The sequence below is a fragment of the Columba livia genome, chromosome 4, assembly GCF_036013475.1.
Source record: "Columba livia isolate bColLiv1 breed racing homer chromosome 4, bColLiv1.pat.W.v2, whole genome shotgun sequence".
NCBI classification, from domain to species: domain Eukaryota; kingdom Metazoa; phylum Chordata; class Aves; order Columbiformes; family Columbidae; genus Columba; species Columba livia.
In genome coordinates, this window is record NC_088605.1 from 6805461 (window position 1) to 6877367 (window position 71907).

Here is a 71907-nt window from a genome sequence, read left to right on the forward strand (position 1 = left end):
TTTTTCTTCCTGCATTTACTGAAGGGCAGTGATAGGGTGGGAATCATGGGTCATGTTTAAGAAAAGTGAATTTGGCAGTTTGTACATGAGCAACTTGGTCCCAACGGTTAATGCTTCCTTAATCACAGGGACAAACAATATTGTATGACCTGAAGCCCCAATCGCAACCTGGTGATGACACCCAGCTTGTGACTGACATGTTTGCAGAAAATTTATCTATCAACAGGGATTGAAAGTGAAAAAAAAAGGTAAATAAAGAGCATCGACAGTGTTGTATCACTGTCTCTCCCTGCAGACCTTGTCTTACTGATAATCATTAACTCTCAAAAATCAAGAGACACTGCAGAACTGGTAACAAAAGTTAGATGGTATTTCTCAAATTAAAAACGCTTGGTGAATTTTGAATGCTGCTCAAAGAAAGACAGAAATGCTCACAGGGTTTCCTTAGCCCCTGGCTTTGCAACGTAGCCTGCATGTGCCAGGGTGGGGACAACTCTTGCTCTTGCTAAAAACCCAGATGGGAGAATTGCAGCATGGCCCCATACGAAACATGCAGTTCCTCCTTTAGGTCATCTTGCAGTGATTTTTCTTTTTTTTTCTTACTTTCTTTTCTACTGACTTCCAATTCCCTTTCTCTCGCTGTTTTCTGGGGCTGGGCCACATCCATGACCGGTTCTCAAAAGCAAATGCACTTTCAACCCAACTATTTAACAAGCGTGCAAACACCCCTGGGAGTGTTTCCCGCAGTCCATGAGCTCAGCCCCAATCCCTGTTGTAAGCTAAAAAGCTGGCCTTAACATATATAACAAAAGACAGGGTTCAAAACTGTGCTTTAATAAAGAAATACAAATGACAACCTAAAAATGTATTTTATTGGGCGGTGAGGGTGGAGGGGTGAGCAGTATAATGAACTCCTGGGAGGGGGCCTGGACACCCCAGTCCCCCACGTGTCCCAGGAATCCAGTAGAAGACGTCGAGCATCCTCAATGGGATCTTGCCCATCCCCGCTGGGACCAGACAACTCGGCAGTGAGCAGATTGTCACCGCACAGCCTGGCTCCCCTTAGACCCAGACCCTGCTTCACTGAGCTCAGCTTTAGCAGACCGGCTCCCCAGCTTGGTGTTCATCTGACAACTGCTGAGTTCGGGCAATAAACGGGAAGGCACCAAGGACTTCAAGTTCTGTATTCATGTCAGTAAAACAGATTATTCCCCTCTGCAGCCCCTCGCCCTCCCCAGTGCCCAGTGATGCCTGGCCAGATTCAGACTGGAGTAAGTCAGACACCCGGGAACCTGATTTACACAGATGTAGCCAGGATGCAAATCTGGCCTTCCAAATAACCTTCCCCCTTGAGTGGGAAACAAAATATGTTCATCTCCTTGGTTTGAAAACACATTTTTTTTTTCCACTTGAACACAGAGCTCTATCCTCCTGTCATTAGCAGATGTTTTACATATGAACTGCATTACCTATAAAGTCTGCTTACTCCAAGCAAGTGTTTCTCCATTTTTTTCTTTTTTTTCTTTTTTTTTTTTTTTTTTACTTCAATTTGAAGTGAAAGGTACAGTATAGGATTCAAATGCTTTTGCATTACAAGGGTTTCTGACCACTTGAAAAAAACCCACGGAAAAAATGACTTCACAAAACTGAAACGCCCACTGAATTGTTTTGCTGCATTTCATTCTGCCTAGCTGAACTTTCTTTTGATTTTTTTTTTTTGTTTTGCTTTTGCTTATTTAATTTTATTTATTAAAAAAAGATATCATAGCTCCTGTTTCAGCTCTCACTTTGTGTCAGTATTTCTATCCCGTGGATGTGTCACACAAGCAGGAACGCTGGAATATTGCCCAAAAGGCACAACTATGGAGTAGCTCAAATAAAGAAGTAAACCTGAATGCTGAAGCATTATTTTGGTGTTGTCCCAGTTCTTGCCCACACTGAACGCCGGCTCCAGGGCTGCAGGCAAAGTGCAGGCAGGAGAAATAAGAGGCGACTCACAGAAGGATTCCGAAATTCAGATTTGTCACCGACAGCTGGCTGGCCTGCTCGCCACCACCTGAATGGCACCTCTGACTTTTCTTTGGCTCAAAGATTTAACGTTAAGGCAAAAATAAGACACAGTGTAGAAGCTCCATCAAATCTTTGGCACAACGGCAACAACAATAACAACACATTACTGTACACATGAGCTGAGAGGGTAACATTTCCCAGTTAAGCAAAGGGAAAAGTGCTAAATAAATTGCACGTACTAAAAGGTGGCTGGCTTAACAACAATAGGAAGCATCCCTGTCCTTTTTGTTTATTTTCCTTTTTTTTCCTTTCTGTTCCAGAGGTTAAGAAAGTTCCTTGGCCAATCGTCATCTCAAAAAAGGGGCTTCTGCAAAAAAGCTGCTTGCAGTCTTCACCTGGATTGTGCAACCTTTGCCAAGAACAGATGTAGCTCTGGCTGGAAGCTCTTCTGAATCCTCCCTTCCTGGTTATTACTCCTGGAAAGAGAAAGATGCACCGTCAGAACAGCGAACACATGGTGTCCTGGCAAGTCCTTGCATGAATGACCATCGTTGACGCAGGCTGGGGTGTCCTCAGGGACCACTGGCCATAGGAGGCTGCTAAGAGCTGGGCTTGCAGAGCAACCACCTGTAGATGCCACAAGGGTGGCCAGAGGCCACAAAGAGCAGAGGGACTGACAGAGAGGGGGCGAGGAAGGTTTGGGGAAGAAATGCAACCAGGTAATTAAGTGCTGGCTCCAGCTCCTGCTGCAAAAAAAATTAGAAATGATGGCAAACACCTGCTTTTGACAAGATCTGCAGCTTCAGAAGCCAGTCTTAATATTACGGGCGGAGAGCAAAGGAGTTTGGACGAGTGAATTTGTGCAGGATATGGGGTTTATTTCTGTATTTTAGTGATTGTATTTACTTTTCTGTGTTCGCGACTTGTCAGCCTGCAGGACTGCAACCTGTCCCTTGTGCCCGTGCATCCCCTGCAAGTCACGGCCGTGGTGGATGTACGTGAGCACATTTGGTTACAGAATATTTTGGCCAGACCCTTGGAAAACGCACAACTCCAAAGTGCAGCAGATTCAGACAGGGAGAAAACTCATCTAAAGCCCCTCTAACATTGAAATAAGCCCCGCAAATATCCCACAAACAATCATTAGCATAGTTCAAAACAGAGTGGAGTCCTCAGGGCCCGCTCCTTCGTGAGATCACGTCTCTGCTATCCAAACTGCCTTCATCACGTGGGCTTCTAAATCCTCCTTTAAGTAACTTAGGAATCAGAAACTTGGAAATGAGATCCCATTTACTGCGCCCAACCACCGTTTCTTGCTTTTTGCCAGCGGATTTAAGAGCCCTTCAGGGTGCAGTATGGCCTCTGAAGGCCCTTTGGACACGGTCGTCAATTCCCTGGACGGATCAGCCGTCTTTCTGACAGTCCTTAAAAGGTCAAACTCCTTAAGGCTTGGCTTGAAAACATATTTTTCCCCAATCCATTTTGTTTCTGTACTGTCTCTCCTTTTCCATTACTGGATACTGTAACACTGAGGTATAAAATATCACTAGGAGGCTAGTGTTTTATTTTATTTCATTAACTCAATTTTATTCATTTAATTTTATTTATTTCACTACTATCATTAGGGCAGTCACTTGTGAAATCAACCATCACAGATGAGCATTCCTGTCAGGCAAGGGGACCCACAATCCAAGCTGGAAAAGTGCAGACCCTGGGAAGCATCAGGATTCCCCCCGATAAAGAGATTTTTGCTGAAAGGGCCCAGCTCATCCTCTATGCAAATAATGGTGGTCTCTGCTGGACTCCTGGGTTGGGGTTGGAACATATGGATACGGTGGAGGAGGCATTTGGCCACGAAGCTCTGCTGGAGGACAGGATGGAGCTGTGCGATGGCTGCATCCCAGCCATAACATAGTCCCCAGGTAAACACCACCCCACTGGTCCCAGCCCACACCACTTGCTCTCCTACCTGAGCGATAATGAACTCTTCACACCTGGCACACGCCAAATCTGAACACGAAGCTCGTTATTGCAATTGTTATCAACAAGGAGGTGTCTCTGCTGGCTGTAAGACACTTCCTAGTGCTGTTCAGAAAGAACGTAGAAACTATTGCCCTAATTCAAGGCCTTAGTTGGGATTTGGGATTTTGAATAAATGAGGTTTAGGTGGGAGAGTAACAAATAGCCTTGTGTATCACAAACATTTTTGTTGGGAATCCCTTAAAATTATTTTCCGATGATACATAACACATATTAATAACTTGTAATAGAAAAGTCGGTTGTTTAATTTATCCCACATGGAAAGAAAATGTTAAAGACGAAAAAGGAGGGAAGCAATGACCACTCTCATTAATATTCAAAGACAGTAGAGAGACAAATTCCCCCCGTTCCTGTCTGGAACAGCAGTCTTAGCAAGAAAAACCTGTTCCACTGCAGGAATGAATTACCCAGCAATAGCAGCCTCATGCCCTAAGCCAAAGCCACCAGAGTCACAGGGTCCCCAGTCCCCTCTCTTGTGCCTCTGCTGGTCTTTAAACTGCTGAACAAACAGGACCTTGAGATTGCAGCTAACACCTCTTGCTTTAGTTCAGGGTGCTCAGTGCTGATAAAAAGCATTGGTAGGTATTGGGAAGCATGATGGTTTTAGGAAGAGGAACCTGGGCAGCAGGTCTCTGCTCTGAAATCTTTGTAACTGGGGAAGATCAGCCTGGGGAGTCAAGAGGGAATATGTGCAAACCAGCCAAGGAATGGTAAGGGCCATCGTGCCGTACCTTTGAGGCAAATAAAATGGAAATGGAGAGATCCCTCTGCAATCATAGAATCATTTCAGTTGGAAGAGACCCTCAGGATCATCAAGTCCAACCAACTCTAACACTAAACCATGTCCCTAAGAACCTCATGTATAAGTTTTCTAAACCCCTCCAGGGATGGTGACTCCACCACTTCCCTGGGCAGCCTGTTCCAATGCCTGACAACCCTTTTGGTGAAGAAAATTTTCCTAATATCTAATCTAAACCTCTCCTGGTGCAACTTGAGGCCATTTCCTCTTGTCCTATCACTTGCTATTTGGGAGAACGTGACAGAGGATCTCAGCAGACCTCACTGGCACCGCTTGGTTGGTCCCCAGGTGCTGCCTGATGCTGGCCATGGATTATGTTAGGTGCGAACAGGCTCCTTTCCTTCCCCCCTCTACCTTTTTCCACTCCAGCAAGGAGTTCTGAAGTCAGATTTATTAACCAGGGTCTGCTTTAAACTAATAATATCAGAACTCCCAAGGCTCTTGAATTTGACAACTGGCCCAATGACCTTGGTGAGTTTGCAGCATCCCGGAGCATTTCAATCTCTGTAAATCAAAGCACTTCTGGAAATGAGTCAGCCTTTGTTACAGGGCCTCCCCTTGTCTCTTCTACTCACATTTTCCTTTTGCTGTAGTTACCTGATACCTGTGGGGTGGTTCTTACCCTATTATTGGTAATACCTTTGCTACAGAGGAATGGAGCCTACACTGGGAGCCGGCTCCCACCACAGGAGCAGATCTCTGGCCCCAGCCTTTGCATGCAGCTGCTCCAACATCCCTGAAACCAAAGTGAATTTTGGCTTCTGTTCTCCAATACAGGGTGCAACACTACATCCCTTTGGCAAGAAAAAGCTTTTGGCCCTGCTCTTTGGAGTACTGATGCTCAAACTCTCAATAGGCCAGTACAGGGTGTGTAGTGTCATCGGGGATGCACATAGCTGCTGCTGCCTCCCTTCCCAGTGCTGGTTCAACTTGCTCATGAACTTGTCATGAGCCTTTAGTTTTGCACCCCCATTTGCAACTGCTGTTTCAGCTTGCAGGGACATGGAAAGATATGGACCTGTTGGAGATGGTCCAGAGAAGGCCATCAAGATGATCAGAGGGCTGCAGCAGCTCTGCTATGAGGACAGGCTGAGAGAGCTGGGGCGTTCCGCCTGGAGAAGAGAAGGCTCCAGGGAGACCTTATTGTGGCCTTTCAGTACCTAAAAGGGGCCGGTAAGAAAGATGGAGACAGACTTTTTAGCAGGGCCTGTTGTGATAGGACAAGGGGTGATGTTTTTAAACTAAAGGAGGGGAGATTCAGGCCAGACATGAGGAAGAAATTTTTGACACTGAGGGTGGTGAGACACTGGCCCAGGTTGGCCAGAGAGGTGGTGGATGCCCCATCCCTGGAGACATCCCAGGCCAGGCTGGACGGGGCTCTGAGCAACCTGATCTGAATGAAGATGCCCATGCTCATGGCAGAGGTGGCACTGGATGAGCTTTGAAGGTCCCTTCCAACCCAAACTATCCTATGATTCTATGATGTATCTAACACAAGTGATAAGGACAGGAATCCTTTAATGGCACTTGCACAACCTTGTGACCCCCTTGCTGCCTTATATTTAATCAGCTCTGTTCCCCAGGTGTGATAACTCATGGCTGGGGCCCCCGGATGCTGCCATCCCGCTGTCCCGCAGACAGACAGACGGCTGGGAGCAGGTCCCTGCTCTCCTGTGGTCCAGCTCCTCCCCGGGGCGCGGAGCCGGCGGCCGTGGGGAAGCAGACTGGCTGGCTGCCCGCTCTCGCCGGCGAGTCCTAGCAGGGAAATGAAGCTATTTTTAAATAAGAACCTCTGCTGAGTCAAACTGCAGAGAAAGGGAGGTTGAACCTCATTATTAGACCCCCCCCGTCCCGCACAGGACGGGAAGAAATGCCATGCAGATCATCAAGATTTTTACTGTGCTGGCTCTGAATGTGCTACAAGAATCAATATCAGATGATCAATAACGGCAAGTCTCGGCAGTCAGGATCATCCGCGCAAATGAGGGGCTGGGAGTTGTGGCTTTATCTCGGGGGTCTGTCTAAATAAATCATGAATCATGATACAGTGTTATAGAAAAAATATGCTCCTAGCGAATGGTTTCAGTGCCATACAAATCAAGCCTGCCGCTACCATTTCTCTTATACAGTATAAAACCTTGACTTGTTCGCTCCTGCAAGTAAATACACCCACAGAACGTCCTCCTTTGAATTTTTCAGTGGGAATAAGTGTAACCTACAGTGTGAGCTCTGCTTTTAGCAAAGTAGCAACGAGGCAGCATCAAGGCATGGCAGAACACCACAATAACTATTTTATATAATGCAATAATTACATCCATAATGTGAGCCGTTTTAGTGCAGCAGACTGTAACAAATAGAGTGGCTTTTCATTCCATGTATGCCTCTACATCATTTAATTGTTGGGGAATATATATGTATGTATATAAAATCTTAAATTTTTAATTCCTTGCGTCTGTGCGCATCCACACACAGGCACAAAAACAAGAAACTAAATTCCAGCTGAAAACTTTTATTGAGCTCCAACTGCTCGCCTGTTATTCATAACCCAGTTTCCTCTCTCACAAAGAGACCTTTCGCATGGTTTGGGTGTTTTTTTTTTTATATGTGTGTGTGTTTTCTTTTTTTTTCCTTCTGCCTCGCTAACAGCTGCTCGCAGTGTTGTATCCTGAGTGATGATGAGGTTCTGAAAGTGTTTTTTTGGAACAGATGGCCAGGAGAGAGCCGGGGAATGTGCCAGCAGCGAGCTGGGGAATGCGCCAAGTCCTGCAGTGACTGAGTACTCCGGGTTCCAGCTCGCGTGCCTTTCCCCTGCCCTCTGCCCCGAGTGGCGCCAGCAGGACTTCCCAGCTCGCGCTCCGAACATCTGGAGTCTGCGGCTGCCAGAAGAGCCGGGACGGGGGGAGGATGAAGCGAGAAAAAAAATGCCTCACCCGTCGCTCCCTGCTCCAGCTTAGCTCCCAGGGCTGCGGCGATGCTGCTGCCTAGGACGAGGGTTAATCTAAAGCAAAGCGGGGGAGGGAAAAGAAAAAGAGAAAAAGAAAGAGAAATAAAAAGAGGAAAAAAGAGAAAGAAAAAGAAAAAAGAGAGAGAGAAAGAAAAAAGAGAAGAGAAGAGAAGAAGAGAAGAGAAGAGAAGAGAAAGAGAAGAGAAGAGAAGAGAAGAGAAGAGAAGAGAAGAGAAGAGAAGAGAAGAGAAGAGAAGAGAAGAGAAGAGAAGAGAAGAGAAGAGAAGAGAAGAGAAGAGAAGAGAGAAGAGAAGAGAAGAGAAGAGAAGAGAAGAGAAGAGGAGAAGGGAAAGGAGAAGGAAAGGAAAGGAAAGGAAAGGAAAGGAAAGGAAAGGAAAGGAAAGGAAAGGAAAGGAAAGGAAAGGAAAGGAAAGGAAAGGAAAGGAAAGGAAAGGAAAGGAAAGGAAAGGAAAGGAAAGGAAAGGAAAGGAAAGGAAAGGAAAGGAAAGGAAAGGAAAGGAAAGGAAAGGAAAGGAAAGGAAGAAAGAAAAAAGAAAAAAAGAAAAGAGAAAAGGAGAAACCTTGCCATGGCAATTTGTTGTTTAGTTGTGGGGGTTTTTTTGTATGTTTATTTGTTTTTTGTTGTTGGTTTTTTTTAAGTGCTCGAGGTTTTCTGTTCAGTGCTGGGTGTGTTTTATGGGGTATTTGTTAGTGGTTGGATCCTGCCCTGTGCAGACTGAAGGGCTCCGGTTGCGCTGCCTGGTGGTTGGGCCAGGGCTGTCCTGTAGCCTTGGGGGCCAGATCCTGCGGGGCTGGGGGGGTGTGGGGGCTGCGGTGCACCCACAGAAACACCATACTCCTGGGAAAGTGCCTTGCTGTGCACCCTGCTATCCCTACAGCCCAAACCCTACCCTGAGCCACAACGCTGCCTTCCTGCAGGGCACCAGAATTTGGCCCAGTGGGGAAAAGCTATAAAACGAGGCTGTGCAAACAGCAGGCTGGACCTGAAACCCTACAAAATCCATGTGAGGCTTTCAGATGACCTCTGGCCCCTTGGGATCGTGTCCCATGCAGAAATGAGGTACAGCAGGACAGAGGAAATGGGGACTTCCCTTTCTGATCCACCTCCCATCACTCAGCGCTGCTGGGGGATCTTGGCTGGAGTCAAGGGCAGATCCCCTTGTTTTCCCAGGACATCAGGGTGTCCCCAGCAGGACACAGAACCATAGAACAGAATTATCGAATAGCTTGGGTTGGAAGGGACCTTCAAAGCTCATCCAGTGCCACCCCTGCCATGAGCAGGGACATCTTCATCCAGATCAGGTTGCTCAGAGCCCCATCCAGCCTGGCCTGGGATGTCTCCAGGGATGGTTCATCCACCACCTCTCTGGGCAACCTGGGCCACTGTTTTACCACCCTCAGTGTAAATAATTTCTTCCTCATGTCCAGCCTGAATCTCCCCTCTTTCAGTTTAAAAACCATCAGCCCTTGTCCTATCACAACAGGCCCTGCTGAAAAGTCTGCCCCCATCTTTCTAATTGGCCCATTTTAAGTACTGAAATGCCACAAGAAGGTCTCCCTGGAGCCTTCTCTTCTGCAGGCTGAACACTCCCAACTCTCATTCAAATCCTGTGTGCATGGTGATGGGCAAGGCTTACTCCAGGTCACTTGTATAACCAAGCAAAAGTCAGCTTTAAAAAATGGAGACTATAATCAGAATTCAACACTCCTTCATACAGCTTTTTTTTTTTTTCAAGGAAAATGTATTAGAAGCCCTTCAATTAGCCCCTGGGCTGCTTATAAATGAGATCTCCCATCACCAAACACCCTCACTCAAATCTCAATTGCAACAACTAAAATCACCATATAACCACAGTCAGGACTGGAAAGGGGAGTTGTTGTTTTTTTTTCCCTAGCCAAGTCTGAAAGGCTAAAGCCAACTTTTCTAATTAACACAATGGAGTGGAAAGGGGGAAAAAATCCCACCCCATTAAATTTCCTATTGCAACAGCAAAGTCCGAACAACAGCCTAACATTAGGGACAGCAGAAAATTCACCCTTAAAAACAAAGCAAAAGGCAACGTGCAATCCAGCGAACACAACATCTGGAGCCCCTGCCTGCCAAAACAAACTCCAACCAGCTACTTTTTTGTGTGAAAAGCTCACGGTGCCATAGCACATCGCAATCACAGAGCTGAGAGAGCAAGCAATAGAGGCAGAGACACAATAAAATGGAGATGACAGGAGATAAGGGTGCTGTGGACCCAGTGGTTCAGCTTGAGGAGTGGAGGTCTGTCTGCCTTTGGGCTTGCTGTGATTTTTTTCTTTTTAAAGAGAGAATAAAAAAAGGAAACGCAAAAAAACAAAATCAAAAATACAACAACCACCCCAAAGTCAATAATTCAGAGGAACTGCTCAGCGAGCAGCGGTTTTGGAGTCCTGATTAAAAACACACACAGCTTAGGAAAAAAACGTGCCGATTTCAAAATTAATGAAGTAGTGGTGACTTTGGGCCAAGCCATTGTATCCTCATCCAGCCGCCCGTGTGAGACCCCCCAGGAGAGACATCCCTTTGCACCACCTGACATCTAGAGCTTGGATCTCCTGTGCACGGCCATCCCGGATCTGTAATTTCCCTTTAACACCAGCATTTCCCTCCCTTGTGCCATTGATTCTCTTGGCTCAAGGAGAAAGGCACGTACAGGATGAGTCCTCCCAACCCCAGCTTTGCATCCTTACTTCTCTCTACCGGGAATCACTGCTGGTACCCCCTGGTTTTAGCTTCATTATCAGCTGAATGTGCTCTTGCAATCAACTGAGCAAATATTGCTTGAAATAAAATGATACCTGTCAGCCAGTGGAATCCACAGGTTCTTGGGTTGCCCTAAACTTGGTTTTCCCAAGTGACAGAAATGCATTTGCAAGACACTTTCCAGAAAGAACAACAAGGCAGAACAGGGACTGAGACCCTGCCTTGGATAACAAAGCCTGGCTTTCTTTTTGGACAGGGCCTTTGGAGAAGGGTTAGGGTGGGTGTCCTGCAAGAATGTGGAGAAAAGGCAGATTTTCCTTTGGTGACAAACAAACGTCATAAATGTCAGACTTTTAATTCTTCATTTATTTTTTTTTAATTCAGGGTGGCCCTAGCCCTAACCCTCAGATGTGAACACCCAGGGACTTGGAGCCATTTGAAATCTGGCGCCGTGTTTTCTGTCTTTTAAGCTTGTGTTGGTTTACATAAGCCAAGACAATGGGTCTCAGCCCATCGGGCACCCAAAGCCTGAGCACCAGTCCAGCAGTTTGCTGAAGCCCCAAAAGAGATGCTCATGCCTTTCTTCTCCCCCATCTCAACTCGGGGAGGGAACTTAAGACCCAACTAGCAATGCGCTAAAACCTCAAAAAGGATGTTCATCCCTGTTTTTTCTCCAATCGCAGTTTAGGGAGGGAATATAAAACCAAATTAGCAATCTACCAAAGCCCTCAAAGGATGCTCATCCTTATTTTTTCCCCCATTTTGACTCTGGGAGGGGACTCAAGACCCAACTCTCACCTCACCCTAGGGTTGGTGGCATCACATCGGTGCCCCTGGGACACCACCGCCTGCGGCACTATGGACCCCACAATGAACGCCCAATTTCAGGCCGTGCCGAGAAGCTCCCTCTGCATCTCCCAGTTTCAGCTGGTGCCATCAGAGGTGGGTGAGCGGTGCTGTGTCCCTGCCTGGCACTGCTGCTCCCAGGGCATAAATACGGCCCGTTACAGCGAGAGGAAGCGACGGGGAGTGTGCTATTGTGTTTATTTATAAACTGAAATTCTGCAGGATGATTTGTTGGGCTAAAGAGGAGGAAAAGCGAGGAAACCTGCCCGAATTGGAGGCAGATCTTAACGACACCGGGGAAGGAGCCTGCTCCCCGGCTTAGCTGCCCATTCATCCATTAAAATCCCACTGATTTATTATCCCGCCTGACAAGCGAGCTCGCAAAGCAGGGGGAAGTTCAATTCGAGTTTACAAAACTCTTTTTGTCATAAAAGCCCGAACAAAGACATCAATCACCCTTTTAATTCACCCATGTCACTCTCTGAGAGGAAAACTGGCAGAACGCTCGGCTTCCTCCTCCCGCCGCTTGACGATGATTTCACCTAATTGGTTCAGTGTTAAGTAACCTAAAGGAATGCAAGGCGTAATTAGATTTAACGTTGTTTCCTCAAGATACCCACACGTCCTTCAGGTCATACATCTTACTAATGTGTTTATACATACAACGTCTCCATTAGCTACTTTTTCTTTTTCCCTTATTGTTGTCGGGTGATTTTTCTTGGAGATAAGTGTTAAATTAAACAAAACAGAAAACACAGGCAGGCGACCGTGTTTTATGGGCTCCAAAAGGCGACTCGAGGTTGGTTTGGTTTAACAAATAACAGCCCCGAGATGACTCTAATAAGATCATGCTCGTGTTAAAACACACGATGGGCGACTAACGAGAGGAAGAGCCCGGTGCGGAGGACCAGAAGGAGAGAAAAGCTTTTGATTAGGGAGGAATGCGGTTATTACAAGATCAGACAGATGAAGGAGAAAAAACACGACAGAAAGGCAAGGGGTAAAAAAAAATCAGAAAAATTGCAAGATGTTGAAAAAAGAAGGAAAAAGCTTTGGATTTCTTTTTTTTCTCCTTTTGTAACTTTTAACATTGTTTGGGGGGCAGCATGGGGAGGCTGTAACATACCTTCCTTTTTTTAGATCTTCCTTCTGCTTGTAAGGTCCTAGTGCACTGCTCCACGCATTCAGAGAAGCTCATGTTACTGTGGTCAGCGCTGTAATCCAGGTCTGCTAGTCTGGCCAGGGAAAGGATATAGTTACAGGCTATTCTCAAGATGGCCAGTTTGGACAACTTTTGACCATAAGAATAGCAGGGAACCTAGAAAGGGTAACAGGGAAAAAAAAAAAAATTAGGCCAGATAAACAAAAAAACTTGCTTGAAGCATGACAAAACAACTGTAGGCTATTTTCTTAGCGGTTTTTAACATAAATAGGAACTCTAGCGATAAAAGGCCATATGGTCCCAACAGGTTTTTAAGAAGAACTCCCCCGCTGATCTCCACGGGGATGGAAGCAGCACGAAGCCTCTTGATTTCAGCAGGGTTGTTCTGCTTAAAACACGATGGCAGGATACGGCCTGGGATGTCTGTCTGTTGCTCGGTTCGCTGCCTGCATGCCCCATTTTTCTCCAAAATCTGCAACCCCCATGCCACCCAGATGCTCATCTTGAGTAACTTACACCCTGCAAGTAGCTCCAATGCCATTGCAGGTCTTGCAGAATAAGGCAATAAGGAGGGTATGAGCAACTATATCGCAACCGGGTGCTTTTGCACACAAACAGCATTGATCATGACTTCTAGCCCATGCAAATCCACGATGCTGTTGTAGGAACAGGACCTGGAGGCAGTAATTCCTACCTGCTGCAACACCCCGTCATGGTACCTCACCTCTCAGAAGAGACTGAACCAGAGCCTGGCTCATGGCTCTGGACGTATCTTATGCAGTTTATTTCTTTACCCTTGAAGACTTCTAGTGTAATGTGAGACATTCAGACAATTCAAACTAAACAGCATGTGTCTAAATAACTGAACTCTATGCATTTCTTGCTTCAGAAGATTGCTTGTCAATAGCAATCCAGCAAAACATGTATGTGCTCAATTTTAGGTGCACAACTTTGACATGTTCAGCTTAATGAGAGATCTTCTTCTAAGTTTGACAGGTAGTAGTCTGCAAAATTTTTCACTACTTTTCAAAATTGCTAAAGGTCTTCCAGCCTTTAATGCAGAAGAGTCTACTGCTTATGGGAAAATGGAGCCATCTGATATCCATTCTAGCCTGACTGCCTGTCAATCTATGTTTTCATACCACAGCAATCACCAGAATGCCTCAATGTCCCTCTACCATCAGCCTCCATCCTCCTCATCCCTCTAGGGTGTCACACTCTGCTTAGGATTGGAGATCTTTTACTGCTTCTTGCCATGCTCATGCCCCAGCTTCTCTTTTCTCCACAGAGACACAAAGCCAGGCTCATCCCTGGAGAGATGTCCCTGCATTTACATAAGGTAAGATGGGTTCACCCCTTCACAAACTCCACAGTGGCCATATGCAGATGCCAAAGGAGGAGCCAAGCAGCTCAGGCATATATAGGATTTCCCCAAATATTCTGCGAACTAATATCAGATCCATGACCTGAGCTAGACGTGCCTCCTCCATATTTACCAACCCATGATGGATCTTTTTCTCTATGGGCCTGGTAAGCTGAACCTCTTTCAACTTTTAGCACCAGCAACATCCTTTTAGTTTTCTACCCATTGTATATAACATGGTTCTTCTTTTGATCATTTTGAACTTAGCTCCCAGGGTCTTCACTTGAGGTTCCCCAGTTTTTGTACCAGAGGACAATGCATCTTTATTCATTTCCTCTGTGAATCACATTTTCAGCCCTCCATCACCTCTTCTGCCTGTTTTCCAGAAGCAAAAGACCAACCCTCCTTAGCTGATGTTGTGTGGAAGCCATCCCATCACTCTGATCACCCTTGCTGCTGTTTCCTGAATGTTTCCTCATCCTACATGTCCTTTTGGAGCTGGAAGGACCAGAACAACACAAAGTATTCATGTTGTGGGTGCTCTTGTGTATTTATCTAACAGATGTTGGTGTTCTCTGTTTTGCTTAATATTCCTTTTCTGATCACTCCTGATTTGATTTGTCACCACTACCAGGCACTGAGCTGAGATTTCCATTGAACCATCTACAGAAACCCTGAGGTCTCTCTCGTCTGAGATTATGGTCAGCTCAAGGTCTATCATTTTGTATGTGGAATCTGGTATGGTTTTTCCCATTAACATTACTTCACTTTATCTACATTGTATATAATCTGCCATATTATTACCCAGTCCCTCAAAGTCATAGAATCATAGAATAGTTTGGGTTGGAAAGGACCTTCAAAGCTCATCCAGCACCACCCCTGCCATGAGCAGGGACATCTTCACCAGCTCAGGTTGCTCAGAGCCCCGTCCAGCCTGGCCTGGGGTGTCTCCAGGGATGGGGCATCCACCATCTCTCTGAGCAACTCGGGCCAGTGTTTCACCACCCTCAGTGTAAAAAGTCATAAGATTTCTCTGTAGTTCTTATCCTTGATGCCTTTAGCAAATATCTGTACATTTCACTGCAGTATTGCCAACAAACTTCCTACCTCACTGCTCACCCAGCTTTCCAGGTCATTTATGAGCACACTGAGCAGCACAGCTCACACAGTCACAATTTTAGGCAGTGGGACCCTTTAGCTTGTATGATAGAGCTGAGGTGCCCAGCAGTATCCAGCCTCTCCTGAGACAAGCTAACAAGCTTCAAAGGGCCTTTTTCTATACACTTCATCTGTTACTAATACCCCTGAGGGTTACCCTCAGGGGTAACACACACCCAAAAGAGATAAAGCCGCTTCCAGGTCCCTCCTGCTGCAAACAGCACTAGGTGTCCCACAGGATTCCAGATACACCCTGTAAGACCCTCTTTGCAAAGCTGGAAGTCGAGGAAAGGGCAAGGCTAAGTGTTGTCCCCATTGCTCCAGAGTAGATCAGAGGCAGAGCTGGAAATGGTTGGAGTCTGGTGGCACAAAGGGCCTATTTTTGCCCAACAAAATCTCTCTCTAAATCATGGCCTTCAGTTCTTTGCCAGCATCATGCCTTCAGACCATAATACCTGGCACCCAGAGTTATTTTGAAAGCAAGAGCTTGGGGCAGCAGAAACACCCAAGTGTCTTTCTGCACCGATGTAACAAGAACAGTGGAGAACACAGACCAAACAGCAGCATGAAAGACCAAAGTAAGATGGAAACTAAAATGGGAGGATTCAGTGAAATGTGGGAATAATTTCAGAATTAGAGCAAGGAGGAAGTTCAACCAAGCGGAAGGAAAATAGACGACGAAATCTTTGAGGCTGACGCACAGACGCTGTCCAGTTACAACACAAGAAGGCAGGGTAATGTCTTTTTTCCTCATCTGTTTTGCTCTCTTTTGTGTTGTTGCTTTTTTATTATTAAAAAAAAAAAAACAAAAAAAAAAACACAAAAAAAAAAAAAAAACAAAAAAAAAAGCCCAAAACCCCAAACTGTTTTGTAGGACATGTTTGCTACAAATTCCAAGAAAGATCTCAGTGCTAACAGAGTTGACAAAACCCTGGGCTGGGATTACACAACACTGTCGCCACATGCTGCAGCAGAGTCCAAACTGGAGCCTCTCTGTGTGTCCAGGGGAAGAGGTTCACCTTGTGCAGCTCAGATCCCACCGTGATGGGTGCGGAGCACCAACATGAGGAGATAAGAGTTTTTGCCATGGTAACGGTGTTAGAATAACTGTTTTGTAGGAACCCTCCCTGTCTTGGCTCAGCTCCTGCCATTTTAATGTTTCCTTTTGAATTAAACATGGGAAATTGAGAGAGGAATGAGCCACTTAGTTCAGATCCAGATCCAAAGCTTGCCCAAACAGTGGCGGAGAAGAGAGTGAACTTTGGTTTTATCCCTTCTTTAACATAAAGCCAGCAGGGAAAAGGGGACAGATTTGCACAAGCTGGAGTGAAGGGTGACACACCTGGGCACCCAGAAATCTCCAAAATCCAACCCAAAACAAAGCAAGTGTTTTAGAAGTGGGAAAAATGCCTGATGCTGGTGTAACCCTTGCAGCTCCCATGGGGTCTGCGCTACACAGATTTTCGGCAGGGTGCAATGCGAATGGCCATCTATCATGCTCCTGCTGAGCACCAAGACCTTTCCTTCTGCTACCTTCTTGCTCATCATACCTGAGTCAAACAGATGTCAGCGCTTTGGTGGGAAAGCTGTGAAGATGGGAGCTGAGCAGGTCTGCTCAGAGTCACGGGGGAACCAGAGGAGAGCTCAAGTTCCCATGCAGTTAATGAAAATATTTCCCTTATCTGACCTCACCGATTTCTGGTGAGCGGCAGTGCAGCTCAACGTCTTGCCTGCAATATTCGCAGTGATTAAAAATAATGAGAAAGGAACTGCAACTGAAATTTCACACCAATCCAAAGGAATGCAGCTAGAAAGAAAAGATACTGGCCCCATCCTCGGCTTTGGAAGACCAGCACGGTGGTGGGCTGGGACCAGCAGGAACCAGGGCTTTGACCAGAGGATGTTTGTTGGTTGTGTCTGCGAAGGGCTGTGCAGAGTCTCATGGGTCTTATCAGTGATCCCCAGCCTGGCAGGGGCTGAAGCAACGCAAGATGCACGCTCTCGAGATGTATTCCTGTGCAGGAGAGCCTTTCTTTGGCAGGAAGATAGGACAGGATGTGACCCAACAAGTCTCTTCCATCCTTGACGTCTGTGATTCAGAGGCAGCGCCCTTGGAAGACCGAAGATGCTCCCTTTGATGTCTATGGGAAATCGGCTGTGACCCTGACTGAAGCAGTGCTGAGCCCACAGCCAGTCCTCTCGGGGAAGGCAGAACATTGCTGCAGCTCCCCGGAGGGTCACTGTCATCCACCAAATACATGCTCTTGGGGTTGATTCTCACCCAGGGCACAACAGGAAAGGAGACTGCAGGATGAGGTTGGGGAACAACTTGAGAAAAAGATGCATGGGAGGGTACAATAACCACCCCTACATACAAGGATGCCAGGAATGTTCACCACAACGCATCTGCGGAGAACAACCAGGAGCATCCTATGGACTTCAGCCAGTTCACATCACTGAGCTTGTGGCCAGGTAGCTCTGTCCTCATTAATAAGGTGTATTTTCTCTAAACATTCTCTGGACCTGTACAGATAACGTGTGAAAAGCCAAGTCCACTCTGCTCTTACGCTACATGAAAACGCTGGAAGGAAGAAAGGCGTCAGGTGCTGTGGGTCCAGATCTCACTGTTATCATGCTAGAAATGGAATGTAACAGCACAGGCTTGCACAGATCCCCTCCACATGATGCTCACACAGGGCAGAATCGGGACCCCTGGGCACAGCAGGGAGGAAGGGATGGTTCTGAGGCAGAGAAACATCCATGTTTGCGATAAAGTGTGAGCTAAGCCCTCCTGACAGCTCAGTTCTCCACAACATGCCATAATAAGCTGCTGAATTTACCTGTCTGCTAATTCATCTGGTTTATTTTTATGCTGGGAGATAAAACACATCAGGGTCCTCCCCCCAGGAGAGCATTTGGCTGCCTCTTCCCCACATCTGAACATGCAGCGCAACTGCACCATCTCATTGTTTGTGCTGCGCCTCCTGCCAAAAATATTTCCAGAAGGTTCATATAAATGTCCAGTGCTTAATAGTTCTGGCTCTTGTACATCCCTCCTTCCACGCTGGGGTGAGTCAGATGTTTCCCAGGGTTAAGGCACCTCAGGAGAAAGGTGGCACGTTGGGGCAGCAGGACCCCTGAGAGCAGGGCAAACCTCTCTCACCACCCTGAGGTATCTCCAGAGCTGGTGTCTGTGGAGCTACTGGGAGGAAGAGAGAAGTTGTGGATGCCTCATCATTAGAAGCATTCAAGGTCAGGCTGGACAGGTCTTTGGGTGACCTGATGTAGTGAAAGATGTCTCTGTCTGTAGTGGGGGGTTGGACTAGATGATCTTTAAGGGTCCCTTCCAACCCAAACCATTCTAGGAGTAACAGCCTTAATGAGCGGAAGGCCTTGTTCAGATGATCAACACCTGTTTTCAAGATGTGTTACATTGTGGAATGTGTTTGAGAAGGGTTTGGAACCAGCCTTTTTGTTTCCACCCATTTCCAGGGTGGAGGTGAACATATATGTGTTCTCCTACTTTTTGGGGGACCCGTTGGTTGATGGACTAGTTGGTGTGTTCAGGTTCACCAGCAAGGGACTCAGCATCCCTACCTTGCTCTTGACAACTTCATGTCCTGAGTCCTCCTAACATCCCAGGTGGGACGATGATGATGGACGAGTCTGCAAGCATTGCTGGGACATCCCTTCACAGTCCTGCCTTCAGTGCATTTGGTTATCAGTGAGTGGATGTGGCAATTGCAGTAATGGCACCATGGAGGCAGACAGCTTCCATGGAATGCCTGAACTTAGGATCCATGAGAAACATGGCCCATGTTTCAGAGCCATGAAGCAACTTGCAGCTACCAGATGGGCAGCTTTGCTGCCTGCAAGATGACTCCCAAGTGCAGCAGCAGAGCCTGATGCATGGCCCTGCTTTCCAAATATTAATACCTCTCCTCCTGCCCATGGCACAACAGCAGCTTCTGCTGATGCCTCCTCCATAGCAGTGTTGCTCACTGCACTGAACTGGACCTGGGTGTCAAGAGGATGGACCGGACCCTTTTCACTGGTGCCCAACGACAGGATGAGGGGCAATGGGCACAGACTGAACGACAGGAGGTTCCATCTGAATATGAGGAGAAACTTCTTTAGTTTGAGGTGCCAGAGCCCTGGAACAGGCTGCCCAGAGAGGTTGTGGAGACATTCTCTGGAGACATTCAAACCCGCCTGGACACATTCCTGTGTGATCTGCTCTGGTGAACCTGCTTTAGCAGGTGGGTTGGACTGGATGATCTCCAGATGTCCCTTCAACCCCAACCAGTCTGTGATTCTGTGATTTAGGGCAGCACAGCACTGCTTTGAACCTTGCAAGGCCTGATCCTGCTTTGTGGGTAAATGGCATGGTCCTCAGGGCAGTGCTTTTGGAGAAGGGCCTGATCTGTGGGTGTCATGGTGTCAGATGCTCCACAGAGCTCTGTTCCAGCCAGCGATGAGCAGCTACTTCATCCCACAGGCTCTTGTTTCCCTGTCACCAGGCTGCGGTGGTGGGGACCGGGGAGCCCCATGCTAGCAAAGCAATCACAGCAGCTTGAAAGAAATCCTCATCCCTGCCTTCCCACAGGCAGCCAAGCATCCAGCCAGGGACCAAACCTAACTTCAAAAAGCCAACAAGAACAAAAGCAGCATCATGCAGGCGGGAGCACAACGTCTCGACCGAGGCGCCTTTGACTCTCGGGTGGGTCCGCGCTGTCAAATAACCCAGCTCCCGGTTCCCTCCCAGCTCCTGGCTCCCCCATCGCTCACATTGCAAAAACATGAGTTCACTCCTTGGAGTGAATGAATTGGCTTCCTCCAAACAAAACCTAGGTGTGGTGCTGGGTGAGTTCACCCCGGGGATCCCTTCCAAACAGCAGTCTGGCTGATGCTGCCCTGGGCTCTGGCTCTGCTCCATTTTGGACAGTCCTCCTGCACTATCCCCGGATGTTTTGTACCCTCAAAGCCTCCTGCACATCCTCAGGACACATAACACACACCCACAGTATCATGCACAAAATATATTACATTTCTGGGCAGCAGCAAACTTCTTATTGCAGGCACTTTGAACCAACTCTCAAAATAATAACTATGCAGAAGACTACCGGGGTATCACAAAATAAATCCCAGGGACACTGGACAAAGAAAATCTCCTCTAGGAGGAGTTACCCCCAAGAGCTGTAGTTTCCCTTTCTTGGGTTACACTAATAGCTATCTTCTCCATCTCTGAGGTCTAATGGGTCCAATTCACCCGGGGAAGAGGAAAATAAGCTCCACTGGAGCTAGTGGCATTACACCAGCCCCAGCGTGGCCTCGGTGATTCTTTAGTCACCAGCCACTGTGGGACACCATGGGGTTTTCCAGTCTCTTGCTATCGCTGCTTAGAGCCAGGAGTTGCCCTGAGCCCAGCTGCGAGGAGCACACGCGTGGCTCTGCTCACATCCCTGCATCCCTGCCTGGCAGAGGAGGGACTGGGGTGGGATATATCACTTTGTGAACATACATGGCATGGACCTAAGGAGATGGCAGGTAGTGAACAAAGAGTCCCAGGGGCTCTGCCACAAGTTTCCTACCTCCACACTATGGGGACCGCAGCCCAGAGAGGAATTTGAGAGCGGATTAAGGCAGGGAGCTGAGGCTGAATTCAAATCCCGCTGGAGAAAAGCAGACTCTTTACTCTGATTTCAGCAGGAGTCATGAGAAAACACAGAGGTTAACTTGGGGTGGCTGCAGCAGGCACAGCAAATACCTCCGGACAGGAGTGGGATTTGTAGCAGAGGATAAAACCAGCAGCCAAGGAAGCAAACAAACCCTGTTCCTGGTGACACACGGTCATTGTTTTCAGGATTTTTGTCCTTGTGTCTGGTTTCTCCCCTATTTTCTCTCCCCTTGCATTGCTTCAGGCCAGTATTTTGTCATTCTCTTTAGCTGTTAAACCACAGTGCCACTCCACTCTGCCCGAACCGGGCTCTAAATAACCATAAGTGTCACTCGGGATGGGCTGAAACCACCGAGATGCTCCAGTTAACGTGGTGCTGTTCGATGACAATGCATGGTGGTGGCACCGCATGTTGTGAGCAATGTCTGGAGGATGCTCCAGCTCTCCCAAAGCCCAGTGGCACGTCTCCAACTGCCACCATGGAGCAAAGCCAACTCTCCCTGGCCTGGCTGTCACCCCCAGGGAGCTCGATGATTGTCTTCAGGAGCCGGGTTTTAAGGCGCCCTAGGGCTTCCTGCTAGTGGGACCATGGTGGGGATGAATCACTGGGAATAGGGCTGGGAGGTGTCAGCAGGTGATGGAGTAAAAGCTCTCAGCCTGCCCACCACGCAGTGAGGACACGCCACGACGCTGGTCACATACGCTGTCCCGCCTGCAGAGGTGACAAACCACAGCCGCCTTTGGGATGACACACAGAGAGGACGAGCGTAATGATGCAACCCCAGAATAGTCTCACCCTCTGCTAGCTTGTTACTAAGGCACTGCTCAAGCCTCAGGCCCTGCCTGCACTTAGTCCTGGCTTGTCCCTTCAAAGCCCTGCAGACAGCTTGCCGCCATGCCACCCTGCAGCAATGCAACCTCCTCCCATGGCCTTGAGGCTGCCGCTCCTAATGTCCCACCACATTCTCGACGGGAGCGAGCGGGGTCTTTTCTGCAACGATTTAACAACAAGGCACAGCAGCCACGTGCATGCTGGCAGCAAAAAAGTGAAAGGATGTTAGAGGGGGGCAAAAAAATCTCCACTCTAGCAGCTAAAAAGCCCTATAAAACCCTAAAATATCTCCAGAACCCACATGAGCGCAGAGAGTGAGGCTGTCAGCTGCAAAGGCAGAGAGCACCCTGGTAACATAGTGGTGAAAAGATTTAGAAAAAAGCCAATATACTTCCAGAGAAACTAAATGTCTGTGGACACATTTGCTCCCAGCGTGGACTTTAGCTCGCTGTGGCTCGACGCGTTGCTTTCTTGAGGAGAAGCTGGACAGCAGTGCTCCAGAGACAAACCAGATGTGCAAGCCTAGGCAGGCTCGAGATCAAGAAGGCTGCTGTGGTTGTCTCTGTCCATGGAGGGAGAGTTTGCTGCCACCTTAGGGTCTGTCAGCACAGCTGAGAAGCTTGATTGCAACTCCTGCAAATGCAATACGCTGGTGGGAGTTGGTTTGCATGGGTGCCGCTGCAGCCTAATGGTGGAGAGCACTGTCTCCTCCTGGTCAAGGCCTCCAGGAGCAAACCTGGTGGCTAAGTCCATGTTGTAACAAACATTAAGATGGTTCAGTTGGGATGTGGTGGAGTAAGAGACCCTTGCTGCCAAAAGGAATTTGCAGACAAAAAAGAAAGAGCCAGTGTTGCTGGCAACTGTGGTCTGGTCTGGATAGTAGTTGCTCTGAAGAAGAGGAGTGGTGTCTCATCTTGTCTCCTCCGAATGGCTGCACTGCTTCACAAACTGGAACATCCACCAGCACAAGGGCACTTCAGATGAAGGAAGGGATGACCTCAGTTTCTTGTGAACTCAGCACTGCATCTCTGGCTGCATCAGAGATGTTTGGGTTTGTTGACCACCCACAATAGCAGAGAGAAAAAAAGGACAGAACTGACAACTCATCGTGTCACTTATGGGGGGTCCTGGGGCAGATGGGGCAGTGCAAGAACCCATCAGTCAGCACCTGCCAGGGCAGCCAAGGGCAGGAGATCAGCCCCAGCTATGGGGACAGGAGCAGCACCCAGTAGTGCCCAAAGAGGCAGCAGCAGAGGGAGAGCAAAGTATAGCAGAAGTATCTCTACTATCTCCAAGTGGTTTAGAGCAGGAGAGTGTCTTCCACTGGGAATTACGCTGTCAGCCTCAGGAGCTCACTGTCAGTGGAAAGATCACTCGGACAAAAGATGCTTGGGGGACTGGGGGGAAGGAAATCCCTTCCAGACTGAGCAGCTGGAGATCATAAGTGTCAAGACTCAGGGGAAGAAGCTCCATCTCAGGAGCATCTACTCTTCAGTCCCACTTCAGTGTTATGTCCTTACAGTGAAATAAGCAGCTTGATGCAGAGAAAGAGAGATATTTGCTCCTGGTGGCCCCGACACCAAGGCTGAGCACAACAGCAATTCCACATCTCTCCCAACAGCTGGCAGCTTCCCGAGCCAGCAGCTACCCGTCTGCATCCCACCTCGGAAGGGGTTCTGGCTTCGGAGGCGAGCCGGAGACAGCTAAGTGCTCGGGGACACGGCGAGATCAGTCTCTCCTTGTGTGAAACGCCTGCGGTCGGCTCTTCCTCCACCAAGAACTGGGGAAAAAACACCCCACCCCTTCCTGCCATCTGGAGAGCTGGCGGACACAAGCTGAAACATGTGTGCCATATGTCCCCAGCTGCAGATCGCGGGGATGCCACCGTCAGCCCATCTGCACAGCATGGTGCACACCAGTTGCTCGCCTTCCAAGCTGGGGAGGGCATCCTGCAGAGAGGCATGGCTTCCCCTTCCTCCTCCTCCTCTTCATCACCAGGTGTCGATGGGCTCCCTACAGCATGGCTGTGGTGGGCCTGATCCTGCAAGCATTGCAGTTTTATCCATGCATGCCATGAGGATGGGCATCTCTGGCCCCACGCATCCAAACAGGACGGAGAAGGGGATGCCTATGCTGGTGGCTTTGTGGGGTTCCTGCTTCCAGAGGCTCCACATCCAGCACCCAAACCAAAGAAGGAGTATGGGGCATACAAGCAGGGCACTCTCCTGTGCTCCTCACCTGTTCATCTGCACGGAGGTATTGGATCCAGTGCCTCAGGAGAAGCCTCCCAGCTGCTTAAGAGCCTGACACATGATGACAAGGAGGGTACAGAAGAATAATCAAGGAACAAGAAGTAAACCAAGGCCTGTGGCTAATGGCACACAGGGATTGCCTCCTGCAATTAGGGATGAGCAAACACAGTGCTTACTCCAGACAAGAATCATAGAATCATGGAATGTCCTAAGCTGGAAGGGACCCACAAGTCCAACTGCTGTCCCTGCATAGGACAACCCCAGAATTCACACCATGTGTCTGATGGTGATGTCCAATTGCTTCTCAAATACTTCCTGAATACTGAGAAAGCCTCCCTATAGCGTTTACCTCTACAACGCATCTCTCCATACTCTCACTTCCTGCTGACCAAGACGTCATGGAAAGCAACATCCTCTCTTCTGATCCGAACTGCTCCTCAAAAACCTGCCACCGGCACCGGTGTGAATGATTTGAGTGACAAGCCAGCGCCGTGCGTATGTGCAATGAAGCTGACTGTCACCTGATGTCATGTATGGCACCAAGCACGCGGTTGGCAGCCCAGCGAGAAATGAATCCAAATGTCATCCAATGATGGTCGGGACAGCCAGCCCACCCCTCAGCAAATCGCTAGGAAAACCTCGCAGCAAACATTTCCCAGAGAATGATGTCTTTCTCTCTGCAGACTGAATACAGCTCTGCCAGTATATTCCCGTGCTGACCCCAGAGACCGGCTTTCATGGGAAGAGAGGACAGCAACTTGTTCTCCAGGCTCTTTACGCTCCCAGCTGAGTCCAGGGCTGAAATGATTTATGGAGACAGGGCCAAGGCCAGGAATCTGAGGCTTTTCAAGAGATGCCTATTTCCCAAAAGAGTGCGGCTTTAATTTGTTGCTTGCCTGACTTCTGCTTGAGGCTCAGCCTAGAACAAGATTGCCAGTGATTTGGGAAATCAGTGCTACTTCCCCTTGCGGTTTTGGTGGTGTAGATGTCTGTCCACGGAGAATTAGACTGACACTTCCAAGTGCGTTACACACAGTTGCCAAACAACCGAGATATGGAAGCAGCTTATAGAAACGTAATATATCAAGTCTGGAGTTTGCATTTACAAGGGGTGGTGCCTCAGCACCGGAGGGACAGCATCCAGCACACACTGGATTACTGTGATTATAACAGAAGCTGTCAGATCCCACCATCACGTGGTGATTAAAAAGGCTCATGTTTAGATGCTCAGGAGTTCTCTCCTGACATATAGCCCCAGCCTTAGCCTGTCGAGGCTGGGGCTGGAAGTCTGTTTGCAGAAGTGGGTAATGGGCAAGGATTAACTGTTGGGGTGCAGCTACCCAACACACAGTGGTCATTGAGAAGGGCTGCAGGCATCATGCAAGAGATGGGGACGAGGAAAGCTCTGCTAAGCTCGAAACAAGATTGAGTCCTAAAGCGAGCACACTTGGGGAATGGCTCTGATAAATAATGTCTGAAAGACGGCAGTGAAAAGCCTGGGTGTGTGAGCCCCCCTGCAAGGAGACCATGCTGCTCCCACTGGACCAGCTTGGGAGAGGCGAAGCTCAGCATCTCTCACGATCAGACTCATCTGCAGCTCACAGCCCTTCAAGCCTTGTGCATCTCCTCCTTCCTACACACCTGGAATATTCCCATCAGCATTTACCAGAAAGGCAGAAAAGCCGGGACAGCTGGGCTTGCACAGTGTGACAGCACATCTTTGTCTATCAGTGAGCTGTTACAGGGTGTCTACACACAGAGGGGAGGATAGGGCTGAGAACAGGGGCCAGGGCACTGATTTATCCTTGTGGGGAAGATAAAAGAACTTTGCAGCTTCTCTGGATCTCTCCCCGCCTTCCACATGTTGGGGAGGTGATGGAGGTATTTTGTCCATTATCCATTATCTTTCACAGAAGATCACAAGGACTTCCAAGACATCTCAACAAGAGAGCCTGGCACTGTACACACTTGAAGCACATGCTACCAGTAAAGATCACAGGAAGCACCCTGGCAGGGGACCACAACTTAACTTGCCTAGCCCTGGCAGACATGGGGCACACAGAAAGTTTCAGAGGTGTCTGTGGGAACCCCAAGGGTCCCGAGTGGTCAGTCACCCTACACAAGTCAACAGGCACACATTGCTGCCCAAATTCCTACTGGTCCCTCTGGGGCAGCCCACGCCAGCAGGAGAGCTAGCGAGGACACGTGCTCTTGGTACAGGAGCATCACCCCAGCCCGCAGCTTGGCCAAGTGCCTCTCTCCACCCTCTGTTTTCACTCGGAGAGCTTTCTCAGTTTGTTTCATATTTTTCCCTCCATGTGATTCTCTGTGAGAAAAAAAAAATGTCCAAAGTTTCTAACTGCAAGCAAATTAAAAGCCCTTATTTATTTATCTTGATTGTTAGCATAGTTCTAGGGTTGGTACTTCCAGGCATTTTGAACCGACTTCCCCTTCTGTCAGCCGGCCACCCCAGGCTCCTGCTTTTAACCTCCCCTGGCCTCAAGCACACGGCGGAGCGGCCGCTCTCCCCGCGCACCCATCAGCACCCCCCGGGGAAAAGCCGAACGGCGGGCGGTGGGGAGGCAGGAATTTGCAAAGCGATGCCCGGCGCCAGCATCACCCCTCCCGCAGCCCGCCCGCGGTGCCCCGGCCGGCGGCAGGTACCTGCTTCCGCAGCGCCTCGAAGGCGGCGCTGATGGTGTGGACGCGGGTCCGCTCCCGGGCGTTGGCCAACAGCCGCCGCGTCTGCTGCAGGGCTTTGATCTCCGGAGAGACACCGGACGCCTCACCCGGCCGCGGGCGCGGGGAGGCGGCGGGCGGCGGCGGTGGCGGCGGGCGGGCGGCGGGGGGCGGCGGCGCGGCGGGGAAGGCGCTGGCGGCGGCGCCGAGCGCGGAGCTGCGCGGCTCCCAGGCGGGCGGCGGAGCGGAGGTGGCGGGAGGGGGTGGTGGTGGCGGTGGTGGCGGTGGGGCAGCGCGGAGCCCCGTCCGCCTCCCGTTCAGCACTTTGAGCTCCACGCGGAAACTTTTGCAGCCGTGTTTGCGCCGCAGCCGCCGCAGCCCCCCCAGCTCGGCGGCGCAGAGGCGCGGCCAGGGCTCGCCCTCCGCCAGCGGCGTGCTCCGCATGGCGCTGCGCGGGTGCGCTCAGCAGCGGTGGTTCCGCCGCTCTGCTCCCGCTGCTGCTGCTGCTGCTCCCGCTGCTGCTGCTGCTGCCGCCGCCCCGCTGCCGCCGCCGCCCATCTGCGCCCGCTCTGGCCGCAGAGCCCCGGCGGGCCGGCTCCGTCCGTCCGTGCGATCGTCCGTCCGTCAGTCCGCCCGCGGCTCCCGCAGCCTGCCTCCCAGCGCCGGCAGCCGGCCCGCCGCGCAGATGAGCGGCTTTAAAGAAACAGGAAGGCTGGCTTTTTTTTTTTTCTTCCCAAAACAGCTGTGCTGCCAATCTCCTTTGTTCATCCCCCCCCTTCCCTTCCCTCCCCTCCCACCCCACTCCCACTTTCTTCTTTAATCTCGCTCTTCCATGCGATGGAAGAGAAATCCTGCCCCCCGGAGACTCGCCACGACCCACCGTGTGCGCTTTCCCCTCCACACTCCCCTTTGCCTCCCCAGGGAAATCCGTGGTTTGCTTTCGCTTCCAACCCCCTTCATCCCGCTTCTTCCCTCCTATCACTCGTTTTCCTCATCAAGATCTTCATCTGCGAGGTGGGGGGTGCCTGACTTCACGTTGCATTCCTAAGTGTGCCCGGGAGCACAGAGCACCCCGGCGGGATGGGGACCGAGGAGTCGGGAGAGCTCCAGCACCTCGCTGGTATCCCTCCCATCACCACTTCGCCTTTCGCAGTTCCCTGAAGCCTTCAGTTGCTGCTCCGTTACTGACTTTGGATCTACTTAGAACAGTTATTGCCTAGCAAAAAGTCGACTTGTGTTTCACAGGGATAACGAGGGAGCCTGGACCTGTGGGTAGTTGCTACCAGCCATGGGCTGCCTTCTGCTGGCACCCCAAAACTACTTAACTCCCATTACCCCACAGCAGGCAGGGTGGGAGAGGTGCAGGAACTTGCTTAAGGTCACAGTCAGAGGTGCAGCACAGCTGGGAACAAACTGCATTTCACAGAGTTGTAGGAAAACTCAGGATGGAAGGAACATCAGGAGGTTCTCTGTCATTTTTAGAGGTATTTCCTTTATTTAGGCACCTGGTTTCTGTTTTTAAGTCACCCAAACCCCTTAGACATTAAGTTGTCTTGAGAATCAATGGGATTTAAGCTGTGAGATGCCTGAATTTGCTGAGGGTAAGGGGATGTTGGTTCCTAACCCTCCTCCTCCCATGGCATGTCAGCTGAGCAGCCATCAGCAACATGTGGGGTGAGCAGAAGGGAGCTTCTGTTGACCTAGTTGAGGTCCATGAAGAAAGGCAAGCTCTGCCTGGTGGCTAATGTCTTCTGCTTGGTGCTACTGTGGCCAGGCTGCCCCAGAGCAGATACAGCAAGTGTTTCTCCAGGTGGAGAAACTAGAGGTACTGGAGAAGGTACTAGAGAAGATATGCTGAGTACTGGTTCAGCACCATCTCCGTAACAGCTGTGCTGCCTCCTCCATTGAATCCTCTGCCTCAGGTACCACTGGAGTTGTTTTTTTATGCAGTTGAACTCAGAAGTGCCTGACTTTCCAGGGTGGGTACCATCTCCTCCCTGCCTTGTGGTGGTGCTGGCAAACTGCTCTCATATCCTCAGCTAGAGCCTGTGAATTATTGCTACTAATGCCAGGGCATGAACATTTTCTTCATCTTTCATCTCTGAGTTCCTCTCACTCTCAAAGATGAGAGCCAACAAAGGGATTTTTGATTGACCAGGGTTCTTCCAAATGTCCCAGTGACAGCAGCAGCCCCTCCAGCAGGGTCTGTCTTTCAGTGGAAGCTTACATGAAACATTTGGTGGTTCTTCTCACAAGAGGAGAAGAATTAAACCCAAGTTCTTGGCCAAATTTCTGTCTCAGCCATTAAATTCTGCCTACCTAAAATCCCCCTGCTGTGCCAGCTTGACTCCATGGGCCAAATAAATTCAGGTGGGGAAGAGATGAAGCCCATTAAAAACAAATGAATTTGCAGGCATTTAGACAGTTTGTTTTCCATGGCTCACCCTTAAGGCACACGTATTTGCTGGGTGCTGGTTATATAGCTGCTCCCTTGGCGGTAGCTGCATTACGGAGCGCTTCCAAGAAGAAACCTAAACCTGAGTGTCCCAAGTCACATAACTGCCTGTCAGACCTTCCCCTTCTCTCATTTTAGTATCCTTGTGGTTATGGGTATCGCAGGAGAGCTGGGGAGGCCCAAATCAGGGCTGGGTCACCATGGTCCTTGTCCCTCAGGGTCATGCACTGTGTAGTGCATGAAGCCTGTGCCCATCTGTGCCCCCTTCACAGAGGATACAGCAGCGACTGCTGCCAACCGTGCAGCACAGACGCTGTGGCCCTACAAACCTGCGCCGGGTACGTTAACCCGCTTTCTCTCCATTAGTTAAAACAGCTCAAACTTTCTTGTTATCATCCAATTGGGTTGCTCCTGTTTACCTTAAAGGTGGTTGAAACTAAAGTTTGCTTGAGATTAAATTGAAGGGAGTGAGATTTGAACTGCTCCACTCAGCCTCTTCTGCCAGTTTATGTTATTTAGCTGAAAGTTACTCTTTAAGTTAAGCAAGAATGAGTTTCCTGCAGAGTAAACTCTGCCCTCCAGCACAAGTTGTGGTAGCCCCAGGGTCATTGGCATGCTTGCCGCATACAATGGAGATGGGCAGTGATGCCTGAGCTCACAGAGACCACCTTGCCTCTGGAAATCAAAGCAGCGGGGATGTGCTGGCATTGGTATTTGTGGTTGGAGCAGCACGGCCTCGTCACACCAGAACAACATGGCTTTTGAGACCAAATGCAAGAAAATCTCCGGGTAGTGCTTGCTGCTCTGTGCCATATGGATTCAGCAGCTCATTCTGCTGTGTGGTACCCACCCACCAAAATGATGGCGCGACATGAAAAACGGAGGGAATCACCTGCCTGTGGGGAAGAAGTGCAGAATAACAGCACTGTGGTTATGAGTTGTAACAAAACCCATCACCTTTCCTTTTTGCATACAGCATAATGTCGGCCTAATGCACTCAGAGTTGCATCATTTTAGCAGTTCTACAGTGTCCCACAGGGCAGGTGTGCACAGGTACAGGCAAGGCAGGTACTGGCAGGACACACACACACACACGAGGGGGGTTTATGGCAGAGCCAACCTGGTGGTCTGGTGTCACTGCCTGACCCCATTCCCCTGCCTCTTTTTCCTCGCGTGTGGTCCTCTGTGCTCGGGGTCAGCAAAGCGATCTCAGCCCAGTCCTGTTTCATATGCCCAGTATTCTGTGGTGTGGTGGTGATACCATGCCTGCCACAGGTGAGGTGGGAAAGGGGTCACTCCTCTGCTTCAAGACCCACCAAGAAACTAACTTCAGCATAAACACCGACTAAGATGTTTGCTGTGCAACTCTGCCCTCTCTGCCTTCAAGACTAAAGAAGGAAATAAGCCCTTTGCCAGTTCCCTGTGAAGGACATAAGGGTCCTTGGTAAAAATCTGAGCAGGGAGAATCTCTGGAAAAGTGTTAACCTCTCGTCCCAGTATCATCCGACACTGCGTTACTCAAAGTCATGGCTTAATTCCATCCAGCACGAGGCTGAGCTCCTCCTGACACTGCAACACTGTGCCCTAAACCAGGCTCTGCCTCCTGCCAGTGGGTGAGACACCTCACTGGTGGCTCTTTGCTCTGCAAAAAATTAATGTGGTTGAAAGAAATGATTGTGAGACACTAGAATGTGCCTTCAGATAACAGGTTTTATTTTTTTTAAATGATGAATAAATAGAAAGAAAAAGGGAACGGAAATAATCTACTAAGTGGCGATATTTAGTGGTAGATGCAGTTTGGGGTGTTTGAAAGGCTCGACTTCAGTGCCTGGGATGGGTGATGGGGAAAGACCTGCTGCAGGGGTGTGCCAGGGAGGCGTCTGCAAAGCAGAGCCCGAAGGACAGGACATCTTCCCCAGGAAAGGTTCCCGAGCTTTTCTGGAAAGTGGTTCAACTGGTGACAACTTCGTACTTTCTGAAAACCAGAACACACTTCCAAATCTTGTGAAAAACCAGAGCTCTGCACTTGTTAAAAAGGAACGTCTGCTCCCATGTACATTTTCCAACATCCTCCTTAGGCAAGAGGAATTATTTTAAAACGCTGTTGAAGAGCAAAACCAGAAGTCTGATCGCAATTGGCATGCTGAATATATCAATATAAGGTTGAGTCATCAAAGCGAGATTTAGACACAGCCTTAAACCTTCTTCTTTTAACATTTAACTACGTGTCATGTGCTCTGACATTATCATTAATCCTTTGACACCTTTTGAGCAGCCGTCTTTCTTGGGAGGTTAGAGAATTTCAATATGTGTTTTGAATTGTGTAAGATATAAGAAAGGAGAAGGGGAGAACTTTTTTCTTTGCAATAAAAATTCCATCAGGAGCACATTCTTTTATTATGAAGTATTTAAACAACAACAACAACAAGAAATAAAAAAGGCTTGGCAGGCTGGAAGTTTGTCCTGTCCCTAATCTGGAAAAAAAGAATAAAAAGGAAAAAATACATCCATTCTTTTTATAGTTCTATGAAAAATATGTCTTAAAAATCAGCAGTTTGAGAGTATAGGCAGGAGAGGAGAGAAAAAGTGGAAGAAGGCCGCTGAAACACATGTCTGTTATTAGTGAAGAGAAATTTCTCCAGCATTAGGAAAACCCTGTAGCATTGCTAAATACCCATAAAATGTACAGTGGGAGTTGCAAGAAACCATAAAGTTGGTGGTCTCTCATCAGTAGGGTTTTTAAAAGCTATTTGGAGACTTGGCAAATGTGCATGGGCAGGATTATAGGATAGTCCTCTTGGATAATATGAATCTGAGGAAGAATAGTGAAATGAGGTAAGAAATTAGAATTATTCACACCCAATGTACATTGGAGTAATATCTGTCATTGATTTAAAATGGTATTTCTTTTTAAATGCTTGTTTTTATACGACACAGTCAATATGCGCTCTGAGAGAAAAGTGCTTATGACAGTCTGCAGTTTAATTTTATTCTCTTAGACTGTATTATGACATTTAATCCTCTCCTTACCTCTCTTCTCCTCCGCGTAAGGAGGGGCTGCAAAAGTGATCCAAGATCTCAAAAATATCTTTTGTCAGTGTATCTCCACAAAGAACAAAGAGTGGGGTGCTGTGACCCATTCGCATCTCCACAAGGAGGACATTGCTGCTGCCCAGGGGCTTTCTAGTCCACCAGAAAGAAGTGCAATGATTTCCAGAGGCAGAACAAATGAGGCTTATGATAAGACCTATATAGATACGCTGAGCATAACGATGCTTGCAATATGTTACCTTAAAGGAAAAATGGAGTCTACACTGCTTGAAGTGTAAAAATAAAAGCTGGCCGTCTTTTAAAAATATGTGCTATGGTTTAAGCTGTGAACTTAGAATAATAGAATCACAGACTGTCCTGAGTTGGAAGGAACCCACAAGGATCATCGAGTCCAACTCCTGTCCCTGCATGTGACAACCCCACAGTTCACAGCATGTGTCTGAGGGTGTTGTCCAGTCTCTTCTTGAACACTGTCAGGCTTGGAGCCGTGATACCTCCCTGGGGAGCCTGTTCCAGTGTCCAGCACCTCTGGGTGAAGAACCTTTTCCTCATGTCCAACCTAAACCTCCCGTGGCACATCTTCCTGCCATTCCCTCAGGTCCTATAATTGGCTTGATGCAGGAGTTATTGTATGAATATATTTCATGTGGAAAACTCTACTAAATACTCATACAGGATTCCTCTGGCCCTAGTACCTTTGAATCACAGTCAGGAATCTGAATATCTGAAAGATCAATGCATATCTTGGTGGAAACCACTGAGTGCTTGGCGGTCTTGCAGATTGTTTTGGATGCACTGTGCTGCAGATTGAGAGGCCCAATTTTATATATATTAAAAATATATATATTTAAAATTTAAAAAAGCCTGACGTTCTCAGCCTAGCCCCAGTGGAAGTACAATGTTATTCAGGCTGATGCCTCCCTTCTGCTAAGGCAAGATGAAAGATGTGTCTCCTCTAACCTGGTAGAAGGCTTAGCCACACCGTAGCAGCCTATATAGTCACCGTCGAGCCATCAAGGCCAAGGGCAACTTTTGCATTGACTTCAGCAAGAGCAAATATGGGCTTCTGCTTTGCAGGGATGTGAGATGTATGGGATGTTGAATAGCTGGGTAAGGACTTGCAAAACCTCAACTTCTTCTCCATCTGTGAGCCAATCCGCTGATTTATGCACAGTTGCACTGGCAGCTGGTCTGGCTTCAGCGTGATCTGACCTCATCCATCACTGAAACCAGTAAAATTCCTCCCATTTGTTTGTTTAGGGCCTGTCTGAGGCTGCGAGGTTGTTCATGCGGTCAGGAGAGGGGTTCTGTGTGCAGATGGACACAAGGTGCAGCCCTAGCTCTGCCAAAACTTCTGTGGGTTGTTCCCCATCATGCTCCTGGTCTCCTGTGGATCCTGGCAAGCAGCAGTACCATGTCCTTCCTTGCCCCAGCCCACCTCCTCACCATAGTCCCTGTGCCATGCAGCACCAACAAGATGCTCAGTATCAGCATTAGCTCAAACTCTTCCTCCTTTAGCCAGCCAAGGTGGCAAGAGCTGAAGTGGACAGTGTTTTCTAGGCTTTTCAAACAATTACTCTTTACATTTAGACAAGAGACACACAGGCTCATGCAAGCAGCCTCAGACTTCCCTCTGCCTTAGTTTCCCCACGTGCATTGAGCATCCTTTGAGCTTTGCTGATTTTCTTTTTTGAAATTCAGGTCCCTTCCCTCAGCCTGTCTCCCTCCAGCATTGCTTCTTCTCCCTGGTCAGTGAGGACAAGCTTGTCCCTTTACAGCTGTCCCCTCGATCAGCTGATATTCCTGGTCAGCCTAAAACCCTTCCCTGTTCCTGCACCTCTTGGTTCACTCTGGAGCTCTTGACCATCTCTGAAATGCAGATGGACAAGAGGCTGAGGTGACCTTGGATAAAGGCATCTTCACTGACAGTGTATGCTTAGTGACAAATGCCGTGGCAAAAACAGAATATTAAAAATCCCTTTGGAGAGATTGTGGTAGAAAAAAAAAAAAAGGATGAGGTGTGCGGTGTGCAGATGCTAAAGTCTTTCACTTAATGTTCTTTTGGTCTAGTGAAAGGACAGTGGACCTTAAATAGAACATAGGTACAGGACAGTCTGTTTTTTTAGTTCAAACATATGTGTTTTGGGTGGAGGTTTGCTTTTGTGGGTGAGGGCAAAGCGCGCACTTGTTTGCCAGATTTTCTTAATGGAAGCTGTTGAATGTGGTTTGCACGGTCCCAAGAATTCCCAATGACTCTTAGTGGTTACAGTAAAGGAGTGCAATTAGAGGCACATTTATTATAAACTCTCTAGTTAGATGCTCCAGGTGTAAAAGAGCTTTTAATGGTGCAAAGGAAGAGTCATACCATCGAGAACTCCATTTACATGAACTAAATACCCACATCTTCAGTGGGCAGTCACCATGATAGTGCAGAAATTGAGGTTTTGAGAAGTTAGAGGATTCCAAGAGAGGCTCATCTTCATGAAGGAGGTTTTATCACCTGCTAAAGTTTATTATTTTCTTCTATTAACCATTCATCAGAAGAGCTGAATTTATTATTGGAGTATATCAAGAGTATAACTTAATGCTTTTCCACAAAACTTCATGTAGCAGCTTGTTTCTGGTTAAATTTGAACTTCACATTGGTATACATTACTTTAGAGACATGTTAGTGAATAAGGACATGGTAGTCCAGAGTCATACTGTCTTGGAGTTATAAAATGGGAAAACTGTAGGAAACAAACAAAAAAGCAATAAGCAGGTTGTGTGCAGAGTGGTTCTACCCATGGTACACCGTCCCAGCTCCTGGCAGTCAACAGCTAAGGGAATTCCTGAACTAAAGGTTGAGTTTGGACAATGGTGTTCAATAGCTCGAGCTAACCACCATTACTATTTTAAGCCCATTTGTACTCATTTATGGTTTTTTTGTGTCCATGACAATGAGTCCTGTAACTCATTTGGGAGATAAATAACCTTCTTTCTCTTTTAAACTCACTGCCTGACCATTTCATTAGTCTCTGACCCTTGATGTTCCAGGAAATGTTCCACAATTGTGCAACTCATGACTTCATAGACCTCTCTTATATCCTCTTTGTCTTCTTTTCTCCCAAGATGAAGAGCTTTAGCCTATTTTGGCTCTTCTTGCCTGGAAACCGTTCCCCATCTCTGGTGTCTTGTTGCCCTTTCTTGCCTTTTGTAGTTCTGCTCTATCCTATCTGAGATTGGTGCACTGGAGCTATGTGCAAAAATTCTTTATATTGCTCTGGAGTCTTTTCCTACAAGTTTTTAATTTTATCTTCGCCTTTTTCATCTCCATAGAGCGCTAAATTCTCATTTTTAGAAAACCATTCACAGTAGCTCCAGGATCTTACTCCAAACAGTAGTAGCTCACTCAGCACTCATTATTGTGCATGTATCTTTAGGATTGCTTTTTTCTCATTACTTATGTTCCTTTGAATGTTGTCTTCCATTTTATTGGACACTTAGCATTGTAAGTCCTTCTGAATGTCTTTGCTCACAGCTTTAGTTTGGACTATTTTAGATGGCTTAGTATTATCAGAAAAAAACATCACTCATTTAACTTCTCATGTCTTTTCTAGGATAAATGTGTGTGTTGAGCACTGGAGGTCCTAGCAGGGTAGATCCTCATCCAGTCCTGCAGATTAGCTCTCTTTGTTCTGAAACCTGGTTGTTTATTCCTTTTTTTGTCTCCTAGCTTTAACCAGTTGTTGAGCCAGAAGAGGATCTTCTCCCTTGTTCAAGAATTTTTTCATAGGTTCCCACATTTGGAAACCCAGATGAACTGTATTACTCAGATCAACATCCCCCAAGACTCAGTGACACTCTCAAAGAACTTGATTAGTGAGACATGAATTCCACCTATAGATGCGATACTTAACTCTTCGCCATTATATCTTGCTCCCTGATGTGTCTAACATTCTTTTTTTTAGAATATTTATCAGTTTGCCTTATATAGAATCACACTTCTCTGTATTTATTTCTTCAATGAGCCATCTCTGGAAACTGCTGTTTCATTTTTCATCACGTTTACTGCTTCTATTCTTTTGAGATAGGCTGATTTAAAGAGCAGGTTGGCTCTGCACCATGGATAGCTGTTCAGCAATTTCCTCTTTGGATTTCCATAGAGCTCTTTGGTGAATACCATCTGGTCTTGCAGATTTGTCTTATCCACTTTATCAGTTTGTTTGAAAATCTTTTCTACTGACTCTTCAATTTGAGGTATCTCTTCAGACGTGCTCCCAGTAAGGAAAGTCTGTAATCTGGGAGCATCCTCAGTATTTGACTTTGCTATAATGAGATAATGTGTCTTGAGGGCTCATCTATCACATATTGATAATCTGTTAGTCTGAACAGTTGTCTGGCAAACTACTTGCTTTGTAAGTGTTTGGAGCAGTTTTTATTATTGGCTTTCAGAGCTTTAGGAAGTTGCTCTTCAGAATGTTTTTTAATAGATTTACATTAATTTTTAACATTGAATTACCTATGTGCATGGTTTTTTTTTTCTATATTCCTTTTTTTGATCTTCATTCCCATATTTTAATTCTAGTAGACTTTATTCTGTTGTTCATTCTGCTAACATTTAGCACTGAAAATGTACTGTTTAAATAAAATCTGTGAGTCCTGAAATCCTTTGACTCCTAACTTTCTCTTTCAGCTTCCTTTTAGTACAAGTCTTTAGTTTGTCAGCATCCTACAAGTAGAGAAAAAGCTCCATTACTTAAAACATGAAAGATGTGACTGGTAAACTATACATGAGTTTACTGCAGGGCTTGGTTTAGTACTAGTGGGTAAATGTCTTCCCAGATTTAATATGATATCAAATATGACACCTGCCAAGATCTAGGCCAGTTCTGCAATACAGGTTCTCCACCTTGGCCTCTTAACATGTTTCACAGCACATAAATGGATACTCCGTGGACATGACCAACTTTCTGACAGTTTGTTCTGTGAACTTCTTACTGATTGGGGTCCCAGTGAACAGCATAGCAAAAATTAATACGGAAAGAGAAATTAGTGATGGGCTGAAGTACAGCAGTCAACTTTTGACACAGAGTTCAAAGTCTCTCCATAAAGCCCAGAATGTTGGGGCTGCTGAAGAGTTGGGCTTTGGCTCTAATTTATTGCTCCATTGTCAAAAAAGAGGCTGCATTAGGGTAGGAGTTTGCCTTCAGGGTTGGGTTTGGATATCCTGCTATCTTGGATGTGAATCCTCCAGTGCTGAGAACTGGACACATCCATCTACCTGGGTGACATGGGACTGTGAAGAGGGATTCTCAATTGCCATGACATGGGGCGGGTACGAAGAGGTTGATTCTGAATTGCCATGTTTGTGGTTTGGGACTTTCTACCTCGGCTAGTCTGCCAGACCAGGGCCATCCTCCAGCCTGCACCACACAGAGGGCAGAGCTGTTGTCCGTACTATTCAATCACGTGTGTGCTCACAGAATCACAGAATGTCAGGGATTGGAAGGGACCTCAAAAGATCATCCAGTCCAATCCCCCTGCCAGAGCAGGAACACCCAGATGAGGTTACACAGGAAGGTGTACAGGTGGGTTTGAATGTCTCCAGAGAAGAAAACTCCACAACCCCCTGGGCAGCCTGGTCCAGGCTCTGGCATCCTCACTGAGAAGAAGTTTCTTCTCAAATTTAAGTGGAACCTTTTGTGTTCCAGTTTGTACCCATTACCCCTTGTCCTATCATTGGTTGTCACCGAGAAGAGCCTGGCTCCATCCTCCTGACACTCACCTTTACATATTTATAAACATAAATGAGGTCACCCTTCAGTCTCCTCTTCTCCAAGATCAAGAGCCCCAGCTCCCTCAGGCTTTCCTCACATGGGAAATGCTCCACTCCCTTCATCATCTTTGTTGCCCTGTGCTGGACTCTCTCCAGCAGTTCCCTGTCCTTCCTGAATTGAGGGGCCCAGAACTGGACACAATATTCCAGACATGGTCTCTCCAGGGCAGAGCAGAGGGGGAGGAGAACCTCTCTGACCTACTGATCACGCCCCTTCTAATCTACCCCAGGTACCACTGGCCTTCCTGGCCACAAGGGCCCAGTGCTGGCTCATGGTCATCCCATCCATCAGGACCCCCAGGTCCCTTTCCCCTACGCTGCTCTCCAACAGGTCATTCCCCAGCTTATACTGGAACTTGGGGTTGTTTCTGCCCAGATGCAGGACTCTACACTTGCCCTTGTTGTATTTCATTAATGTGCTCCATTGGACGGGTTTGGTCTGGGCCAAGTGAGTTTTCTCAGGCAATGCCTGGGCACACTTTGGGAATAGCCTGGAGTAGGGATGACTCCCAATGGGCAATTTACATGTGGCCAACATGGGGTTTTTCCTTGTTGTTTTTTTTTTCCCCCTGGGTGGAAGTGAGGAGCATTTGGAACATTTAGCCATCTGGGACCATATTATGCTATGACAATTTACCTTATAGTTAGGAAATGGCCTTTACCTCTCCTATTTATCACTATGCATGCAGCTGAAGTCTTCACTGCTGTTCTTGAGCAGTCTTGGGTATACATTTCCTTTCTTCCTCCAGCCTGCTGTACCGTCAGCGTCATAGATTCTCAGCTCAGTCTGTATCTGGGAGAAAAGATATCCAAGCATGGTGGTTATTGAACAGTCCAGGACACTGCTTGTCAGCCAAGTCATTTAATTGGGTCCCTGCTTGTTAAAGAGGTCTCAGCAAGGTAATCAGGGTCAGGCAGGGCTTGAAAGAAGTGACTGAGGACATCTGTGGCCAATGGATGCAAATTTAAAGAATACAGTGGTACAGGGTATATCTAGGAACTGTTTAGTTTAGTTTAGTTTAGTTTAGTTTAGTTTAGTTTAGTTTAGTTTAGTCTGAGATTAAGTTGAAGCTTAGGAAGAGCAGTGACACAGGAGAAGATCCAGGACAAGAAGCAGACAGAATGGGAGTGAGGTCAGGCAGATGTGGATCAGGGGTCAGGGCTCAAGCATGGCAGGGATCATGCTCAGGAGACACAATCACAACTCAGAAGGATGGTGAGGAGCAATGAGGAGGACTCCTTGAACAGTGACTGCCTGAGGCAAACCTCTAATCAAACCTACAACAAAAGTCTTAGGTGCTTGGGCACATCTTTTTTTTTCCTGTAGAACACAAAATTCAGGCAGAAGTCATCACTAGTATGGAAAATGCTTTGGGAAATAGCCAGATAGCAAAGGAGAGGCAGTGATGCAGAGACTGCAGGTCCTACAAATAGCTCTGAAAATTAGCTGTGGGTAGGCCCTATGAGCACCTGAATATGTTTGTGAAACACATTGATATCCTTGGCATCAGTGGTGTTGCCCAAAGCAAAATCAGCAATGGTGCTAACACATAAGAGTTTGGGTAATATCTTTTTAGTCATATTTCTTAGCTTCTCTAAAAACAACTAGATCAACCTTTTCCTAGGTGTCCAGATGGTTTCCTTGAATGAATTCACTGATGGTTGAGTGCTTGATCAAAGGAGAAGCATCTTCCAGCAAAGATGTAGAAGCCACATTTCTAAATAAGGTCTTGCGCTTTTAGGCGTGAACCAAAACTGTTTTCAGAGGCTTTGGATTAAGCCTCATCTGCAGATTTGCCAGTGTTCTCAGATGAAAAACAGTGAAGGATATCAAGTGCCAGACGGTGTTAAGTGAAATTTATTGGATTTGGAGGTAGCACAGAAACCCTAAGATCAACAGACCCAGAAATTCTGGCTGCTGAAGTGTGATTCCCCATCTGTACTGAACATCGAAGTGGCTCGGATAAAGGTCAGGGACCCAGATTACCATTCTCTGTTCCACTGGTGGCTTATAAAGTATTTTAGGATGCACTGAGTGGGCTGCATATGAACAGACTGACTAGTTTAGCAGATGTCACCACTAGAAGAATGTTTGCCACGATCTGTTGTCTTGTCCTTTGATAGCTGTTCAAAGAACAGGCAGGAAATTGCACCGCTGAAAAATAAATTGGATATTAACACAACAGAAAGAGCTGATAATGTTTCTCTTTGTGATACAGGGCTGAGTTGATCAGAAAGTTGACCTTAGCCACACTGAAACAGGAGCCTATCGAAATATGCAGTCTGGACCTGAGTCTAGTTTTCATGTGGGCATTTTTATTCTTGTGCTTTCCACCCACCTTTTAGCTGAGCCAAATGTGGTGCACAGTCAAACACGACATTGAGGCCCTTACATTTCAACATTCAGCCTAACTCACAACCATTTTCCTTTTTCATTTGCTCCTAATGACATCCAGAGCCCCTGATAAATTCCTGAGAGACTAATTTGCCTTCAAATCTGCAGGTACATATATTGATAACTATTAAACTGGGTCATAAGGCCAGGCTGGATGGGGCTCTGAGCAACCTCATCTAGTTGAAGATGTCCCTGCTCATGACAGGGGGTTGGACTAGGTGAGCTTTGAAGGCCCCTTCTGACTCAAACTATTCTATGATTCTATGATAAACAAGGTGAAAATGGGATGGGAGGAAAGTGATAGAGCCAGTACAAGGATCTATTGCTGATTTTACCTGGAGGAGATGGTAAAAAAGATTTCTTTTTTCAAAGGTCCATATGGCAGCATTCCAACTGATATTTAAAAGGGTTAATGTGCACTGAACTGAGCTAGGCAAAAGAGCATCCAGAGCTGTTCCAAAATGTTTACCTCTCAAATGTTTTCTGACAGAAAATGCCATTATGGATTAAGCAACTTTTTTTTGAGAAGAGTCTGTTTTCAGCATGAAATTTCAGATGTTTACTGAAGCTTTTCAGCTAAAAGCAGAAAGTTTATTTTCAGCTGTTTCTATATATATTTTTTAAGTAAAAGTTAGATTTTTTTTTTCTGAAAAAAAGAAGAAAACTCCATTTTCAGACCAGCTGTAGTCCATTCACTCTTCCAGATGGAGAAAAGCCTGAATAATGTCATTTTGAAGCATCAAGCTCTGTGTGAACACTGGAAACCCTTTAGCAGGGTCCTGGCTGGATAGGCTTCACCCCCTGCCTTAAGAAAGACCGAAGGAAAACAGGACATGTATGAAACATACAATAATAATTTCTGACAAGGTCCTAAAACTTCATATGGTGCACACACATTTAATGTATGACAGCCTTTAGTGCAAAACATTTGCACTCATGAAGGCTCTTTGAGTGTTCCTCTTTCCTAAAAAATGGACTCCAAATACAAGGTTACATGAATGAAAAAGGAATCTACCATATCAGCTCAGGTGACATCCACAACTGTTTTTGTGACCGGCTGCTTTTGGTGCTTGGTGCTGGCAAGATAGCCCATTCCCAGCTGAGTGTAGCATTCTGGTGTCCTGCTCATCTCTGCCCATGTGTACCCAGTTGAGATGGTTGGTGGACCACACAGCAGGATGCCCTGAGTAGGCAGGGCCCCAGATTTGTTTGCACTATGTGTCAAATAGTTGAGATACAGCCTGAGCAGGAAACAAAACCAGCTGAGCGATTCCCATGCTTGATGGTGGAGACTTGATGGGTGTCCACCATTCGCCTGTCTCTTCTGTCACAAACTCTTGGTACCTCCTGGTGCTGATGCTCAGCCAATTCACCCTCTTCAGTGGCAAGTCCCATGAGAGCTGAATGAACCAGAAAATTATTTGGGCAAGGTTGAGCACTGAAGGAATCTGAGAGTATATTTCTCCTTGGAGAGAGGGGTTTATGCAAGGTACAAGGCCATACAGCATCTGTGAGGAAGAGGAAACCCAGTTCTGCAAAGAAGAGAAGTGTTTTGCACATCCTCACATGATGGTGGATATGGATGTGTTATTTGTGACTGCTCAGCAGGGGAAGTGCTGGAGCATTTCAGGACTTTAAGTTCCTTCAAGTAGTGTGGCCTCCTTACTGGAGCTGAGCCTTGAGATTTATAATTGAGAAGTGCCCGAAAGAAGGAATGCGCTTTTCCCTGTTACCAATACTACCTCCAAACACCAACCATCCCACAGAGCTGCACCCCAGTGTAGGGCATGAGGTCCCAGCCATGCAATGACACTGTGAGCCCTCATCACTGTGAGCCCTCATCATCCAGATTTTGGGTACGTGCCTCCATGCATGGCCTATTCACAGCATTCAGAGTCATTGTTTGATCGTTTGGTTCCACAAGCAATCTTGCTCCCTCCACAGGAGGAATTATCCTTTTTTGCATCACTTGATTTTGGATTTTTCCACCATGAAGCGATTGAGGCACTGAAGATCTTGTTAATCCCATTAGCGCAGAGCCGTTCTGAATAAACTGACTCACAAGGTACTGGTTGTCACCACTGAAAGCCTCAGAAGAAAAAGGAGACGTTTAATTCGTCCTTCTGGGGCTGCCACACAGGCTCGGTTTTGCTGCTGAATTCCTGTTCCTCCTTTGAGCTCCTGCTCCAGATGCTGAGAAGGTACCACCACTTGGCTTTGTGGCCTGCAATTGTGCTGGCCACCGATGTGTTTGGTCCCTGGGGGAGATGGTAGAAGTGATGTGGGAAGCTCAAACCTGAAGTCATCCATTCCTGCTTTCCAGAATGAATCATTAAATCATCTGCTTTTACAGGCTGTAGCTAGCTATAAGCACCCGTGGAAAGAGAGAATTCACTCTCCTTCTGCCTCACTGTAGCCATGCATGGCCAAATCCTAGCCTGGTGTCACTCCAGTGGTTTCACACCAAAGATATTCACTCTTTTAAAAACTAAGCCAAAGGTTGTTTTTTTGTTTTTTTTTTTTTTCCCTCAATGATGCCTAAACTAAAGTTTCTTGAAGATATTTGATAAAATACCTTTCTAGAGGGGCTAAGAACACATCTTACTGTATTTGAGCATCTACCAAGAGGTTCCTCTCCCTCCAAGCCCACCCTGTCCACACTGGGTAAGGGGGGCAGAAAGAACAAGAAGGTATCTGGATACAATGGGAACTTCTTTAATAGAGGGGGTCTTTACTCCCTGGCACCCGATGGTCTGGCAGGAAATATCCTGTGCTCATTGAATATGAAGTTGGGCTGCCACAGCTGGCTACAGATAAGCTAAAACTGTCAGACCTGGTTTTGGTTTCTGCTGGCTGATCCTTCTGGCAGCGGGAAGGAGGAACTTGTTGAGAAGATGATTTTGTTTAGATTGAACAACTTTCCTAAGTGCAAGTTCCTTCAGCAAAGCCAAAGATGGTGGCAAGTGGTATCTGGCAAGTAGAGCCTTTGATTGATTCATCTAATTTCCATTTTTGGGTGGAAATAAAGTGATGTTTCTTTTTTTCTTAATTACCGAGAGTCAAGACAGCCTTCTTTAATGCCAGGCTGCAAAGGTGGAAAGGCATAGCAGCAAAAAACCATGCAAATAAACAGCAGGCTATGGACATCAAAATACAGGACAATGGCTTGAGTTGTAGAATAACCACAACTGGCACATGACTTATTGATTATACCCGTCATATGATCAGCCCTTAGCTAGTTATAAATATTATATTAGAAGTATTAGTGAAACCAGATGAGTTGCAACCAGTCCAGAATGTGGTGAGCCTGTGGCTTGAAATAAAGAGGGAAGAAGCACAATGATTTGGCATTAAAAATCATCTTTGTGCTAGAACCAAGTACTGATGAGGAAAAAGAGGAAAAGTCACAGAGCCAGCTGTGCTGTGTACATGATGCCTTGGAAACTATTCTCCTGTGTCCCAAGGCACCAAAATCTATTTCCCAAGAGTCTGTGGTCCACCTTGGATGTTTCATCCTGGTGCTAACTAGTTCTGTTAATTGTTTGGATTGTGCTTATTCTGGGTCAGCACTGAACAAAAAGAGAGAATGTGAAGGTTATTGCCCGTTGAGTGTTTCGTGCAAAGGGGCTGGACATGGCAGGACTTTTCCTCTGGGTGTACAAGTATTGTGCAGGGCTGATGCTCAAACTGGTGCAGAGGGAGAAAGGAAAGAGGTAAATGCAGCTTTCTCCATCATTGACTCCTTCCCTGACCCCTTCAGATGCTATCCCTATGTCTGAGAAGGTTTTAGCCCCCTGATACTCAATGCCTGCTGCAGCTTTTGCTTCTGGGTGCTTTGTATGTCCTCAAACACACCCTAGAGACTTCGCATCTTGCATTAGTTCTCCCCACATTAGCTTCTCCACCAGAAAACTGTGCTGATCTTACCATCACTTGGAGGACCTCAAATACTCATTAACTGTGTCAGGAGATCCTTAGAGCCCGGTTGTCTCATGGGGCTGGTCCAGGAGCACTGGGGGCATTGGGTACCCATGGGGTGCTGCAGGGCAGGAATGATCCCGGGTGGCAGGACACGGTGGAGCTGGGCTGGCTACACATGGCCAAATCCTGCTGTGAAGCAAGTATTAGATGTATTAGCATTTGCAACAATCCTGACCACAGAAGGGCCCTGGGGTTGTCAGCGGGGCGGCTGATTTATCACCCCACTTGGGAATGGAGCAGTCAGCGATACGGCATCAGAGTGCTGTGGCCGGCTGTTAATAGCCGGATGGCTTGGGGTCGCACAGGTGCATGCTGAGCCCGTGTGACAACCCCCAGCCCCGTGCAGCTGAAAAAATATGCCCGGTATCTGGCACCGTCCTCGTGTCTGGGCCTCCGGGCTGGCACGCTGGGCCCGCACAGCCGGTGCCTCCCAACACAGCCGGGACTGGATCCTTACACAAACACACAGAGGCAGCCGGAGCGGAGCTGTGCCAGGGATGGATTTGGCCCTGTCGTGCAAAGCAGCTCTCGGTCGTGCCTTCAGCCTTGTCTGTGAGGTCCTCACCAACCTCACTCGTGCCTGAATCTCGCATCCTTCCAGCTTCCTTCCCCCAGCCAAACGATGTGTCACCATCCTCTTCTGCCTGGTCCTCTGGAGATGCTGGGCTCTCCAGCTTCAGTCCCTGGGCAGGTCCATCTGCCTGCTTTTGTCCCCTTCCAGTTTTACTGAAAGGCTCAGGGAGATGCTGGGGTTGCAGCCTTGTTGGGGGCTGGTTATATCCATCCTGCTCGAGCTGTCATATGGAAATTACCTGGAAACTTCTAAATAGCCCATATTATAGAATCACAGCATGGCTGGTATTGGAAGGGACCTCTGGAGATCATCCAGTCCAACCCACCTGCTAAAGAAGGTTCACCAGAGCAGATCACACAGGAATGTGTCCAGGCGGGTTTGAATGTCTCCAGAGAAGGAGACTCCACAACCTCTCTGGGCAGCCTGGTCCAGAGCTCTGGCACCTCAAAGTAAAGAAGTTCCTTCTCATATTCAGATGGAACCTCCTGTGCTTCAGTCTGTGCCTGTTGCCCCTTATCCTGTCGTTGGACACCACTGAAAGCAGTCTGATCCCATCTTGACACCCACCCTTGAGATATTTATAAACATTGATGAGGTCCCCTCTCAGCTTCTCTTTTCCAGGCTGAACAGATCCAGCTCTCTCAGTCTCTCCTCATAAGAAAGATGCTCCAGATCCCATCATCTTTGTAGCCCTATGCTGGACTTCATCCAGTAGTTCCTTGTCCTCCTTAAACTGGGGAGCCCAGAATGGGACACAGTACTCTAGATGCAGTCTCACCATATTGCATGGTTGAGGTCCTGGGTTAGATGGCTTCAGGCAATGCACTTGCTTTGGTTGGGGTTTTGGGGGACTGTATATATTTGCAGCAATACATGGATACAAATGACTAATAATAGGAAAGTACGTGCTGGGTCTGTGTCCACTCCTTTCTGTCCCAAAAAGGAACGGGCTCTCTTCAAGAGCCCTAACCTTGTCCTGAAGGCCAGGACAACATGCTTTGCTGATGAGGTGGCCTGAATTTCATCACCCTCATATCACTTTTGGTTCTTGGCAGACATGAGAGCCTGTTACTTATAATACTACTTACCTCTTTAGAAGAGCCGTTCATCTCAAAGAGCTTTAAAAAGAAGCCAAGATCATTATTTCCATGTTCAAGATGGGGAAACTGAGGTTTGGGAAGCAAAGCTGATTTTCCCAAGCTACAAAGAGCACTGAGGCAGGAGCAGGGAAGGGCTCAGTCTTGCCGGTCTCCGGTGACCACCCTGCCTCGTGCTGGATCCCTGGAGAACAGGGCTGGGTGGGAGAGCTCACTACAACATTTGTCCTTTGGGGTGATCATAGCATCATAGAACAGTTTGGGTTGGAAGGGACCTTCAAAGCTCAACCCCTGCCATGAACAGGGACATCTTCACCCAGATCAGGTTGCTCAGAGCCCCGTCCAGCCTGGCCTGGGATGTCTCCATGGTTGGGGCATCTACCACCTCTCTGGGCAACCTTGGCCAGTATTGTGATTGAGTGTGTACACTCTTCCTTTCCTCACTGCCCATCAGTGCTCCCATTGAACCACACTGAAGGTGTTGCTGGGAAGAAGGAGGCACTTGTGACAGGTGATTAGGTGTCATGTTTGCATGGACAACTACAGCATCTAGAACAGTTGCATGGGCTTGACACTCTGATGTGATCCTTTTTGTAAGGATTAATCATCTAGAAAAGATGTTGGAGATTGTTTGTTTCTTTTTGTTTTCCCAAAATATTGTCAGAAACTTGGGTATTTTATTTAATAATGGTTTAAGATACACTACATTAAGCTCAAATAGTTTTCACTGTTTTGCCATGCATGCACTTTGCACAAGAGAGTCTCTTTCTGCCCTTAAGACTAAGAAAAGCACAGCAAGGAAAAGAAAAGGTCACAATGTCCATCTTGGAGTAGAAGGATGTGGGACAGGGGGATCCTTCTCAAGATCACACAAGAAACTGGTGACTGACCTGGGAATGCTATCCATTTTAACTAAAGCCCTTGTCCAGTGATTTAATGACAAGCTCTTCTTACAAGTATGAATGTTTTAAGATGACAAGGGATGCAGAAAAGGAGAATGAAGGAGACCTGGGATGCTGAATGCATTTTGGTCTGTTCTCCCCTGTAGCTGGATCAAGCTCCAAAACCAGGAAGTAAATGTAAAAAAAAAAGGAGTCTGATGGAGAGGCAAGAGCGCTTGAGCTAAAATTGTCTGTGCTGGAGAAGTGGGTCCGAAAGCCAGAAGTGGAAAAAAAAGCTGCATTTCAGGTGGGAAGTGAGTCCTGAGCTATGCTGATCATAGCTGGGATCTGCCTCCAAAGATCTATAGTTTCTCCCCAATTTCATCATGGATTGATGAGATTTGCCTATGTGGAAGATCACCCCTCCTCCATCTGCAGTGGCAGTTTCATTGGGTGGCTTTGCCGTGTACAGCGGTGACATTGTAGGGGAAGATGGGTGCGTGCTGGTGATGGGCATCATGGTGCTGTGTTGAACTGTGAAAATGCTTCTGAATGGCATTGAACCATGTGGATGTGAAGTCGCGGGTACAGTTTGGTCCTTGGGTGTGCTTTTACAAGAGCTCCCTTCCCTCTCGCACATCAGGTTTTATCCTTACAGATGGAGAAGGCAAAACCAAGGGCAATTTTATGGCTGCTTTCTACCTCTGGAGAAGTGCCACGCTCGACATCAGCACATCATGTGCTGGTGACTGTGCTGCATTCAGCTGTTGGCCTGACATTGTTTTCCCTCGTTAGCAAAAAGGGCAAATCCCTAATGACGGCGGTTGCTGCTAGTCAGGCCACCAGCTTGCTTGGAGCCGCCCCTGCTGGGACACCCTCCCTCCCCGGGTTATTTGGGTTCTGTGTGCTGCCTGGCACTTGGCACAAATGATACAGCAATGAAAAACTACAGATGTGCAGACAAGAAATGCCTGTTGGGTCCTTGCCTCCCCCCTGTGCTGTGGGGAGTTAATGAAATGTTCTTCTTTTTGCCTTTTACCTACTTTCTCCTGTAAGCAAATTAACCTTGGAAAAAAATTCAATTGCCTCTCAAAAATATAAATAAAAGTCTCATCTCTAGTGTTTGATACTTGTTACTGGAGGAAGTCCAGTTGGAGGGTATTTTTGGAGGCATTGGCACTGCTGTCCCATCCCACTGCCCCATCCTTTCCCTGGGGCTGCCCACTCCCCTGGCAGACCCAGCACATGGTGCTGCACCTTCTGCCTTGTGCGTGGAGGCAGCAGCAGCAGGATTCAGCCTCATCCACCGAAACACAACTTCTTCTGCCAGATGTCACTGCCGTGCGGCCGAGCAGACCATGGGGCTATTGCTCCAGGAACGTGCCTTTCAGAAATACCATTCTGCAGCTCCCCATCCCCAAAACTGCTGGGGCTCTGTTTGCTTGGGAGAAAAAAATAAAAAAGGGCAAAAAAAAAGCAACATACACACACAAGGAAAAAAAAATCTGAAGGCATCCAGTTGCTCCTGGGCAAATTGCCAGTGATTGAGTGACCTGCTGCTTCCCCAATATTGCATTCCGCTGGCATGTCTTTAGCCCTGGCTGACGCCAGCCATCTAGCTCACCCCCAAAGCAAACATTTCCAGTTGGCACCGCTGCCTTGTTTTTCTGAAGAACCGATTCATGCCTCCCTTAAAAAGTTTTACTATATCCTTTTTTTTTTGACTTTTTCCCCTGTGCATGGAGCCACCGGGTAACGGCTGCCGCTTCGGAGATTCCTCCTTAAAATTCAAAAAAAAAAGAGAGAAGGGGGGATTTTTTTCCACCTCCCTTTTTAGCCAGCATGATAAATCCATTCAGAGCACTGCTTGTGCGCGAGTGTGGAAACCTTCTGCTAAAAGAGTTATTCTGTTCTCATTCACAGATAATTGCTCCCCGAGGGGCCAGGGAGAGAGCGAGGAGGAGAGACCGATAATCCGGGGAGGACGTGGATACAAATATCAGGCTGCGGCGCTGAGTGCCTGCTTAATTTATTGGGAACGAGCTGTTACTCAGCACTTTGCAGGATTAGACCCGCTGTAATTCTGTTATTTAAGGCGAGACGGAGTCGAACGACAACAACAACCCACCCGGGGCTGTTGCGGAGACAGGCGGCGTTGGAGAGGAGCACATGCTGGTTTATTTTTTACGCTATGGAAAGAATGAGCTTTTAGGACACAAAGTCCTCGCGGATGGCGAGGGGGTGGCGGGAGGGGAGCGAGGGGACAGCCTGGCTCTGCGCTTGGCTGCCCTGATGGACGGACCCAGGTTAGGGTTGCTGCCTGGCCAGCTGGGATGATGTATGACAACAGGGGAAAGGTCCCCCGAAAATGGCACAGCTTCATTGCTAGATGACACCACCAGCATCCTCGCTGTCCCGCAGGTAGATAGGTGATGGCACACAGCAGCACCCAGATCACCCTGGTGTGTGATGGTCTGGACCACCACTGGTGCCCACTGTCTCCTGCTTGGACCACAGACTGATGGTATTTTATTGATTATACCATAGAATCATAGAACAGTTTGGGTTGGAAGGGACATTCAAATCTCATCCAGTGCCAGACCTGCCATGAGCAGGGACATCTTCACCAGATCAGGTTGCTCAGAGCCCCATCCAGCCTGACCTGGGATGTCTTCAGGGATGCTTCATTCACCACCTCTCTGGGCAACCCGGGCCAATGTTTCACTACCCTCAACGTAAAATATTTCTTCCTCATGTCTGGTCTGAATATCTAATTGTGTAGTGCAGTAGACCCACATCTGATGGCCTGTTCTTACCCAGAACTTCATGCCAAAATGAGAATTCAAATCTTCTTAGGATTCATCCTGCATCCGCAAAATGGGAGTAAATCGTCCAGCAGGATGCCAAGAAGCTTGAAAAGGGTAAAGGAAGGTGCCTTCTCTTTCTTGTCTTGATGGTCGTCTTCTTTCATGCTGAAGTCTCTGTGATATTTGACACATTTGCCTGAATTTTCACTGACCATTTGAAAAAAAACCCTCTGGGAAGCCAAGGGCTGGGAAAGAAATGTTTAGGCTTTACTGGCCCAAGTGAAAGTTGGAGTGATATTAAAATATAGTAGGCTTTTTTGTACAAGTTTTCTTTCTTTGGTGAACATAAATATAATTATCTATCTATTAGAGCATCTATCACCCAAACATAAAGAGCCTGAACATGGCTTTCTGTTTTCTCATTACTTGGTCCAGCGAGAGCTTTCTCTGTAGAAATTTGGGCTATTTACTTCTCCCAGATTCTTGGTTATGCTTCTCACCTAACTTTCTCTCTATGTTTGAATACCCATTCAACTGGGGAAAGAAAAACAACCAGCTCATAGAAAACATGGTTCCTCCTTGGACAATGTGTCCCACTGTCAAACCAGCAGCTACCACTGTGTCTGTTTTACAGGTGGGGAAACTGAGGCAGCATAGATGAAATAACTTGCCTAAGGAAAGTTTTGTTGGATAGGGGATTCATAGAGCTCTATCAGTCTTTGTTTAATATGGATGTTGCAATAAGAGAACCAAGAGCCGCTTTAAGGCTCCGCTGCATATTGAATTATTACAGGAGAGGTTTCTTTGTGGCAGAAGGATTTGAGAACTTCAGTGATGCAAGAATACATGGTCTCTTATAAATCTCTTGAATTCATTTTTGGTTAGGATTACCAATGATGTTCCATCTGGGGTTTGCAATCCTCAGTCGAGGATACCATCCCAGGGAAGTTTTCCTTTCAAAAATCAATAGTTGCTCCCCTCCTCCGCTCCTTGTGGATTATTGAGTGATTTGTGGCCAAAACGACCCTGTGCTCATTTCATAGTAGCAGCTAGAAAAAAACCTGACAGCTATGAGGTAGTAAAGACAAATGATGGAAGGGAGAGATTTAGGAAAGTGGGTCTCAGGCTGTGCTTATGAGAAGTGATGACAGCAAACCCGTTTCTCTGGTGGAATAGAACCTCAATGGGAATACTTTGTTCTTTCAGACTGCTAATGTAAATAAAAGGCACATAGAGGGATGCTGGTAGGTTAACAATCAATTAAAAGAAAATTTCCCACCCTGTGTGATATTAGAAGGTCGTGGGTGACATGAGACAGGGATAAGGCATCATGGTGAGTTTCTCAGGTAGTGCAAAGACTTTAAGCACGTAACTTAGCTGGGACAACCAGCACAGCGGTGAGGTGTCCCTTTTGGTCTGCACTTTCATCCTCTGTGAGCGCTTCAGGGATATATTTGAGAAAAAACTTCTTCGTAGTGAGGGTTACAGAGCACTGGAACAGGCTACCCAGGGAGGTTGTGGAGTCTCCTTCTCTGGAGACATTCAAAACCCACCTGGACATGTTCCTGTGCGACCTCACCTAGGCATTCCTGCTCCAGCAGGGGGATTGGACTAGATGATCTTTTGAGGTCCCTTCCAATCCCAAACATACTGTGATACTGTGATATTTAAATTCAAATAAATAATGGATTTGATTTCAACTAGAAGAAAAATAATGAGAATATTTCCACTGATCTTTCAAAAAGTCTTAAGCTGTGGGCCTAATGTGATCTGACCGTGTCCCTTCAGTGTCTTAATGGTGCTAAAAATGCAACGGAAATAAATATCAGTTTCCTGGAAATGTCATTATTTATCTGTTATCTGACTGGTTGTTTTAGTTGTCATTCCATGTTATCATATCTGAATTTGTCAGACTGTTTCCATCTAGTTTAAATGCCATCATCAAGCTGGAGCAGGATGGGTTCATGTACCACCAACAAAACCAAGGTTAAACAAGCCACAAGAAGCAATTGCTTTCAGTCCAAGATAACAGAGGCATGTAAGTGCAGGACCCATAACATCTATCTGGATTTGCCCAAAACATGGTTTTTATTCTACACTGCTCTTTATTGGTACTCTTGGTGAAATGAAGTGTGGGATGGTCAATGGCTGGACACTGGTGTTTCCACCTGTGCCACTGGCTGTTGCATGAATGTGTCATATCTACACCATGTCTAGGAAGAACCAGGCACAGAAGATGTGTCCATGACATGCTTGGCCGCATCATACTTGATGTGACCTGCCCATGTAGATGAGAGTTGTGGTTTAGATGGGTCCATGGGCTAAGGCTGCAGACTGCTGGGATGGGGGAGCTGCAATTAGAAGAAGCTCCAGCTGATGTTGCTCAGGCCAGGAAGGGAGCTGGGGCTCTTTATCTTGGAGAACAGGAGACTGAGGGGTGACCTCATTAATGTTTATAAATATATAAAGAGTGAGTGTCAGGAGCATGGAGCCAGGCTCTTCTCGGTGACAACCAATGATAGGACAAGGGGCAATGGATACAAACTGGAACACAGGAGGCTCCACTTAAATATGAGAAGAAACTACTACTCAGTGAGGGTGACGAACACAGGAACAGGCTGCCCTGGGAGGTTGTGGAGTGTCCTCGGGAGACATTCAAAACCCACCTGGACACCTTCCTGTGTAACCTCATTTGGGTGTTCCTGCTCCAGCAGGGGGATTGGACTGGATGATCTTTTGAGGTCCCTTCGAATCCCTGGCATTCTGTGATTCTAAGATGCTAAGAGGCTAAGCCCTTGCAGTGTTGGTGGCCGGGGAAGGTGCTCTCCTGCCGTTTGCAGCTGCCCTGCAGACAGGAGAAGGAGGAGGGGTGGACCCTGCCAACTGTGGCCCGGGTCTAACCCCACGGCTTCCCTATAACCTTCCGGCCACCGCCGCTCCAGCTGTCGGGCAGCAGTTGGTGTCTGCGGCTCGAGTGCCAGCCCGCGTCGCGCCGGCCCTTGGATAGGCACAGCTGGGGAGCATCTCTCAGGGTGCCAACTCCGCAAAAATGTTGATTCGGCAGCTGTCTGCAAAAGATATATAGAATAATAAAATCATTTTGGTTGGAAGAGACCCTCAAGATCCTTGAGTCCAACTGTTAACCTAACACCAGCACTAAACCATGTCCCTAAGATCCTCTTCTATGTGTCTTTTAAACCCCTCCAGGGATGGTGACTCCACCACCTCCCTGGGCAGCCTGTCCCAATGCCTGACAATCCCTTCCATGAAAAAAAATTCCTAATATCCAATCTAAACCTCTCCTGGAACAACTTGAGGCCATTTCTTCTCATCCTCTCATTTGTTACTTGGGAGAAGAGACCAACACCCTCCATGATACAACCTCCTCTTAGGTAGTTGCAGACAGCGATAAGGTCTCCCCTCAGCCTACTTTCCTCCAGGTTGAACACCCCCAGGTCCCTCAGCTGCTGCTCATATGGCCTACCTATAAGCACCTGAGTCTCATACAGCCTGCAGTGTATTCAGCCTCACAGCTGAGCTGTCAGGGAGGGAAAAATTCCCTTCATCATCCCTGCTATGCTGCCAGCATCCGTGTGCCTTCATTCCCTGGGACACCCCACATCCTTGGGACAACAGGCAGGAGAATGATCCAAACCTGGGCTTCTCTGCAAGAGCCTGTCCTCACGTGGCCTGGCTGCTGGTGACAAAATGGTCTGTTACTGCCAGGGCCACCTTTGAGTGGCCCACCGCTGCCTTGGTAAATCTTCCTTTCCCTTTCCGGACATCATAGGACACATACCCAACCTTCCCCTACGGGGACCAGCTAAAGACATGGGTCTCTGATCTTGATGACATGAGAAACCCTCTCACTGGGTACAGGCTGCTCCCCCAAACCCTCATTTCCCAGCATGTTTTCCAGCCAAAACATTGCTGTAATTGTTAGCAGACTCAGAACTGTACAACTCCCTACTCTGCTTCCTAATTGTCTTTTTCATCCGGTGGTTTCCAAGCATGGTTTATTTACTTTGGATGGGTCAAAATCTTCCAAACACCCTCAGGTCAAGGTCTGAACTGTGGGTTGAACTGTGCCCAGCCTGAGCACAGATACTTTTAGTGCCCAGCACTTCCACACTTTCCTGAGGTGCACACAAATAGCATCATAACAGTCCTAAAGCTTAGGAACTAGAGGGCAAATAAAAAATACAGTTAAAAAAAATGTATACATCCCCTGGTTTTGAAAGCAGTCTCATGACTCATGGGTTTGACAGCTTGCTTCTGGCAATAACAAACAACTTCTCATCACCCGACAGAGAAGAGTGATGAGCAATGTCAGCAGCCCATCTGAAACACTGCTGAGAATATAGATGCTTGATGCAGATTATGCTGTTATATCCCACAAAAATAAATGGTACATGGAGAGAATTTACAGGGATGCAGCCCTGGAGCTAGCTAAGAGCATTCTCTAGCACCATCTAGTGCTCCGAAAGTCCAGTTTCTTTCAAAATTATGAGCTTTAATCATCATATAGGTTGATAACATAGGCAATTTTGAGCACCGTGGTGCAGAACCATGAAGTGATGCATAACTTAGAATATATTACATGAAAGGGTGAGCATTAAATTGACTTAAGTGTCGGTCATGAACCCGGGTAATAAAATGGGATATATATATTACAGACAATGCAGATCTGAGATTTATGCTGGCTGGACTTTGAAAGCAAGAATACATATTGTTAAAGCAAGCATTCAGTCATTTCAGACAATCAGAATGGATTCATAAATTTAGGCTTCAGGGGCTGACTGAGTATCCCTGAAGAATTTAAAATCTGTCCTCCTTTTCCCCAGCACATTGTTCCTCTCCAAACATGCCCTGTCTTAACTTACATCATTCCCATTTTTGCAAAACTCCCTTCAAGGCTGACGAGATACATCCCTAGAGGAGAATTCTGCACTTGTAAGAAGCAGAAAAGGGAATAGTGATGAGCAACCATCAACACCTCCAGCAGCTGAAAGGAGAGCTGCCTTGGATCTGGCTGTTAAACTGGGGGAACTAGGGACAAAGAACTATATACAAGACACTGGCTGTTTAGTTAAAAGCCCAAGACTCAAGCCAGGCTTGTCGAACACATTCTCAGTAGCCAGTGAAACCCATGACAGGTCTGGAGCCAAGTTTTGAGTGTCAGGAAGGGAATGCAGTGTCACTGTGCTATTATTTAAATATCGTATTTTCTTTATTTGTCTGTTAGGTGAGGTTGTACAGAACTATTGTTGAGCTGTGAAACAAACTTATATGATGTTTTTTATTCAGTTTTCTGCCTGACTACCTATTGCATGATGTACCTTAGCTCTGTGTTTTCAGGACTTGTCAAACTCTGATGAAAGAGATATTTTTTACCAACATGCATAATGTCTCTGGTACACTACCTTCTTTCAGTATGTGATAAAACTGTCAATAAGGAGATGGTACTAATGGTTCTTGTAACAAATCTTGTCAGATGTCATGTTTTCTTCCCTGAGATTCCTGGCTGTAACAGGGGTGTAGTTACCAATAGCCAATGCTGGTTTGATCTTGTCTGCTGATTTCCTATGTTGAGTTGGTCTTTATTTCCTCTTTGTCACCACAAGTAAGCCAAAGCAAGAGACTCCAAAGGTACATGCTTTACCCATTAAGCCATTGTAGTCCTAATCTGCAAACTGGTTCGGCTAAGCTGCATTCATTTCTCAGACTTTTGTTTATATATTCATTTTTTCAGGGTCAATGGCAGTGAAGTTTTGGCTGGAAAGTTATGAGTAAAAGTCATTAAGGCTTCATGAAATTTCATCACAAAAGAAAACCAACCTCCAAGACAGACACAGCAGCCTACTGCACAATTTGTGCCAGCACTGGGCTTTGCAGGAGGACAAGGAACCCGTACTTAAGATGTAGCCCACACTTTTTGACATGTGAGGATGGGACACTGCACCTCCACATGGCCTCTCCACCACCAGTGCTGCTGGAAGTCTCTCTTGAAGTAAAACTGTCCTAAGCCAAACTGACACAAGGAAAAAGTGGTGAAGAAGAAAGCAAGAGGTACATGGCCATGCAGGTTGTTCTCTAATCCTCCCAATACGGGCTAGCAGTGTTTTGTGAAAGGTAGAAAGGAGTAGAGGGGTCTCTATTAAAGTTAAGTAGCAGGCAAGTTGCTGGAATTATTTACATAGACCCACACAGTTGTGAAGAGGAAATGGTAATATGCTCAGCACATGGTACCTTTTAAACTAGATGGGAGAAAATGCATTAAAATGTACCTATGGGGGAGCAGACAGAGACAAGGCGCACACGGTCAAGTGGCATTCCAAGTAGGTTTGACTGTCTACACTAAGGACTGTAGACACTAAGTCCACTCCAGGTGTGGCCTCAACAACGCTGGATAAAGGGGAAGGATCACTAGAGCACATCGTTGTCTCATGTCAACTTGGTGTCCACCAGGACTCCCCGGTTCTTTTCTGCTCAGCTGCTTTCCAGCTGTGTGGCCCCCAGCATGTCCTGGTGCATGCGGTTGTTCCTCCCCAGGTGCAGGATTTTGCACTTCTCCTTGTTGAACTTCATGGAGTTCCTGTTGTCCCATTTCTCCAGCCCATCGAGGTCTTTCTGGATGGCAGCACAACCCTCTGGTGTATCAACTACTTCTTTCAGTTTGGTGTTGCCTGCAAACTTGCTAAGGGTACACTCTGCCCCATCATCCAGCTCATTAATGAAGATGTTAAACAAGATATTAGACTCAGTATTGACACCTGGAGTATCACTGCTGGTTACTGGCCTCCAACTAGGCTTTGTGTCACTAACCCACCTCACATTCTGCTTATCCAGCCCATACATCAAGAGCTTCTTTCTTCAGGCTGCCCAGAGAGGTTGTGGAGTCTCCTTCTCTGGAGACATTCAAACCTGCCTGGACACATTCCTGTGTGATCTGCTCTGGTGAACCTGCTTTAGCAGTTGGGTTGGACTGGATGATCTCCAGAGGTCCCAACCGGTCTGTGATTCTTTTATGGGGTTCTTTTAAAAATCTGAGTCAGGACTTGGATCTGGCTGTGGTTTAAGAAAACTCCAGTGATATGAGGAATGCAGGAAATTGCAGAAAAAAAAAGTGCTACCAGAGTTCCCCAATGGAAAACAAAATGAGAAAAATTAGTCTGAATTTACACTTTATCAGGGCAATTGTATTACTGTAATAATACTAATTTACATGTAATGGAACACATGCTTGTTGGAAAAGGTGCCAAGCAAATAGATTGTCAACTTGTGAGGACCCTCCTGGTGTAAACCAATAATTCTCACTGAAGATCTGAGACTCAGGGTTTTTCTTGTGCCTGGTTCTTCAGAGAGAGAAAGGCCATTGCCCTGGGAAAGTACTGCTTTGCAGACTGACATTGCTTAGTTCATTTAAAGAACAACCCCCAAAATATTTTAAAGTGTTAATTAAAAAAAAAATAAATCCTTTGAATCAAAACAAATGGATTCTCACTTAACTGGAAAACCAATTTATTGTAAACAGTTTATTTCTGGGTCCGTTTTAGCAGCATGTGTCACCAAAAGTTATTTTTAAAAAACTTGCCAAAAAAATGAAAATCGTATCTGTTTAAAACCCATTTTGTTCTTGTCTTGTTCAGCTCTAAGTCTGTGTCCCCTTTTCTTTTACAATGTGTGTTAAACCTATTTTTTTCTTGCATTTAGAGGTGCAGGATAGAGTGGAGCACATAGAAAATTTTACAGCTACAGTCTTGAACTTAGCTAAAAAACCTTGAGTCTGAATCTAAACAGCCTCTCTAGCTGTGGGGTTTGGGTTTTCTTGAAATAGCAGGTGGCTGTTCAGATAAGAGATGCTGGTTCTGCCCATTACACAGACAGGAACCAGGTGCGAGGTGCAGATCTGCACTGGAACTTCCTGCAAATTTGGGAGTCTGCAGCCAAAATGCTTCTTGGATCTGGCCACTGCTGCATTTCCAATTGTATTTATTATATTATCGTGTGACAAATTACCTGCAACTGAAAACACAGTCTAAAAACATGCATACTGTAATATGTCAATGAGAAATAGCTCAAGAACAATTAATAGGCTAATGAACAGTGCTGTATTGTGAATATTCTTGCCTTCAAAGAAGAGAAATGCTCCTGTTGTACCACGCGTTATTATGGAGTCACAGATTCACAGAATCACAGAATGGTTGGTGTTGGAGGCAGCTCTTGAGATCTAGTCCAGCCTTGAGGTCTAGTCCAACCTTGAAATCTAGTCCACCTACCCTGCTCAAGCAGAGTTACCTGGAACAGGTTGTTCAGTACCATGTCCAGACTGGTTTTGAATTATCTTCCAGTGTTTGGTTGTCCTCACAGTAAATATTTTTTTGCGTTTTATTTTGTGCCCATTGCCTCTTGTTCTGACAGTGGTACTACTGAGAAGAGTCTGAGTCTCTCGATTCTCTCCCGTCAGATATTCATACACATTGATAAGGTCCCATCCATGCCTTCTCTTTTCCAGGCTGAACAGACCCAATTCTCTCAGTCTCTTCTCATATGAGAGATGCTCCAATCCCTTCATTATCTTTGTGGCCTTGTGCTGCACTTACTCCAGTAAATCCAAGCCTCTCATGCACTGTGGAGCCCAGAACTGGGCACAGTGCTCCAGATGTGGCCTCACCAGTGATGAGCAGAAAAGAAGAGCCACCTCTTTCAACCTGCTGGAAATGCTTTACCTAATGCAGCCCAGGATGCTGCTGACCTTCTTTCTGTCAGGGCATATTGCTGGCTTATGGTCCATTTGTTGTCCACCAGAACCTCCAAGTCCTTCTCAGCAAAGCTGTTTTAAAGCCAGTCATCCCCCAGTGTGTACTGGTGCGTGGAGTAATTTCTCCCTAAATGCAGGATGTGACATTTGCCTTGTTAAACTTCAAGAGATTCCACTCTGCCCACTTGTCCAGCCTGTTGAGGTCCCTCTGGACATCAACATAACCACCTGGTGTACCAGCTGCTCCTCCCAGTTTTGTATCATCTGTGAACTTGCTGAAGGTGCACTCTGTCCCATCGTCCAGGTGATTCATGAAGATGTTAGACAGTATTTGCTCCAGGAGCTGAGCCCTGGTGACTTCCCTCCAACTTTGTGACACTGGTTGCAACCCTCTGGGTCTGGTGGTTCAACCAGTTTTTAAACCATTTTACTGTCCACTTATCCAACCCATACTTTGTCATCTTGTCTATGGTGATGTTGTAGGAGATAGTGACAAAGACTTTACTAGTCAAGGTAAACAACATCCAGTGCTCTCCTCTCATCCACCAAACTAGTCATGGCTTTGTAGAAGGCAATGAGGTTGGTCAAGCATGATTTCCCTTTTGCAAATCCTTGCTGACTGTTTCTGATCATTCCTGATCATTATATATTCCATGTTTTGAAGGTAACGTGTGGAGGAGAGAAGAATGAGAGCTCCAGTAGAAGACCTGTTGACATGAAAACACTCATTTGCAGATTTAAATAAAGATTACAAGGCATATGATAAAGATAGGCCACTGAAGAGCCTCATGCACAGTCCCACTAGTACAAGGAGCTAATGCAAGGACAACTTTTTGCCTAAGAGAAGGCACAGAATAGGAAAATGAGAGCAATTTATGGATGAAAAGGTTGAGACTAAGTAGTGGCTGCCAAATAAGCAAAGTTGGGCTATAGACTCATATGAACACATTTACCCTGGTGCATTCCTGGCCATGGCAAGGGCTTGGGATACCGGTAAGCTGTTGGATTCTTCTACTGTCAAATCCAGACATGGCTCAACACCCAACTACTGCACTGGCAGCTCAGTCTTATACTGACCTTGAATTATTTCATTGCTGTGGTTGCTTTAATCCCATCACCCCCAACTAAATGTCAATTTGCATGCAGAGAACATCTTAATTATAATTCTTCTGGGACTTGTTTAATTAAGACAAACACTTGGAGGTGTAAACTTTCCAGTATCCAGTGCCCCTTCTCTATATGGGAAAATCAACTCTATTACCCATCGGTGAGCAGGAAGATGTAAGGTCTGAAATGTAAGCAGCTGAAAAATGTACAGGGGCAATTCTCAGCTGGTGTAAGTTTAGCTTTCTCCTGTATTTTTCAAAGTTATTTTTTAATAAATAATGATACCTCAGCTATGGTCCAAGAAAATCATTTTGATAAACAAAACATCTGTTTTATGGTTTGAATACACACTAGAGTAAACTCGATTACAGATGGTGTCTGATTAAGCTGGATTATACATTATTTCTTAGAATAGACAAGACATTAACAGTCTTAGTGGGACTGCAAATATTTGTGTTGTTGAAGATGCAGTTATCACCTGAGGTTATGCAAACACCTCATCTGCACTGGAAATTGGATGGTGGTGCAAAATGAATGGCTGATCAGAGCCCAGCTGAAGTGTCCAAGAGGCTTGTATTCATAAAATGTATTACATAAAATCACTGAAGATTAGAAGTAAAGAAATAGGGGATTAATTCTGACAAAAATCTTGCTGTACCATTAGATAGTCGATTTATCACCCCCTCTTCAGAGCTCTGCATCGCTGAATGAAGCTGTCATAACCCATCCTTCAACCTCTGCCTCCAGATGGCTTTCCATCGCCTCAAGTGTATTTAAAGAGTTCTTCTGAGAAAATGGAAAAGTAGTACATGCCTGACTCATAACAAGAGCTTTCCAGAACTGACCAACACCTCTGTTATGGAAAAATTCACATCCCTGGAAAAGAACATATAAAATATTTGACAGGACTTGATCCAGCTGAGATAAGCTAACTTGTGCAATTGAGTGAAAGTACTACAGATTTATACCACTTGTTTAAATAAGCTTTTTTTAGGTTGTTAGAAATTATTTTACATTTCATGTCACTTCTGTACATTCTACCTGTAAGAGATTTCCCATATTTGTGGGTCTGATTTTACATTTGCTGAAAATCAGACATTCAAATTTGCACCTAGACAATTGGAACAGCTTTTCTTTGTCTTTCTAGGGCACATAGATGGCTACCCAATTTCAGGCAGCACTTTTGCACAAAGATCTGACTTGTTAGATTCAGATAAACGAGGAAGTATTTCTGGTTTTGACACACTTTGGAGCTGGGTGGCACATGAATGCAGGAAAAACTTGCGGGTTTTCCCAGAATGCCCTAAAATAACTGAAACATGCTCACAGTGCATCTTATTTTTAATAAAGATGGTTGTTCAGTATTGATCTGGGGCTCAGATTTGAAGCTCCGAGCTATAAGGCACATCTGCTGCAGCATCTGAAGAGGGACGGGATCCTGCAATGTATGCAGGGCAAAGAGTTATTTTATTAACACCCGTGGAAAGCAACTCTCAAAAATCATTGGTGACTGCTGAGTTTCCTATCCTGCTCCATTCTGTTGATGACCACGGGGTTGTGTTGGACACCTTGACCTCCAAAGCAGGGCCAAACTCTGCTCAGCTCAGGAGGGAGAGATGGGGACCTTCTAGCAAAACCTGGAAGTAGGCTGGGCACGTGCTGCAAGAAAACAACTTGCTTTCTCAAGTGTTTTGTCCATGGTGACCCATACCGTTATTCCTCTCCTAACTGCCTGCTCTGCAGAGCAGGTCACTGTACCTCACAGTGGTTCATGTGAAACTAATGAAATCACAGCATAATATTTTCCATACCTCATATTGTGTCCTCGCTACAGTGAGTTACATGTTGCTTGTAAAACATTTGCTTCGCCTGTGCAAAGGGGAGGAGTGGGGGTGGAGAGAGAGTCCCTTTCACTACCTGATTTATATGTCAAATATAAAACTAAAATGAAACATGTGGCTGATTGCCTGCAAAGTTTTATGTCAGGTGTAGAAGTCAGTGGCCTCCCTTATAAATCATGCTGCTCATTTGTACCCATTGCAACAGATTTATGCAATTTATAACTGGGTTATTGAGCTATGTCATCAGCGTAAGTATTTTCTTATTAATAAAAGGACTGCTAAATTGGCAGTTTGTAAAGCAATTGCCTATAATTTTTTTGATGGGGGGAGGAAAACACCTTATTGTTCATGATCTATTAAAACAAAATTCTTGTGAAACTCCCAGGCCCCTCCCTGGGCTCCCACTACTTTATTTCTTCTCCAGGGACCTGCAAAACAAGCTCCTTATTCATAAATATGAGATGATGCTGTAAGGATGATGTTTCCGTTGGTGATTCATGAGATTTACTCAGTGTTTGATTCATCCATGAAGAAAAACAACCTCTGGCTGAGGGACAGATGCTTATGGGGACTTGACATTTGATTTTAGCTGGGTTATACAGGGTTATGAATAGGGATGTTTCTCCTCTATATAATAACTTTCCCTGGAACCAGAAACCAAATTTATGCCTTAAAAATTTTGCCTCCTATCTGTGTTTCGATAGCAAAGGGGGCATTTCTGTAAGGTTTCAGTTGCGCTCTGTCTTCTGAAATTCCTCTTCTAAAGTTTTGCATTATGTTGCAGGGTATTAAACCTTCCAAAGGGGAAAGGATGACATTGCACTGATGGGTTACAAGCTTTGGGTGCAGTTGTTTCAAGTTGCCTTAGGGTGGAAGATGCCGTGTAAATACATGATGTTTGCTACAACTGGGGGATCCTCTAGCCAAGGTGAGGTCCTCCATGGATGCTGGGAAATTGAGTTAATTTAGATTCCCAGGAATGGCTCCAAAAGGGACACAGAGAGTCCTCTGACCCCAAGCTCTGAGTCAGATAATCCTGATCATAAACCAGAACATCTTTGTTCATCTTCATAACAGGTAATGTCAAAGTGCCATATGTGAGCACCCAGATTTTTAGCTGAGTTTGGTTTCAAATCTGTGCTAAAATTTCACAGTTGCGGGTCCCCTCTAATATCTTTTTTTTTGTTTTCAGTAAAATTTACAAATAGGCCTAATATAAAGAAATTGTTCAATTTTTTAATTAAAATGTGTCTTTTTTTTTTTTCCCCTAATAATTTAATGTGTGAGGTCTTTTGTTGTTAAAAATGACTACAAAGACCTGGATATACAGTGACTTATAACCCTATTTTATGGAAGCTTTTAAGAGAATGTCCCATAAAAACTACATTTTATTCTTATTTAATTATCTTTATTTGTAAGAAATGATAGAGGCCCTGCCCTATGTGCCTCTGTCTGATCATTAAAACCAAAACTAGAGTCAGATTTCATTGTAGCAGCAGCTAGATCTATACAGCAAAAGGGAAGAAAACAAAACTCCACTCTTCATGGGATGAGTTTCTGTGTGAAGGTTATTAAAAAAACCTCAGAACATTTAGTAAAACCAGTCGAAAGTGACCATAATTTTTCAATGGAAATTTTAAAATTGATTTAATTGTTTAATATAATGTTTCCATTTGAACGGGTGCCTCCCATACATGGGAGTGTTGCTGGTTGAGCCTGAATGGGCCAGCCAAGGCACAGCCTTCCCATTGATGCCCAAGGGGCACCAGCGACCAGGGATGTGCCTTCCAGGGCTCTTTGTTTGAACAAGCATCCAAATCCATTTGTAGTTTCTGTAATTTCTGTTCCAGAGGTATTCAAATACTTCCCAAGCTGAAATGAATCTGCCTTGATAGAAGTCCCAAGGAAGAGAAGGTATGCCAGATATCCTCGTTTCACAGGGGAAAAGCCAAGGTTTGGAAACTTGATGGAAGCTGTATGTGAGGTCTGTGGCCATGCAATAGTTTGGAGGACAAACCACTTGTGTTTCTTCTTTGAATGACACACTGTTCTGCCGGCTTTGCTGTTCCACCTACATTCGTTGAAGTGGAAGAGGATTTCAAGCTAGAAAACTTCTCAGCTGAGTCTAGGTCCAGATATTTGGTGCCTTGAAGACTGAGGCCATGTAACACTGTTGTTTGTGGTGTCCGATCCAGTCCAGCAACGGGCATGTCTTGGAATTCACCTAAAGCAAGTAGAATTGAAACACAGGGCTTGAAGTTAAGCAAGTTCTTATGTGTTTTCTTGCACCTGGGGTGGAGAGAGGAGAAGCAAAAATTGTTTGGACAGATGCACAGAGAAATGAGATCCTAAAGTTCCTACTAGTGATATTTATTGCAGCGAGCAAGGGCAGGAGGAAAGTTTGTCCAGGTAAAGGGAATGAGGACCCCGATGCCTGTGGTTCTCTGGAGATGGACTGAGAAAGATGTGATATAACCAAGAATCTGAAAACAGTGTCCATCATTCACTGATTTCAACTCCATTTGAAGTGCAGCTTCCTTCCTCAGCTATGCACTATTTTTAAAAACACATGTTACATCTTCTTCTGTGCTTCATTGGTTGTAAAACATCCTGGGAAACTCGATTTAAAAAAAAAAAAAATCCCTACCAGATTTTTCCTCACCCATTTGGCAAACTTTGCTTTTCCGCCCTGCTGTTTCCTATGGAGCCGCAGCCAGCCGGGCTTTACAGCTTGTTGATTTCCTTATGCCATAATTTTTAGCATTATCCATAAATATCAGGTTTGCTCTGGGGATTTGGGACAATTTATCCTGCCCTCCCTGCTGGCTGCCTGTCCTGCTGCAAGAGCAGCGGGAACTCATGGACAGATGAGGATCCGCATCCTGCAGTCAGTCTCTTTGCTTATTATAGATAATGAGGGTTTTAATAAAATGCTGGGTGCTGTTCTCATCCATTTTAACCATTTCTGAGTGTCTATTGTTTGATAATTCTTTGCAGTCTTCTTGGAGGTCAGTAGAAATAATGTTTCCCTTGGGATCAATCCAAACTCGTGAGAATCCATGTTGTTGAGAAGGTGTGCAGGTGCTTGCAGTTACATAGGAGAGAAGGTAATTAAAGTCCTCTCTCATCTTACCACAGATGGTTAATGCCACTGGTACTAATTCCTAAGTGCCCCTTTGCTCTTGTTGGTATTAGCAGACACAGTCCCTGGGAGGAAGGACTTGAGCTTTTCAGGAGAGATATATTTTTGCTTTGCCTTCCTGGTGAATCCATCTGTCAACTGCCAATGGGATGTGTGAGTATCCTCATTTTAAACCATTTTCCACAGGTAGAAGACATGAGTAGTTTTGGTTTTTAACTGTTTTTTTTTAGCTGACAAAGTTTATATTCTTTTAACTATTTGGGGAAAGGGAGTATGTTACCTGTGAACACAGACTGGGAAGAAAACAATATCAGTCCAAGTGAGAAGTTAAACAGTTGTGGCCTCTGCAGGACCATTGGCATGTGGATTTTCATTGCAGAATGTCTGACCTGAAATATGTGCAGAGGCTGATAGGGCTGTAGTTTGCAGGCTGTGGTGTTACCCACTCCTCAAACAGAGGAATAGTAAATCCAGGGTCACTTCTGTGCCTCTTGCCTTCAGTCTCTGCCTTCTCGCAAACGTCCATTTGTGATGACGAAGCAAGACGTAAGTACCCAAATACTTTTAAACAAACTTTTGATTTCCTCTTTTCTGAAAATGTTGATGCCAAAGAATTCTAGAAAATTCGGATCTATGACACTTATTTAGGAACCAGCTTTGCCTTTCATGTTAATTTTTCTTGCAGGTGAAGCAAAACATATAGTGTTGCTTTGAGTCTGATGGCGGACCATGTGGGGAAGGAAGGACCAAGCTCCTGTGTCCACGACATCCTAAGAAGTTGTAAGTTAATGATAAATACTCTGGCAGATCTTAGCAACTCTTCACTCAAATTTTGAAAGGCCAAGGACCAGCTTTTATTTACAATTTCTTGTGGTGTCTCTGAATACTAGTGCCACGACAGCCTACACCAAAATACTCCTTCCTGTGGCCTCTGTATAACTTTCAAATGTATATGCCTGCTGTGCAGTGAAGGTCCACATTAAAGACACACCTACAAAGCACAGATTCCTCACTTTATATTGTTGCCACCCACAGGACATGCCAGGAATGAGGAGAAGTGGAGACCCCATGAAGAGGATGGTGATATTCAAGTGTGGAGGACCTCTCCATCAGGCAGGCTGGGGAGGACTGGGGCAGGGGAGGGGTTCACTGGAGGTGGAAGACAGAAAAATACGTGGTGGAAGGGTGGCAACCTCCATCCCTAAGGCTCTTTGAACAGTAACGCAATGAAGTGATGATTTATGGCCCAGTTCTCCTCTGTCTTGCACCCTGTGTGGTCCTCTGCTGCCAGACACTGTTTGAGCAGAATTCCCCACTCTCACTATTAACAGTTTCCCAGTGTGTGAGAGCACAGATTTATTGAGGGGAAATTGCCTTTTAACTGACCGGCTGGCATCCGCTCGAGGCCCTCCAAGGTTTTGGAGCAGTGTTGCTCCAGAGAGATGGGTTCAGTATCAGTTACAGTTTTATATATATTATTAGAGCTGTTAAATAAACTAACCTAAAACCAAGAAAACATCCCTGAAGCTAAGCTTTTTATTAATAAAATACTGAACTAACCTAACAATAGAATACTTGAACTATCAAACAAAATGGCAGTTTCAGTGCTGATCTGAAGTTGAGTCATTGGTTGTACTAAAAGGGTAGTCAGGTCTCTGGTAGATATTAAGAGGGAGTCTAAGAAGGTGTCTAACTGTAAACTGCTACTCAGGAATTTTACCAGTATCATTCAGAGCCATTAAAAAAATAACTTAAGTAGCCCTTGTCTGGACCAGAACCATTTCCATACATTTCATGTATTTTTGTGCTCAGTCTCTATGCTCTCTCTCTCAGTAGACATATCGTAATTCAATCACTAATGTAACATTATATGACAGGTGTTTCAGGACCTTTATTTACTGGGAATTCAATGACAGCTCAAAATTCGGGGACTTATAAACACAGGCCATGTTTTGCTGTGTGCTCTTTTTGACTTTGTTTGCAATTGTTGGACCTGAAGGACTTTTCTCTCTGACATTCTCCCATGGTAGTTTTGTGAGTGCACTGATCCCCTTAAGCACACAGTTGCTTTCTGACACCCTACAACTACATGGGATCAGTGGACAATTTGAGCAGAAAACCTAGAAAGATGGAAAACATGTTACTGAATATGCTGGAACTTCAAAAACTTGTCCTCTGTTAGGGCCTTCTCCACTTCTCCTGCTGTGACAGTGTTTTCTGGGGCTGCTGACGAGCAGGTAGTTGAGTGTGGTGACAGCAATTCTTTGCAGGCCAAGATCTCCTCACCATCAGGCCATCTTTGGACATAGTACAACGCTACTAAGAGGTGTCCAGAGCATCATTCTTCCCTCAGGCAACTTGGTTGAAAAGATGGGACTTCCTAGCCTCACATGGGCTTCTTAGAATTCATGATTTCTATTTTCTCTACCATGCAGCATGTGTTGCTGAAGTTTTGGGACTTGCCTAGTACACTGGAGCCCTGCGGCTTAGTCCAGTTAAATCTGAATTAGGTCACTGTTGGTCATTGCTAAGTAGGAAAAGTCCTCCACAGGCCAAGAATTTATAAAACATTCAGCATTTCACATAGCAGAAATTACTGCTAGGTTTTCCTTCTAGTAAATAAACAAATAAACATTGAAACACAATATCTCAGGACACCAGGTCACTTCAGAGTAATTTTCCATGGCCTTATTTGAGTTACTAGTCCTAAGTTTTCTGAGACCTTATTATAACCTTCTGCAAGCAAGACGAATATGAAAATCCCAGCCTAGGTGAATCAGCTGCCCAAACACCCATCCATCACCAAAATCAAAATAAATTCACATTAGCAGGAAAGCTCAGCGTCATCCTTCTGTACCTTGCCTCCAAGACTGACACAAAGGATGATTCTTTGTGAGGACAGGGTGATTATAATAACCTCCCTGTTTCTGGGCAGGCAGCTCGTTGGCAGTGATGTACATCTCAACGGTGAAATGTTGCTGGAAGAATGATCAAGACTGGGCTTACTTGAAATATAACCTTTAAAATAATCAAGTATAGGGAAAAATATATGTCCAAATAAAATCAATGTTCTAAAAGCAAGCGATCAGATTAGGTGCCTAATCAAGAGCTTAATTAGGAGCCTAAAATTATTAAGGCTCCCTGTGCAACTTGTATGCTATTGTGAAGAGAAAGGGCAGGAATGGGGAGAAGTTTGAAGCACTTAGTGCCATGGAGCAATCTGTCCCCAGATCACACCATGGCACTGCTGCTTCTCTTCCCAGCTCTCCACCCCATCATTGGTTGTGTCCAGATGTGTCTGCCTTTCCTCAATACCCACAAACTCTTTCTTCTTTCTTGAGCTGCCCCTTATTTCACACAACTCACTGCACTGCTGTTCTGTATTTTGTTTAAGTCACTGTACAAAATTTGTTTATAGGATGGGCTCATGACAGTAACAAAACCCAGGACACGCATGAAGAAATCCTCCTAACTGGTGAAGAAATCACTGCAGTACTAAGTGCTTGGCTGGTATTCACCACACATCATCCTTTGGGCTTATTGCTTCACTTATGGGCTCTAGGCTGTGCTACCCACACAGCATGATGGTGCTGTCATGCATCACAGGTGTTGCATGGATTGTGTGTCATGGTAGCGCTCTGGAGCTACTGGCACGTGTATCTGGGTCAAAACCCAGCTGCCACATCATTTGTCTCTGTTTTTCCCTCATCCAGGCACTATATAGAGGAACTGCAATGACCTGGACATCTAGGTGGGACCTCTGGAGTAGGCCAGACCTTCTAGAATTGGAAAGGTGACCTGAGGCTGGAGCAAGCATGGGTAGGATCAGAATGGTGGAGAACCTGCCACATGAGATGGGACTGCTGGATTTGCCTTCTTTAGTTCAGGAAAACAAAAGTTCGAGGGAGGATGTGACAGCTGTCTATAAATATACTAGGGAGAGAAGAGTTATTTCAGCCCAAGGACAATGCTGGCAGAAGAACAAATGGGCCTGAAGCAACTATGAATAAAACTAGGTTAGAAATTGGGAAGGTTGTTAGCAATTGGACTAATGAGCTCCTTCCTAAGCAGGAAGGACCAGGTATCAGTAGAAGGTGGAGTGTGGTTGATTTATAGAAAGGATTTTTACGATGCTTTTGCTCAGGGTTGCAAGTGTCAGTGGCACAGGAGGTCCTCTCAGTCCTGTGTCCCAGTGCTCACTGGTTGAGATGCAGCTAGTGGTGCAGCAGCTTGGCTGAAATGAAGTGCAAGTATTTCTTTTACAGATTTTCAAGGCCAAAACAGAATCTAATACCCAACTTCTCTGACCTCTCCCCAGCACAGGTGATAACTGTATCAAATTCAGTGTTTCTGTCATGAGCATGTCCTTACTTCAGGCAATGATGGGGAATTCACTTGTTTTTTAGGATATTATTCTTCAGGGAGTGCACACAAACCAGGCTGTGCAGGGGCAGCCCTGAGCAAGCAGCACATGGCACAAAGTGCTATCCCGCACCTCTATGCTCCGCGCTATTCCTTCTAACAGCTTCTGTGATGTTTTCTTCAAAATATAAGGACTTTGGGGCCAGGAGAAGAGAAACAAGCACCTGGTGATATTTCTTCTGCTGGCATTTATCAATTCAGCTGATGCTACCAGGGTTCATGCTGAGTGGTGTGATTACAGCAGTCGATCGCAAGATCACACACACAGGTTGCCTGTCATGCGGGTGGATGGTTTAAGGTCTGATATTTCCTACAGCTTCTTCTGTGGTGTCTCTGCACAGTGGCTGCAGGAGGGAAAGGGTAAAGAGACATAAATGAGGCAGTTATTAATATTTTTTGTGGCTGATTTATCAGGCACTGTTTTTCGCAGTGGAGGGCTGTTTCTGGCTGCTCTGACTGTGAGTCATGGGGATGGTTGCAATCAGCAGGGTGATGGTTTTGTCACAGCAAATGGGGAGGTCAGGAAACAACATGGACTTTTTTTAGTCATCCAGCCCAGGACATGAGATTATTTTGAAGCATGTGAGATGTAGTACAGATTTAGGAAATCATGGAAGTGTTTGCCAGAGTTCAGTTCTCTGTCTTTTCCAGGACAGGAGCATGCAAACATGCTTGACATCTCTTTGATGATGGGTTTTGCCCCTCAGTCTCATCCCACAGCATGGCCACTATCAGTCTGCAACCCCAATCATTCCTGGGTTGCACAAGGAAGTCTATGGGTATGGAGTGTGGCTGTGCCAAGACCTCAAAACCAAACAACACATGGGAGTTACTGGCACTTTCCCATCACTGGGATTTCTCAGCGAAGCTGGAAGAAGCTATTGCATGGGAACATCCCCCAGGCTGGGCAATGGCCATTTCAGCAGGAACGATGTATCTCTGTGATACAGAAATGACTTAAAAATTGATGTGATAACAATCTGAAAAGTATCACGGTTGAAGATTGCAAAACTTCTGGCCAACATGAGCCAGGGAATGGCTGCTCTCTTAAAATCACTCAAGGACATGGACAGAGGAGTTTTTTCTAGGCATTTTGGAGGAGGATTAGAATTTCGTTGTTTTCTATGTACCCTTACACAGAAAATTTAGAGGAGGACGCTGGTCTCGTGTTTCTGGAAGACAGAGATATAAGAAGAGGTGCCCTGTGCTGATCATGGCTGTTTCCCATCTGTTTCCTTTTGAGATAACAGCTTCATGGAGAAGACTATGTCGTACCAAGGGAGATGCTGGAGTATGGCTTGGAGCAGACATATTGTGGACAGGTGAAGGGATGCCTCACATGGCGACAGGAAGGTCAGGAGTGCATTGTGCAGACTCTGCTCTGAAATGTGCTGAAACAAAAAAGGCAGATTTCTGATTTACTGGAAGCCAATACCCTGAGAGGATGTAAAGTTGTAGAAGAGTTAGACAACACTTTGATGATATTTTTTCCATATGAGTTACACAAAATTAATGTATTAGAGTTGCTAAAAAAGAGAGGAGATGCACTGAATCTTAAAACAAAATAAAAAACGAAACTAAACCAAAACCAAAAACCAAAAATCAAAAACCACAACAACAAACAAAACATATAAGTAAGGTTATTGAGGATCTGACCATGGAACACAGCCATTGTAGCCATGTGGTATTGTCACATTACTGAAGCCATGAGCAGAATGGTTCTGCTTTTCCATTTCTTTTGGAGGTGAGTGCTGGGAAGATCTTCAAACTATTTTGATCAAAAATGTTGGTATCATCAAAGAGTGTTCTCTGTATTTTCCATGAGACTAAAACAGCAGAAGACAGCCTGCCAAGCAGCAAGACCTTCATTACTATGTTTTGTCTCTGAATTGTCTTAACTGTGCACTTGCAAAATTACCCGCACCTTTATGATTCCCTGAATGCGCTCCAGAAAATGCTGTCCTGAAGGCCATTTCGTGGAATGTCTGTGGTTTTCCCATCCCTTGACCTCTCCATTTCACGCAGAGACCTAGTTCACCCTCTTTGCAGGTGGTGCCTCTCCTGCTTGTGTTGGCCAAGGTGTGGAACATACTGAGAAGAGTCAGTGCACAATTGCTTCTGTTCCCAAACCTCACCTTAAGGCAAATTATGTTGGAAAGATTGTGTTTCTTCAGCCATCAATGCTGTTCCCATATTTTCCTTGTACTCTGATGTTCCTTTTGAGAGACCTTATTGCTCTTTACAACTACTTGAAAGGAGGTTGTAGCATGGAGGGTGTTGGTCTCATGTCCCAAGTAACAAGTGACAGAACAAGAGGAAATAGCCTCAAGTTGCACCAGAGGAGGTTTAGAGTGGATATTAGGAAAATATTCTTCATGGAAATGGTTGTCAGGCATTGGAACAGGCTGCCCAGGGAAGTTGTGGAGTCGCCATTCCTAGAGATGTTTAAAAGCCATAAAGGTGAGGTTCTTAGGGACGTGGTTTAATGCTAGAGTTAGGTTATGGTTGAACTTGATGATCCTGAGGGTCTTTTCCAACCAAAATGATTCTATCATTCCATGATAGATGTTCAGAAGCTTTCTGAATCTCTTTCTGCAAATACTCATCCCTATAGTGAGGAAGCAGGACAAGGAAAGGCAGCGCTCTGAAGGGATGCATGTGCAAGTGTAGAAGGAGAGGGCAAGTGGAAAGCTTGCACAGCCCCATTGCTAGTTGAGCTCAACATGGTAAAGTTCTCCTTGCCCACAAGAATTTAAATGGGGAATAGAGATCCTGCCAGAAAAACCTAGGGCTAAGAACGAACACCCAAGTGCAAATGCGGGTGCCAAGCCAAGCAGTGTGGGGTAGCAGTCAAGCACTTGCCAGCGGCAAAAGCGGTGGGAGCCCATCCACAGCAATCCAACAAGAACAAGCTCTCCACAAAACAAAGTAAAGTGTGATCCAAGGAGGCTTAACTACAGCCAACTGACCTGGGTGAAATGCAGGTTGTGTGCATGAGGTATTTTAGCATAAACTAACTATGACTGTTGTTGATACTACTTCCCAGGATCCTTCAAAATGA

General features: G+C 46.2%; 1 protein-coding gene across 1 annotated transcript; it reads right to left on the reverse strand.

Annotated features, from left to right (window-relative positions):
• Positions 1-818: 818 nt before the first annotated feature.
• Positions 819-27277, reverse strand: ATOH8 (atonal bHLH transcription factor 8). The gene is made up of 3 exons (XM_065060289.1): positions 26500-27277; positions 12518-12709; positions 819-2486 (listed from the first exon to the last, which is right to left on the reverse strand). The coding sequence occupies exons 1-3, from the start codon at positions 26956-26958 to the stop codon at positions 2481-2483; spliced, it is 657 nt and encodes a 218-aa protein (XP_064916361.1). The 5' UTR covers positions 26959-27277; the 3' UTR covers positions 819-2480.
• Positions 27278-71907: the final 44630 nt, after the last annotated feature.

Bases quoted from the DNA above. Each gene is read 5' to 3' on its own strand.
- ATOH8 (XM_065060289.1), bottom strand. From the start codon at position 26,958: ATGCGGAGCACGCCGCTGGCGGAGGGCGAGCCCTGGCCGCGCCTCTGC. The intron at 12,710-26,499 runs GTACCTGCCGCC...TACCCTTTCTAG, and splicing joins TCGAGGCGCTGCGGAAGCAG to GTTCCCTGCTATTCTTATGG.